Genomic DNA, 69799 nt, shown 5'->3' with positions numbered 1-69799 from the left:
CACCTGGGAGCAGAGTGAGGGCTGATGGGTCCAGCATGGGCGCAGCCGTGCACACAGTAGGCGCTCAGTACATGCGAGCCCGCCTCCCCTGCACGGGTGGGCAAACTGTGAGCTGCATCCAGCTCAGAGCTGCTGAGTGAGTCCTTTATCCTGCAGCCTCCCCCCATGCCTCCCTCTCCCACCCCCACCCCCTGCCGCCTCCCTCCCTCCCAGGCCCAGCCCAGCCTCCACCCCACCCCTGCCCTCCTGCTCCCAGTGTAATTTGTGTGGTTTCTATGAGGGTTGTTTCATTATTACACGGAATAAATCTTTCAGGAGGTTTAAATTCCAATCTTTTTTCCTAATTCACCTACACCCAAAGAGAAATGGCTGCTTTTGGCAAAGGTCACACATTAAACACACACTATGGGACAGGAGGAGGAGGCGAGGCCCCCATAACAGAGGTATGTTCCTTAGGGGAAAGCGCGGGGCTCTCCTCTCCAGGAGCACCTGCCCTTCCGGGGCTGGGAAGCCCAGTAGCAGCACATTTCTCCCCACTGCCTCCGAAATGTGTCATTTAGCCACTCCTGAGAGTGAGGACACCTGCCCAAGATGGCATTCAGCAGTAAGAGGCGGGGCGGGGACCTGAGCCCAGCCTGCTGTCTCCAAGGCCCTAATCCTGCCCCCACTCTCCTGCTCCCTGGGAATGCGGAGGGGGAGGCGGATGTCATGGCAAAGGTGAGCTCGGAGAAATCAGCCCAATCCAGGCACACACCCACTCGGCTTTGGTTCCACCCACTCCTCTGGTCATTTGCATATATATTCATGCCATGGCTCCAGAGGCCTCTAGTATAGACAATAATCAATTAATTAATTAGTGCAACCAGCCAGTGAGCATTTAGCTGCTGAATGCTCTCAAACCGCTCTGACACACAGAATGGATTTTGGACATGATCCATCCCATCACCTCCTGGGTCAGCAGAGCTGTCCCTGAATTGGGCCCAGTCCCCACCATCAGCCCCACTGGTCCAGAAGAGAGACACTCAAGGGAAAAGGACTCTTTCATTTTCTGGAATAAAGAGTCTGCTATTTTGGGTTCTTATGCCATAATTCACCTCACGAAAAAGGGGGCCGTGAGTAACAGGACAGATGGCAGGCCTCTGTTCTCTGCAGACTCACTGCAGGTACAGCTTTCTCCCACCAGAGCTCACTGGTGCTCAGACACCACTCACCACTGGTGACAAGACTTGCCCCAGCAGAGCGAGGGCCACTGATCTGGCGCAGGTCACACAACGACCACTGAGTGCAATAGGCTCCCTTCCTGATGGGGGGGAGGGGCGGCCTGACCAACCCTCCAGGACCCACCCAGTAATGGGTTACTCTGTTCCCCAGTGACTAGGTTGGAGGAGGAGACAGGGTGGGGATCTGGTGCTCCGTTACCCAAATAAAGTCATGTCCTAGGTCCTTACAATCCCCAGTACTGTTAAGTGACAGGGAATTGATACCCGGTTTTCGGCCAGCCCCAAGGCTGGAGTCACATCCAGGACCCCAACCGTCTGCCCGTAAGCTGGTGAAAGGCTGGAGGGCAGGGCTGAGCATGCCGGAATGCACGAATGAATTAATGCACAGAGGAGTGCAGACACACATGAACTGATGTGAATGAATGAATCGATAAGGAGATTGGGTGGGAGCAAGAATAAATGAACGCGCTGGGCAAATGGCCGTGTGGACTACTCAAGCAAGGAGGCGAGCCTACCTGAGTGAACAAAGCTAGACCTCACTCTCCTTTCCTCAGAAGAGAGACAACCGAGGCACAGAGAGGTTAGCAACCTGCCTGAGGTCACACAGCTAGAATGAGGCCGTCCTGAGACTCCCACTTGGTAGTCGGGGCCGTAGGGCCTGCACTTCCAGCTCTGCTCGGGCTAGCGTTGTGGCCGAGGTTCGTCAGGACAGCCTCCCCATCGCACCCCACCCCCAGCCAACATTCAAAACAGCCTAATGAAACCCAGCTCCCAGGCAAAATGGCACTTGGTTTCACCATCAAATCGTTCTTGTTGTTGTTGGCTGGGATTGGGCTGGAAGCGGATCTTGCCTTTTCCGTGATTATTTCCAGTGGTTTTCAGCATGCTCGACTTTCTGCCTCTGCAGCGCTGGAGACAGACGCCTAGCAGGCTGCAGATGGCCTGCCTTCACCTGGGCAGGGCACCAAAGGAAGGGGCGGGCATCATCGCCAAGAGGTGTCCTGGCCTAGGCCTCCTGCAGCCCCACTGCCGTCAAAAGTCATCATTTTTAGCCGGGAGATGGTTTAGTTTCTGTCTCGGTGTCTGCGTTACTTGTTCTCCCCATTCAGCATTTTGAGATGGATGTGGGAGGGCAGGGAGCGGGGCCAGGGAGAGAGGGGCGGGTGGGTCGCACGAGGACACATTTAGGCTCAGCCTCAGCAGCCAAATCTGCTCAACACTGAGACAAGTTTCCCTGGCAGATGATGAGCTCCCCGTCCCTGGAAGTGTTCAAGTTGTGAGAGGACTGCAGAGAGGGCTTCCTATGATACAGGAGGCTGTCAGACTAAGGTCATTCCTTGTGCTAATATCCTGATTCCAAGATTTCTATTCCAATTCCCAGCCTCTCTGACTGCTTCTATGTTGTTCCAAGTCTTTTGTAGAGATTCCTAAATCCTGAGATTCTGCGGGCCTGTGAGACCGTGAATGCATCTGTGATCCTATAATTCTAGGATTCAGTGTAACGACAAGATGCTCAGATCCTGCAATTCAAAGATTCTCTAAAACGTATCTTTGAATCTGTGAAAGATGTCCTAATGCCAAGATTCTGTGCATCCCAGATGCTATGAATGGTAGAGACATCCACGAATGCTCCGGCTGTACGAGGAAAGGGATGGGCCGCTCACATTTCAGTATCTGTAGGAGGCCATTCAGTGGTTTATCTCCAGGGACCTCTCGGCACTAAGAAACGGGGTCCCTGGGAGTTTGAATTCCATTCTTCCCCTCTCCCAGCCTCCCCTGGCTCACCCCAGCCTCTCCCTCCCTTCAAGCCCCCAGAGCCCCCACTGTTGAACAACACATCCAGAAGTCTCCATCCCTACGTCCCCCCTCCCCGCCCCACTGCAGCCTGGTTAACCTGCCAGCAGAGAGGGACCTCTCCCCTGGTCCCTGACACTAGTCTGAAACGGCTTATTTGGATTATCCCGTGGACACTTCCCCTGGGGGCTGCCCCCCAGCTTGGAGAAGAAAGTTGGGTTGCCCCCTGCCTGCTTCTCTCCCCCTGTCCCTCCCCAGCCCCCACCACCTGACCCAGGGAGGCAGGTGTGGGTTGCACCCCCTGCTGCCCTGCTATGGGAACCTTCTTGGTGAGGGTTGTCACCTGTCATAATCCAGATAAGGTCATCACAGGGAGGCCTGCACTCACCCCTACCTAGGTCTTGAAGCCCCACGTCACAAAAACCATTAGAAAACCTTTGGGTGGGTTTTTCCCACCTGGGTAGATGGATGTGGTCCAGCTAAACACCAGGGATTTTTTCTTTTAGAATTAATTATGACAAGGACACCTGGGTGGCTCAGTGGTTGAGCATCTGCCTTCAGAGCAGGGCGTGATCCAGGGGTCCCAAGATCAAGTCCTGCATCGGGCTCCCTGCTCAGTGGGGAGCCTGCTTCTCCCTCTGCCCATGTCTCTGCCTCTCTCTCTGTGTCTCTCGTGAGTAAATAAATAAAATCTTTAAAAAAAAAAAAGAATGAATTATGACAATTGTAGGGACAGAGCCTTTGGAGGCCAAGTAGAATTTTTCTGGTGGGGCTCACTCAAAACAAGCAGCTTAGGAAGCAAGAAGGTAGAAGCCCAATTGCATTTCAGCCCTGTCCATGGTCCCTGCCGCACTGCCCTGCTCCACCACGGAGGTCTCCCCACGTTCCCGGCTGATCTGGGGCGCTCTCAGGGGTGGGGCTCTGAGCCACGGCTGTCCTGCGGGTTCGACTGGGTTTCTCTGGAAAGAAACGGGATCCCACGAGGGGAGAAGTAGAGACCAGGCCGGTGGGGCTGGGATTCTGGAGGGAGCTGGATTCGCACTCGGTCCTCCAGGACCACCCAGGGGCCGCACCCCCCACCCACCAGACCTCAGCAGTAAGGCTGGGGTCCCCGCGCACCTGCGGCACAGGGAACCCAGAGCCCGGCAGACTCGGCAGGGGAGGAGAGGAACGGGGTGCTGGGGGCTAAGCCTCCCTCAGCCCGGGGGACAGAGTCCCACACATGGGAGGAGGGCCGTTCGCTGGCAGCCAGGCAGCCAGGGCACCCCCAACCTGCTTCCTGCGACCCGGGGTCCGGGGAGCGTCTCTGGCCGCCGCTGCCTGGCCTCCTCTGGCCAGATGTGGATGAGGCGACACCTGCACCCACCCAGGCTAAGGCAGGACCAGTCTTCGGCTCAGGGCCCAGACACCGGGCCCCCAGGACATGGGAAGATGCTTGTGAAGCCAGAGCCGTCGGGGGCCGGCCTGGAACCACGCAGCTGGGTTAGAGCTCCGGCCTGCTTGCCACTCTGTGCCCAGGAGCTCGGGCGGCTGCTATGGTAACCGTGCACACGGGGGGGGGGGGGGGGGCACAGGTGGCTCCAGGTGGGCCTGAGGGGAGAGACAGGGCCCAGGACCTAGGGGAGGGGCTGGCCTGGGAAAGCGGGGGTGGGGGTGGGGACGGCAGGTTGTGTTCAGAGCCCCCCACCCTGCTCCTCACCAGACCCCAGCTGCGCACGTCACATACTTTACCTTATGTAACCCTCACAACAGCCCTGGAAACCTCTGTTCATGTCCCATTCTTCACATGAGAAAACTAATGTCCAAGGTGATCCAGCACACCCAAGTCATCAGCTTTTCAGTGACAGGGCCAGGATCCCCACTCAGGGCTGCCTGGCTCCAGTGCACACAATTTTCTTTGTGCCTCAGCAACATACAAACGGAAGAGCCAACAGTTGCCACAGGATCCGTCAGGCACAGAGCACAGCGCTCAGGGCAATAGGTCTGAGCTTGAGGAAGGGTCTCGCACTGATAGTGGAGAAACTGATGCTCAAACCATGGCCCTCTCACCTCCTAGATGCATGCCGTGGGCATCTCTCAGCCTCAGTGTCCTTATCTGTAAAAAGGGAGCGATGACCCTCCCTGTGGGGAGTTAGAACGTGTGAGGATTAGAGTGAAGTCTATGTGCCTGGCACACAGTGGGCTGTCAATAAGTGTGAGGTGAGGCAGGACGTGAGCTCTCTGTAAGCTCCTTCCTTCTCTGAAGATCTGGTTTGACTCTGCATCCATCCATCTACCCATCCATCCACCCACCTCAATCACCCATCCCTCCACCCACCTCATCCATCCATTTATCCACCCATTCCCCCACCCATTACATCCACCCATCCATCCATCATCCACCCACCCACCCCCCACCTCATCCACCCATCCCTCCACCCACCTCATCCATCCCTCCATCCCTCCACCCACCCACCCATTCACCCACACACCTCATCTATCCATCCACCCATCCACTCACCCACCCACACCTCCATCCATCCACCCACCCATCCACTCACCCACCCACACCTCCATCTATCCACCCACCCATCCATCCATCCATCCAGTCATCCTCTTACTGATTCATAGCAGGAACCTAGAACTGCTTTGGACAGAGATTAGAGGGAAACCCTGTCACTGATGTCTGACAGACCTTCTAACCCAGTGAGAGTGGCCACAAGCAGAAGGATGACTGTCGGCTGGGGCCAGAACAGAGGCCTGGTGGAGCCCCAAGAAGCAGCAAGGACTTTCCCTGGGGGAGTCAGGGAGGACGGCAGGAGGCAGGAGAGAGAGCCTAAGTGATCACCAGCCTCAGCAGAGCAGAAAGGGCATTCTGGGCAGGGGCACAGCATATGCCAAAGAAAGGAGGGACAAAAGAGCCTGACTGGTTTGACAAAGAGCTCAGCATGGCTGACCTCAAGTACAGAATGTAGGAGGTATGTTAGGAAGAAGCAGAGAGAAGACAGAGCCTGAAAGAAGGCAGGGAAGCCTTGAATTCCAGCTAAGAGAGCTGAACTTGATCCCATAAGCAGTTAGGAGCCACTGAAGGTTCTTGAGCTAGAGCACGGCAGGATAAAGTTCTCACGCTAGAAAAGCACCCTCCAATAGCATCGAGCGGACAGGAGTCAGGGGACCAGCTGGGAGATGGGTGCATGTCCTGAGCCCAGTGCTTGAAAGCCCTCCTCACAGCAGGTTTCCTGGCTCACAGGGACACGACAGGTTGGACAGCTCAAATGTCAGGTGGGGGACAGCCTGGACAATGGCCCATGGTCAGTCCAGCCTAAAGCCCGGCCCATGAGCCAGCAGACTAATGCACACCTTACTCACCCCCACAAAGCCCAAAGGGATCCTAAACTCAGCCTCCAGCCATGCTCTCCTCCCACTCCCCTGTCCTCTCAGCAGGTGGCTTCACTTCCTCTATCCAGAGGAAATCCAAGTCTCAAACAGGAACTCCCCAGAAGCCCTGACACCAAATACTGAAACCTTCCCACACTCACAAGGCCCTCCTTCCTCTTCCTCCTGAAAATGGAGACGGCATCCCTGCTGTCTGGGGCCCAGACTTGTTCGGGCCAGCCCCTCCCACCCCCAATCTGTGCAAGGGGAGAGGGGGGAACAGTTTTAATCTCTTTATCCATTTATCTATTCAAGTCTTTCTCACATTCCAACAAACATGCAAACCTGAACGTGATGTTCCCCCTAGTAACACCCTCTTTTTTGCCTCACAGTCGTGGGAACTTCCTAAATTAGCTGTGGACGCTGGTTGCCTCCCCTGACACACTCTGGTGCCTGCCACAGTCCTCGTGCCTTCCCCCAAGGCACTGCCCTTGTCAAGGCCACTCTGACCTTCACATCTCAAGCCTGCATTGCAGCTACTACCTCCTGACTGGCCTCTTCCCCACTTTGGCCCTGTCCACACCCATGCAGGGACCAGAGGGACCTTCAAACCCAAATTTGCTCATGTCCCTCCCCTGTCCACACCCTGCACAGCAACTGTCACAATCAAGAGAGCATCCCAACTCCCCATCATGGCTCTGCTGCCCCTGCAACCATTTACTGGATGGATGGATGGATGGATGGATGGATGGATGGATGGATGGATAGATGGATATATGGACAGACAGATGGATGCATGGACAATTGGTGGATGGATGGATAGACAATGGGCAGATGGATGGATGGATGGATGGATGGATGGATGGATGGGGGGATGGATGGATAGGTGACAATGGATGATGCATGGATGGATAGACGATGGGTGGATGGATGGATGGATGGATAATGGGTGGGTGGAAGGAGGGATGGATAGACAATGGGTAGATGGATGAATGGATAGATAATGGGTAGGGATGGATAGACAATGGGCGAATGGATGGATGTATGGATGGGTGGATGGAGAGATGATGGATGGATGATGAATGGACAGATTGATGGATATTGGATGGGTGGACAGATAAGCAAATCCAAGATAACACATCTAGCACTCAGAACTGGTTCAGACCACCCCCAATCCCAGATTTCACCCAACTGTCCCTGCCCAACCAGCAGATCTTGGCCCCACTGGAGGAAAAACTAGAGGACAAACACATAGGATGATGCCCAACTGTTCTGGGGACTTCACCTGCCTTTTCTTGTTGCTTCTCACAGCCACACCTCTGTGAGGTAGGTCTCTTGGTCTCAGGCTACAGCCAAGCATATGGCAACTCCAGGAAGCTGTGTCACCCCTAGTGAGTGGCCCAGCTGGACACACACCGAGGTCTGTGTCCCGGCCGGGAGCTGCAAAGCATGAGGAGGATGCCCCTGGTGGGGCTGCCAATGTGGGGCTGGGCTGAGGATTGGCTGACAAGCTCTATTACCCCATAAAAGCCAAAGGTCCCCATACCCAGAATGAGCTCCTGGTGAATAAACACGAATGCTAACAATAATAAAAGCACCCGCTGCCATAGCAGGGCACTGACCCCATGCCAGGCTGGGGCCGGCACTCCTTTCTCACCCCATTTAACCCTCTCCCTAGCCCCACAAGCTGCTGCTGCTGGGCCCATATTATAGAGGAGGCGAGGGAGGCTCACGGAGGAGCAGTGGCCTGCCCAGGGTCCCATAGCCACGGGCAGAGCCAGGCCAGACCCCCAGGGATCTCACACCAGGGTCATGGGCCTTTTCAGCATCTCCCAACTCCAGTGGCTTCTCTGGGTCTTCCCTGTTTTTGCCATCACCGCCCAATCCACCTGCACCGTGTGGACACAACGTTCCCTTCAAATCAACTCGAAATAGGCTCCCTTTTCAATTTGCCTCGCCTTGAGCAATAAAATCCATGAAATCAAGGGTTTCGCGCATTAATTGCTTGTGGGTTTTTTTCTGATACTCATTAAAATAAACACATGACCAGTGGAATACAAAATATAGTTTATCTGTGCACCCCCGTAGTCACCTCTCTGACTCACAGGAGCAGGTCCCACTCCCTGGGAGGCGCCGGGCCTGCGGCTGGAGAGGCCAAGAGGAGCGGGGAGGAGGTGGCATCTGGGCAGAAGGACCTGGCGTGGCCTCTCCCAGCTCAGCCCAGCCCAGGACAGAGGCAGCTTCTCTTTCTCCAAGGGAGGCCCCACCCCTGCCTGCCGCCCCAGCCTGGGCCTTGGCAGAGGAAACACCACGGCAGCTGGAAGGGAAGGCCCCGTGGGGAAGGCTGCTGTGGCCCCAATGGCCCCCTGAGAATGGGATGCACCTAGGGGTGCTCACCACTTGCCCCTCCTCTCTTCCAAAGGGAGCCCCAGGCTCAGGACAGAATTCCTGGCTCTGTATCCCCCACCAGAGAGGGGCTGGGAGGTGCTTGCTGTCCGTGGGCCAAGGGCTCCTGCCAGGAATGAAGGCAGGAAACTGCAAGGGAAAATCTGATACCAAGAAGAGGAGCAGTTTTTTCCCAAGTTGTGGCCACACGCCGAACAGCAATGTGGGCCAGCCATGGCGGGAGGGAGACCCCAGGCAGAGAGGCCTCCAGGGTGGAGTGGAGGCTGCAAGGTCCAGGAAGGAGTCTGTTCGGGCCCTCACTATAGGGGACTGTGGCCAAGCTGGAGGGGGTCCAGAGGTGGAACCAGCAGGGCCAGACCCCAACCTATGACCCTCAGAGAGCACTTGGGACAACAAAGGGATGTCCCCACTGGAAGAAGGAAGACTCAGGGACCGTGTGGCACAGACAGGCCTGGGTTCAAGACCCGGAGCCTCTACGTGCCTCTGCAAGTCCCTTCTGCTCTCTGAGCCTCACTTTACTCAACCTGTAAAATGGGGATAGTCCTGCCACCTAAGTAGCTACAAGGAATCCATGAGCTAGTGCTAATAGGACAATGCTTAGCTCATGGTAAGCACCAAGAGATGTTAGCTATCTGTGGATTTATATTTCTAAGTTACTACTTACACTTTTATAATACACTATATTATTATATAATAATTTATATACTACATATTTATATTTGTTATTTACATGGTTATATTATTTACATATTTTATTTACGTATCACAATGTGTTACCTGCAAGTATATACAATAAACTATCTATACCATAATACACTATAAATCACTATTTATAGATTACTTATTATTATCACCTCCAAGAGGCTATGGGCCACAGAGGGAGCAGACACATTCTGGGTGGCCCGGACATCACACATTCATTCACCGTATCTACCTACCAAGACTGTGGGGAGCACAGGTGAACTCCTTCCGGGGCTTCCTTGCGCACCCCCACCTTGTCAGGCGGGTGCCTTGAAGGGCCGGGCTGGCCTAGCAGGTAGCTGCTGAGTTGCAAGTTCATGCACGTGGACCAAGTGCCTACTGCACGCGGCTCCCAGCTGAGCAGCCAGCGGCGCAGAGGCTCAGGGAGTGAAGGACGCGCCAAAGTCACACGGGCCTGAGCTGGAGCCACACCTCCCACCCAGGTCTGGCCACAGACGGTCCCCCTGCAGATGCCGCGCTGCCTGGCACCACCACTGAGTAGGACAGCAGCTCGCACTTTACAGGGGGAGACAGACAGGAAGGAGCCCCTTGGGGCCCTGCAAACCTGAGGGGACAATGGGAGGGGACAGATTCTGACCTGTTGGGAGGTTTCCCACAAGGGAGAAGGTGCTGTCTCCCCCTTGAAGCCCTGGTGGGAGACCTGTGGCCAAGGGGACACCTGGACCCAAACCCAGGCACAGATGGGGATCCCGTCCTGGCCTGACAACACCCCACCCCCGTGCTTGGTGCTTCATTTCGGTCTGCACGCCCGGGGTGGGAAGTGTTCTCGGTGTCCTCGGTGAACAAACGGAGACCAGAGGGGCAGTCAGGTGGCCCAAGTCACACAGCACGGCAGGGACTGCCCGGGGCTCACCCCCAGCTCTTTGGATGGTGGACTCCGTGTTCTGTCCACGGAGCCTTTTGGGGGCTGGTGAGGCTGACTTTTGGGGGCCTCTCCGTCATGTCCCTTTCAGGGCCTCTAATATTCCCATCCCCACTCAGGCTTGAAGACTCTCCTATCCTGACGTAGGGACACAAGACTTGGCCATTGCCCGTTGGAACGAGAGGGCAGGGGAGCAGGAAAATGCCCCTCACGGGGCTCCCACCTAGCCCCCTGCCCCATCCACAACCCTCAGGTCCGAGCTGCCACCCCTAGCCCAGCAGAGCCCTGGACAGGCCCTGGGAGGCCAGAGACACATCCAGCCCAGGCCCCTCATGGGGCATGTCACCGCCACAGGAGAGCACAGCCACCTCGGGGGAGCCCCCCACCCATGCTCTTCCCCTGGAGACAGGTTGCTGCCTCCCTGGGAGCCCTGGGATTAGACCATGGGCCACAAGTGACAGGAACTAGCCCAGCTCGAGGTGACTGTTGCGGAACCCCATCCCCCAGCCGGGCTGGCCACCTCATTCCTGGGCCGACGCTGCCATCGTGTGGCCACATTCCTCCATGGCAGGCCTGGCCCCCAAGATCCTTAACTCCAGGATCCAGCGCAGCGCTCAGATCATCTTAGGCAGCAGTGTCAGGGCTCCGTTCCACAGATGGGGAAATTGGGTCACAAGTAGCAGCAAAGGGTGAGTGAAATAGGGAATTTAGAGTTCAACAGGACTGGGCAACAGCCAGACCACATAGGTCCTAGGGTGTCCAACTAAGTTTGAATTTTATCTTGGAGACAATAGGGAGCGGGAGAAGGTTCTAGAGCAGGGATGTGACCTGAGCAGATGTGCACTGTAGGGCCATCGCTCTGATATCAGTACACAGAGAGGACTTAAGAACAAGGCAGGAAGGCCAGTTAGCCTGTGATGGTCCCCATCTGCAGAAAGGACTAGACTCCCCCTTTCATAACAGTGCGTCTGAACCTCAGAAACGCAATGTTCTAGTAAGCCTCCTGACTTTGGAGCCAGAGACCCCAGGGTTCAGACCCCAGCCCTGCCACTGTGGCAAGGCCAAGTGTGGCACTTTACACCTGGCAGCCTTGCTGTTTCCGCTTGCAAGACAAACGTATTCACAAAATCACTGGGAAGTTTGAATTCAAAATTGTGTGTCTAACAGCTCGTACCTAGTGGATGATCAATAAAAGGTGACTCAGTGGGGGGACCTAAATCTGATTCTGACCCCAGGAGAGACACGGTCCCTCCCCACATCAACAAAGCCTCATGTGCCCCGAGCTCCTATGACTGTCCCCAAACCTCCGAGTCACGCAGCGGCTCCAGGGGAGGCAGGCCCACACCCAGGCAGCGGGAAGCCTCTGAGCAGCTCCTATCTCCTCTCATATTAATTGCATTTGCATCTGGAACAGATGGGGTGTTGGGACTCCCCCCCCCCTCCACCATCACCGTTTTTCACAGAGCATTGATCCAGGAGAAAATCATGTAATTAAAAGAGGAGAAATGCAAAACAATCCCCTTAGCGGACCATGCTGTCTTCCCTCCCTTGTAAATTCATTAATGAACTGTAATTGCAAAGACAAACCCCTTATTGAAACCTGGTAACCAATTCACCATGGGGCCGAGGGACTCCCATTGTAATCCAAGACCTGGGGAAAGACAGGGGGGAAAAGATCCTAATTAGTTTAGTCCTGTTTATCTATACACAAATCAACACAACAAAAAAATATCGGGTACAAAGTAACTTGCCATCTGCCAATAGACTGTGGGTGCCCTGGGGAGATGCCGGTTTTCCTTCTTTGTGGGACTTGTTTATAACCTTCTGTTAATCAAACGGAGAACAGGGAAAGATACAGGAATTACATGGGGAGTGTGGGCTGCATGGGACCTGCAACCGACGTGGGGAGAATCGAGATGCGTTTGGCAGGAGCTGGGGTTTGGAAGACCCCGAGATGCCGGCCCCTGCCTTCCTCTGAGCCCCGAGACGTGGTCCTGTAGGAGCTAGCTCCCCCGTGCCCATGCAGGCAAGAATGGGAACCACAGGATGTACTGCAGCCGGAGGGCTTCCACCCGGGCTCTGACCCTGCGTGTTGGGGATATGGGGTGGTTCTGCTCAGCCAGCACCCCGACCCTGGCTCCGATCACACACCCCTCCTTCTCCTGGAGGAGCCACTCCATCTTCTCAGTCCTGGAGGCTCCTGTGGGGCTGATCCGCTCCTCATCCAGGAACGGGCGGAGCCTTGCATCACCCTGGCCACGGCGGTTGTTCAAGGGTGGGCACAGGACCCAGCCTGAGCCAAGGAGTCTGAAGGCTGTGAACTCAGAGCGGCAGGGCGACGGCTGTCTTGAGACGAGGGCCTGCCTGGGCGTGAAGCCACCAGGGTGGAGGCCAGAGGCAAGAGCGCAGAGAGCCAGAGGCCTGAAGACGTCACCGAGCCCAGCTCCTCCGCCAGCACCCTCCACCACGGGGTCCCTCACCTCCCTTCTTGTGCTGAAGTGGGTTGGTGTGACGTGTCTGTCCCTCGTGACCCAGAGCCCCAGCTCAGCCCGTTCTGAGCCACGGTGCCCGCGGCCCAGTCTCTGAGTGGTTGACCTGATGGGCTTCTCCTGCCAGCGCCCTGGTACCCCCACTCCTGCCGCGGGATGCCCCGGGCAGGACTGTTGCAAACAGGAAGCAACACTTTCCCCCTCCAAAATGGGGCAGTTCTGGGCACATGCCCCCCTCCATTCGTTCCTTTCCTGGAAAATCCTGAGGCTCAGCTCCAGAGGCCCCAGATCCCCAGCCCACCTCAGCTCAGCCTGGACTGGGGCCTGAGCCAGGCCTGACGTGGCAGGAGGCCAACCACAGCCACAGGCCCGCCTGTTCAAAGCCTCTGGGTGCAGATCCACCTCCCCATCCAGCACCTTCTCTAACCTCTAGCCTGCTTGGCAAGGCGCTCACTCCCTGCCTGGCTCCCACCAGGCCCTCTGCGAGGGACCAACCCTTCCCCCTCTGCCTTGGGTGCCTGGGTCCAGCTCCAGGCTCCTCTAGGACCAGGTCCACCCTCTGCCAAACTGTGAGCCTGCTGCCCGCCTAGGAGGATGACGGGGGAAGGGACTGACCACTGAGATCAGCTGAGCACGTACTGTGTGCCTGCTTAACATCCGCTGTCCCAGGCGGCCAAGCTATGTTTGTGTTGCTCTTAAGAAAGGCCTGAGTTAGGGGATCCCTGGGTGGCGCAGCGGTTTAGCGCCTGCCTTTGGCTCAGGGTGTGATCCCGGGGTCCTGGGATCGAGTCCCACATCGGGCTCCCTACAGGGAGCCTGCTTCTCTCTGCCTCTCTCTCTCTGTGTCTCTCATGAAAAAATAAATAAAATCTTAAAAAAAGATAGAAAGAAAAGAAAAGAAAGGCCTAAGTGCTGGGTCAACTGCCCTGACTCAGACAATCCCATCACCTGTAAAACGGGTCACACTAATGCAGCCACACCAGTTACCCGAAGGATTTGCCAGGGCCCCATGTGCCTCTGTCCTGAGCAGTTTCTCTGCTTTCTCTCCAAGGAAGGATGTCGCTGCCTCACTAGCAGGACCATCCTCCAGGTCACCGCACCTCCCTGGATGTGTGATAGGGACATTCCTGCCCATCCCAGCTGAGATCTCCACAGTCCCCCTCTCATCCCCTCATCCAGTGTTTATAGGGAAAATACGTGAGTCCCATCTCTAGTGGGAGTTCCATTCTAATTTCTAATCACATCACCCCCTTACGTGAAGCGCTTCCATGGCTTCACACCGCCCTGCAGGTGGAATCCCCTCCTCATCTGGTCCTGGGGCTGCAGACTGGTCCCCGCCACATGCAGCTGCATCCAGGCTCCTGGAGGGCCTCACACCTTCCTCCTCAGGGCGCTCGCACACCCTGCTTCCCCCTACTTGACATGCTGTCCGCCACCTCCCCCTTCACCTTCCTAACTCACCTTCCTCACTGCCTTCAGATTCCGGCTTAGGTCCATCTCTTCTGGGAAGCCTCCTCCACCTCCCCATGGCTTGGTAAGACCTTCTGTTATATGGCCCTGTGGCACACCCTAAGTCCCCAGCCTGCTACCACAGCGGGACTCTCTGTGTGGCTTTCCATCCGATGTCTGTCTGCCTCTTTAACCTGGGAGCACCACGAGGCCAGAGACCATCAAGTATTTTCTATTTTATCCCGAATGCCTCGTGCATGCTTTGGCCTTTGGCAACGCTCAGTGAATGGGGAAGGAAAGGAAGAATGGGGGAGGGTGGGTTGAGACTGGGACTGTCCCTAGAGCCCCACAGCCTGACTTCACTGTCCCCTGCCCTCCTCCCCAGCCGTATGCCCCTTGCCAGCGCCCCCTCCCTCCACACAGCCTTCACCATCCAGACTTTCCTGCAGGTGTGCAGCTCTCGGGCTCCCTGCCAACCCACCTGCCCCTCCAGGGAGCCCTCTGTCTGGGGGTCAGGGGGTCTCACACCAGGACTGTTGGCCCCCAAACAGGGCAGCTAACCCCTCCACTGTCACCTCCCCCATGGGATAGTCCCTGGGAGCTCAGAGCCTGAGGCTTGGTCTCTGCCAGGCCAGACAGGTGCCCTGTGCACTCCTCTACCTTGTCTGACTTCATCAAGGAAGCACTGACAGCTCCCGGGCTCTGAGTGACTCCATTTGCCCCTTTGGAGATCCTCCCTGTTTCCTGCTTGTTTCTAGATCATCTCTCTCTCCTTCTAACAGACGAGGAACTAAGGCCCACAGAGAGACTGGCCGCCTGGTCCGGGCTCACACAGCAAGAAATACAGTGAGGCTGGAATGTCAGCCCAGGAGCACAGGCTTGTGTCGGACTCTGGGCTCCTTCTACTCCTAGTACCTGGAGGAGGGCTTGGCCTGAGTGCCGGATGGTCATTTGCTGCAGTACCACGAGATGGAGCTGGCTGGCTGTCCCCAGGAGCTGGCAGGCTCATGCCACCCTCCATGCCTCGCCTCTCTGAGCCCTGGCACATTCGTGTTGTTGCTGCTCAAAGCAGAGGTAAGGCTGTCCTTGTCTTTGCCTCCTGGTGGGGCTGGGGGAGCAGTACTCGTTCACGTGATGCAGGGGCTAGAGCCGTGGTGCACACACTGGTCTCCCAGCAGGTAACAGGTGCCCCAGGTGGCACAGCCACTGGAGACCAGGTGGCCACAGTGTCTCAAGGGACACGGACGCCAGATGGGAACAAGGGAGGTGCTCAGGGACTCACAGGTTTGGATGTGTCCCTGAGGCCCAGGAAACCATCCTCTAGATGGTGGCAATGATGCCAACTCCTCTCTGGGTGCAAAGTGTGGGCGGGCCCTGTGCTGGGTGCTCCCCACGCATCCCCTCATTTACATCCTCCAGTGCCTGCAAGGCGGTGCCAGTATCCTCTGCCTTGCATGTAGATGGGGGAAGGGCCCCCACCAAGTTCCCTAGCAGCTGAGGGAAGCACCAAGGCCACCACGTGGGTAGGAGATGGAGGTGAAAGACCAGCTGAGTCAGGGCTCTCCCACTGCAGGGAACAGAAACAGGCTCAGGCACATCTCACTTTGATGCGAGGGTTTCCTGGGTGCCATGAGCTGCCAAGGCAGGGAGTATAGCCAGAGAGGGACACCAGAGGATGACCTCCTGCGGCAGATTAAAAGTAGCCACAAATTCCTCTTGCTCTTTCCCCATGGAAGAAGCCAAGTGTAACTCCCCACCCCTTGCATCTGGGCTGGCCTAAAATTGCTTTGACCAAGAAAATACAAGGACATCTGGGTGGCTCAGTGGGTTAAGCATCTGCCTTCGGCTCAGGTCCTGATCTCAGGGTCCTGGGATTGAGTACCAGGTTGGACTCTCAGCTCAGCGGGGAGTCTGTTTCTCCCTCTCTGTCTCCCTCTCACCCTCCCCGTTTGTGCTCAGTCTTTCTCTCTCAAATAAATAAATAAAATCTTTAAAAAAGAAAGAAAGAAAAGAAAATGCAGCCAAAGTCACATGGTGCGAATGTGGGGCGCCAGACCTAAAAGGCCTTCAGAAGCCCTGAGCTGCCCTGTAAGAAGTCCAGCTCCCCCGCTGGAGAGCCCATGGGGACATCCGTGGAGAGAGAACTAGAGAGAGGCCCAGCCTACCCGCCCCGTCTCCCCAGGCGGTGGTCGCAGGAGTGGGCCTGGCATAGGCGAGCAGGCTGTGCTGGAGGCTCCAGGCTTGTTGAGACCCAAACGAGTGTGACCCCAGCCGACCCCACAAGGAGCAGAAGAACCACCAGCAGAGCCCAGCCAACATACAGAGTCATGTCAATCACAGATGGCCATTTTGAGCCACTAAGTTCTGGGAGGCACGGGGGTGTAATTCCACCTGTTTGCACGGCCTCTATGGAAGGCCTTTCAGCATGGTGAGTCTCTCGTAAAAGCCTTTTACAGGCTCTCAAGTGTGAATCTAGTAGTAACACTAAAAATGCTCCATTACACAGGACTGGCTTCAGAAAATCACCCAGGCTCCACTCTAGGAGACAAGGGACTGAGATGGCAGGGGGCACGGATCCAGAGGGGACTGGGCGAGGCCAGCAGACCCCAGGGAGGGCTGGGGAGGGACATGAAGGTCGAGGGTCTTTCTCATGTGCCATCCCTGGGGTGGGGACTGCCAACTTCTGTGCTGGGGTTGGAGGGGGAAAAAAGAGTACTCCAACATGGGTTTGGGGTGGGGAGGAACCTGGGGCCAGCCCAGGCGCAGCTGGGACCCTCCCAGCATCTCTAACACACACACACTCAGGCCACAGGCTGCTGCTATAACCTAAACCCACCCTCTGTTTCCCAGCTGGGGTGAGGGTGACAGGGCACTCTATTCAACTCTAAGTTCCTTAAGGGCAGGGACTGTGTCTGTCTCGTAGGCCACCATCTCGGCACTGCCTGACATGGGCCTGTGCTCTGTTTGTCGTCTGCATGCCTGCATGAATGAATCGGCCTATCTGGTAGCCATGGCACCAGATAGGCCGATGGCTCTTCTTTTTCTTCAATGTCTTGCAGTTGTAGATTCAAGTCCCATCTCTCCAACTGACGCTCTCTGAGCAAATCATCCGAACACCCAGACACAGCATCCCGTGTGTATAATGGGGGGGGGAATCAAGTCTGCCGGGGCTGGGTTGCTAGAAGAGGAAGTGAGAGCCTGTAAAGGCAGGACGATCCCACGCTGGCTCTGGAGTAGCTGCCTTCACCTCGATTCCCACCACTGCTCCCCCCTGCAGGGGCCCCCCCTGTACCCGCTGCCCTCACCATCCTTCGTCCTGCTCCTCAAATGACCACTCTGCCTCTAGCCCCATTCAGGGCTTAAATTAAATCATCTTTAATTGTTTTTCAAAAGGGAATAGAAAAATCAGGAAAGAGATTCACAGCACTCGCAGTCAGGAAAGGGTTAACTAAAAAAATAGGAATATATTAAGCTTTCAATTGAAAAAAAAATGCAAACACAGTCCCTCTCACGCTCACCCCTGTGTTCTCACACACACACATCCCTGCTCCAGATACACGCCCGCCCTCAGGCAGGCACCTGCACATACACACACACACACACACACACACACGCTCCCAAGGCTGCCACTCCTCATACACGCATACATGTGCACGCTACCTCACACATACATGCTCCCAAAGGCTGCCAGGCTCCTAGCACACTCACCCATGCACCCAGCAGGGCTGGCAGGATGTGGAAGAGGGGGAGGCCTGGGGCCTGCCTCTCCCCAACTCCCGTCACCGAAATGGCAAAACTAGACTAAACTCAGGGCTCTAGGGGACACGCGCAGGACTCCGTGGGCTGCATTTGGGGTGGGGAGACGGAGAGGCCGCGGCGGGGACAGGCAGCCTCAGACGACCCTGTTCTCCAAGACGGCCAGCCGCTTACTCACAGCTTCCAGTGGACTCAGGGTTAAGGAGAGGCGCAGGCTGACCAGAGCAGGGCACTGATGGCTGTGGCGCCTAGACCCGGGATCCCACTTCCTGTGTCCCCCCACCACCTCCCCCAAAGTCCCTCTTCCAGAGAGTTCTCTCACTCCATCTACAGCATGTGTTCTCCCCAGTGTCAAAACTTACCCATTCATGGCCCTCAGAACCAGCTAGTTACAAGCTGCCTAGTCCTGCCCAGGGGCAGCTTCAGCCTGCTGGGTCCCCCACCTGGGCCCCCACCTCGTCCTGAGCCAGGGGAGCTGTTCCCGGCCCAGCCTCATCTGAGTGGAGACTGTTATTAGTTGTGCTGCCAAGAGCCTGAGAAATGGGGAGTCCACAGGCACCATGTTTTCCTGAGCACAGCTAGGACTCTGCATGTGTGTCCAGTCTCTAGATCTTGGCCTCTGCCTCAGTTTCTCTGTTTACCCTCTTGGAGCCTCTGCTTTTGACAGGATCAGCATCAAAGCTGACGCCAGCCCACCTGGCCGGAGTCCAGCCTGTCTCCAACAGGAGGCAGAGGCCCTACCTGGGACCCCCCACACAAGGGGCGTGGCTCCCTCTCCCCGTCCCTCCGCCCCACAGTGGCCTCTGGGAAAGGATATGTTTCCTGGTCAGGGCCTGCAGCAGCCCCTCCACTTTGGTCTGGAATTTCACAATGGACTCGCAGGCACACAGGTCTTCCTCTGGAGTGGACAGGAAGTAGGAAAGAGAAAGGGGAAGGTGAGTGGTGGCCTGGCAGGAGGGCGAGGAGCCATCACAGCCCAGGGCCAGGACTAGGGAGTCTTGGGGGTGTGTGGGGGGGACCTGGGAGATCTGAGAAGACGGAGACACACGTAGGGTTCTGAGGTAGAACCCCGAATGTCTTCCCACCCCCTCAGAGCCCTGATAAAACCTCCAATAATAGCCTCTCCGTGCTGGTCCCCTACTGCACGCAGGGCACGGCTGCTAGGGCCGTCTATGTCAGCTCAGCGACTTCATCCAACACTTCGGGTTTGAAGTCAATTAATGTCATTTTACAAATAAAGAACCAGAGAAGTGAGACAGACGTGATCGTGGCCAACAGCTAGTTAGTGTCAGAGCAAACATGCAAACCCAGGCATGCCTGGCTCTGCAATCCGTACTCTCTACCGCTGGGAGGACCCGGGGAGGTAGCAGGGCTCAAATCCTGGCTCCTCTGGTTATTAACGATTGTTCCACCCCTCCAGGCTGGGTTTCCTGTCTGCAAAATGGGAGTAATAATATTTCTACCAATTAGGATCGGATGATTAATATTTGGAGAGCACTAAAAAAATAAATAAATAAAATAAAAAAAAATATTTGGAGAGCACTAACACCAGTGCCATGCATGTGACAAGCATTCAATATATTCCACATATGTTTGCTGGTTGTAAACGTGAGACTGGCCAGCCCTCCTCCAGGTTCTAACCCAGGTGCCAACCCAGCTCCTGCTTCTCCCCACCCACATCCAGTGTCAGGATGGCTCCACACTGGTCCCCACCCCAGGGCCCCGCCTGCCCCTCCCATCAATGCCATCTCTGGCCTCACTGACCCACGCAGATCTTCTTCTGCAGTCTCTTGCCGATCTGGTTGATGGTCTTGAAGTCAGCGGTGTAGAAGTAGTGCTCTGCCACCGGCTCTGAGGCGATTTCCCTCAGCTCGTCCTCCACAGCGTTGCCCACACCCACAGCAAACATCTTAAAGCCTGCCAGGAGGAACACGATGAGTGACAGTGACCCTGGGGCCAGGCAGCTGTGGCTGAGCCTCCTGGGGAATGCCCAGGCAGTCAACACCAGATGCCTTCTGGTGGCAGCTTCTGGAATTACAGGCACAGTGCCTAGGACAAAGATACTGAGGACCTGTACTGATTCCCTGGCCCAGGAGCTTTGTGATCCCATATAGCCCCATAACCAGCCATCTGCCGACTATTATTATCCTCATTAAATAGGTGATAAAATGGAGACTCCAGCTTGTCCCAAAGTGGGGCTGCCTTCCAACAGTTGGTGCGCTGTTGGGAACAATCAACTGGAAAATTTCTAAGCCCCACCTACAAAAGGGCCATTGAAACCAGCTTCTTACTTTTCTGTGGCCTTCATTTTCTCATCACTGATAAAAAAGAGTTGGACAGGGATCCCTGGGTGGCGCGGCGGTTTAGCGTCTGCCTTTGGCCCAGGGCGCGATCCTGGACACCCAGGATCGAATCCCACGTCAGGCTCCTGGTGCATGGAGCCTGCTTCTCCCTCTGCCCCTCTCTCTCTCTCTCTCTCTCTCTCTCTCTCTCTCTCTCTGTGTGACTATCATAAATAAAAAAAAAAACAAATTTAAAAAAAAAAAAAAAGGAGTTGGACAAACCCATCCCTCCTCATTCATACTGAAGTGAGGTTTAGGGCACTACTAACAGAATAAACTCCAGTTGAGCTGTTCCATACGTGCTCCCGGCCATCAGTGGTGTTCAGGGTCCAGGCATCACCTACCAAGGTCCTTGGCTTTCTTGGCAGCATCATTAATGTAGTCCTGGCTCCGGCCATCCGTGAAGACGATGCCCACCTTCTGAGCCCCAGGCCTAGCCCCGCTGGACACAGTGAAGGAATTGTCGATGAGGTACTTGAGGGCAGCCCCGGTCATGGTGCCCTTCTCCATGTACGACATGTTCCGCACAGCCGCCTTAATGTCCTTCTTCGTGTGGAAGCGGCCCAGCGGGAACTCCTGGCGGACGGAGCTTGAGTACTGCACCAGCCCCACTTGTGCCAATTTGTCTGACACGTCCAGCGTGTCCACGATCTGGTTAATGAACTTCTTCACCAGCTCAAAGTTCTCTGGCCGCACACTTTTGGATCCATCAATGAGGAAGACCAAGTCAGTGGCCGAGCTGCCACCACCGCCACTGCAGACTGGGAAGGGTAGGAAGGCGAGGAGATGAAGCATAGGGGCCACTCATAGTCAGGAACCCATCACACACCAAGCTCAATAGGGAGGATTATCCCATCCCATTTTTATCCTCAAAACTCCCTCTACAAAGCCAAGGTTGTGGTGTTGGAAACAGAAGCTCCCGAAGCCATCAAATTGAACAGCTCAGGAGTGGGGCCAAGATTTGAACTCAAGCTATAAAACTCCTTCTGCCATATTAAACCCTCCACCCACCGTGACAAAAAGAGGGACAGAAGTCAGAAGATAATTTCCTGCAGACACCAAGTTCTAGAAAGCATCTATCATTTCTGCAGACTAGTCCAGAAGCAAAGTACAGAGAGGCTCGAATGGGCTTCCTGGAGAGTGGCCAAGCCCCATTCTCTCCCCTCCCCGCCTTCCCCCGGCTGGGCTGCGTCCAGGCCACTGACCGTTGCACGTCTTGCCGTCGCTGTTCAAGGTGAAGCCCTCCCGACAGGCGCAGGTGTAGGAGCCGGGGGAGCTGAGGCACACCTGCTCACAGTCGTGGTCTCCCGTGGCACACAGGTCGGACACCACTGCAGGCGCAAGAGGAGGCTCAGAATCTCACGGCCACACGGCCTTGGACATCCCAGCCAGGGTGGACCTTCACACACTCTGGGAAACCGAGGCCCCCAACCGGATGAGGTCCGAGCCCCAGGCCCCCAGCCCAGGGCCGGGACCACCGGCCAGCCCCGTGGGGACTCGCTCGCCTCGCCCGGTATCTGACTCCGCCGGGCCCTCCCGGTCCCCTGCCCCGCCCCGCCCCGAGGCCCGAGGCCCCGCCCCGCCCGCCGGCCACGCCCCCTCCCGGCCCCGGCCCCGCCCCCGCCCGCCGGCCCCGCCCCCGCCCCGCCCCGAGGCCCGAGGCCCCTCCCCGCCCGCCGGCCACGCCCCCTCCCCGGCCCCGCCCCCGCCCCGCCCCGAGGCCCGAGGCCCCGCCCCCTCCCCGTCCCCTGCCCCGCCCGGAGGCCCGAGGCCCCGCCCCCGCCCCGCCCCGAGGCCCGAGGCCCCGCCCCCTCCCCGCCGGCCCCGCCCCGAGGCCCCGCCCCCGCCCCGCCGGCCCCGCCCCCCGGCGCACCGCAGAGGGCCTCCTGGAACTTCTTGGACAGCTTCTGGATGACGCCGTAGCTCTCCACGTAGTCCACGTGCTCCTCCTGCGGCTCGCTGGCGATCTGCCGCAGCGTGGCCTTGTCCACGCGGCCCACGCCGATGGCGAACAGCTCGATGCCGCTGGCCCGGGCCCGTGCAGACACGTCCCGCACGCTGTCCTGGGGCCTCCCGTCCGTCACCACGACGGCCACCTGCGCCACGCGGGGCGCGTGAGGACCAGGCCGCCCCCCCCGCCCCGCCCCCCAGCGCGGGGCTGGACCGCTCAGCCCTCCAGGACCCCCCCCCCCGCCCGGCCGCTGGCAGAAGACGACACTGCGGCCCGAGAGGCGACGTGGCTTCCCGGTCACACAGCTAGTCCGCGGCAGGTGGATGCGATTCCCGGCCAGGGCTTTGCCCCCCGCGGGGGAGAACCCGGCTAGCAGAAGAGGAAACAGGTTTCCTCGAACCGAAAGACGGCTGAGGCGCTGTGCCGTCCGACCAGGGCCTGGGGGCGTCTCCGCCATCGGGCAGGCGGCTCTGTGATGAGGCGGGCGCAGGACCCCGCCTCCGCCCTCAGACTGGCGTCTCTGCGGACAGAGCCCGCCTGACACCCGTGCGGGACGCCATGCAGCTCCGCGCCGTGGCCGCCAGAGGGCGGGCGAGGCCCATGAACGGCGGCTCTGCCTCCAGGCCCGCCACCCCCAGGCCCCGGAGGGGGGCCGCACCTGCAGGGGGGGCTCGTCTCCCTCCATCCCCCAGGACGCTACTTGCCCTTTCCGTAGGGGAGAGCACTGTCCGCGCCCCTCCCCCAGGGCTCCCCCGCTTGTGCCCTGGGGAGGGAGACAGCAGGGACCCTGGGGCTGGGCCGGGCCCTCACCACCCGCACCTGGGCCTGCCCTGAAGCCAGGGACCTCTCATCTGGGGAGACTCAGCCTCCCGCCCCGCTGGCTGCTTCTCTGCCATGACCTGGGTCCCCACCCTGACCCGTAGGATAGTGGTTGAGACAGGCTTGCGCTGGAAATGCGGCTCACCTGCCTGAGTCCTCTAGGAGACCATTCCTGGTACGGTGCCAAGAAGGCGAAGGACTGCTTTCCCTGTGGCCGCCCTGGCCCCCCGGGGAGGGATCTTGCACCATCCCTTCCCTACCAGAGGCCCAAGGTCGCCTCTCTGTGACTGTCCACTGCCGCAGGCTGCCGCACTCCCCCGAGACGCACTGTCTCCTGGAACCCCGACCGCTCACCTTCAATCCAGCCTCGGTACTCTGAGCCCACCTGGAAGGGGCTTCCCGCAGGTGAATTCTAGGCTGGATGCCCCAGGTCTGGGGGAGTTGGTTCTCTCCGTCCTCATATGACCACCCAAGGCCACTACTCCGATCTGAGCTGACATAATTAACTGGTGACAGACATCACCACCATCCAGGTCACCATAGCCTCTCAATGGCAATGGCATCAACCTCACCTCAGCGCTTGTAAACAGCCTCCACAAGGGATGACCTGCCTAACAGGCCATTTCTCTGAGGGCTGTAATGCCAGGATTATGTGCTATTTTATGTAGACATTCCTACCACTAATTAACTGGACAAGACACTGAGATCCCCTGTGCCTCAGTTTCCTCATCTGTGAAATGGGGACACCACCTCGGAGCACGATTGTGTGCATTTGGCACTCGTGCATCAGGCGTGTCCTGCACAGTGGTAAGAAAGTACGTCCCTGAGGCTGAGGGCCTGGGCAGGTAAAAGGCCATTGAGGGTTATGAAGGGGAGATGCGACCACCATGGGAGAGAACACCTGACTGGCCCCGCAGGCCCTGGGCTGAGTCCCGGAAGTCACACTGTGGGCACCAGGTCTGTGAAGTCCCCATACTGACGTCTGCTTACGGTGCATCACCTCAATTTTCTGAACCCCCGTGCTCAGAGGCTTATTAAATAAAAAATGAGCTAACCCTTAGGTGGGGCCTGGTGGGGCCAGGCGTTGTTCTGAGCACTCCAAGCTGTCGAGAGTCCTCCCGACAGCCCCTGGAGAAGGAGCTGCATTACTGTCATCTGATGAGTGAAGGGACTGAGCCAAGGAGCCACACGCATGGCTCGGGGTGGCACAGCTAGTCCAGGGAGTGGGGGCCCCGATCCAGACAGGCGCCAACTTCCAAGCATCTGGACCGCCTCAGTCGGCCTCCGGGAGCCAAGGTTAACTAAATCGAAATAATCAAGCGCTCGCCAGGTTGAGGTCCTGTGGTCAGAGGGTGGGGAAAGATGGGCTCACACCCCAGGTCTGCCACTTGGCTTAGCGGGGTCTAATACACAACCGTAAGCCAGGTTCAAGAATCACGCAGGCGGTACACAGCAGGACGCAGGCGGGGAGGGCTGGGACCTGTACCTTGCTGATGTCGGGGGACCTGGCACGACCACCCTCGGCGTCGCCGAAGGCTTTGGTGATGGCGAACTGGATGGCCAGGCCAGTCATGGTCCCCGTGGACAGCGGCTGGATGCGGCGCACGGCCTGGAGCAGCGCGGCCTTGGAGCCGTGGGCCCGCAGCGGGAACTCCTGCTTCACGGCGCTGGCATAGTTGACCACGCCCACCCGGGTGGCATTGGGCCCCACATCCAGCGACTCGATGACCTGCGACAGGAACACCTTCACCTTCTCGAACTCCACAGGCCGCACGCTGCGCGAGCTGTCCACAACAAACACCAGGTCCGTGGGCCGGGTCCGACAGAGGTGCCCTGCGAGGGGACGGGGGAGGAGGGGAGGGGCGAGAGCAGGAGGCAAAGGTCAGGGGCTACTTAGATCTAGACTTGAGGCCCCTGGCAGTGTGGACTAAACCTGAGCCAGGCCGGTGGGGTCCTTCTGTCAGCATGTAGACCCCGGGACAAACTACTTGCCAAAGCCCCCCCCCAACTCAGCCCCGTGGGAAACACTGAGGCTCAGCTGTCAGCCTCAGGCAACTCCCTGCACCTCTCTGAGCTGGGTTTCCTCGTCGGTACAGTGACCTGACAACCTCCTCTTTATAGGATCCCTTGGGGCCCGAGCAGGAGCAGGTGTAAGGTGCCACCACGCAGCTGGTGCCCCAGAGGCAACAAAGGAGATGACAGGCTTTAAGACACACTTCTCGGACTTTGGCCCAGAGTGGCGGCCCCAGCAAGAGCAGCATTTCTCCTGGGGAGGGTGGGAGGGTGGGGGGCACAAGCCCAGGGACCAGTGCAGGGCCCATCGGCTTGGCCTCTTTCCTCTCAGCATCAGAACAAGTCACCAAAGTGAGCCCAGTTTCCCTCAGCCCCAAGGAGCCCGCTGGCTGGTGTCCGTGGGCAGGGGGCAGGGGCTGGGATTCCTCGTGGCCGCCATGGCAGCCTGGCCCCAGGGGCGGGGGCTCCTAAGACGCATCCCCACGGAGGCGGAGGCATGTCTTTCCGGACACCCCGGGAGGCAGCACCATGTGCTGGGAAGTGCACGGAGCTGGAATGAAGCAGAGCGGGGTTCGAATCCCGGCCCAGCCACCCTGTGGCCCTGGGCAGCTCACGGCACCTTTTAGGAGCCTCGGCTTTTCTCCCGTCCAGTGGGGAAAAGAAGGGTCACTGCTTGGTACTGTCACTGGCCTGGCCTCAGAACAGAGCAGAGCCACTCCCAAGTGAGGATGCAGGAAGGCTCAGGAGAGGGAAGGGGTGCTGGCCTGTCCCAGGCCCCCAGCCCCAGCGCCCCAGTATCAGAGTTCCCCAAGGGACCTTAGGTGCAACCACACCCTGGTCCCTACTAGTTTAAGCTCCCAATGGGTAAACTGAGACACAGAGAGGGTGAGGGAATTAGTCACACCAAGGAGCAGTGGATCAGGAGCCACTAAGTAGTCTTAGGCAGGGTGTCCCTTCTTTGGCCTCAGTTTACCCCTCTGTATAGGATGAGCCGGGATTCAGTGCCCAAGGCTGAAGCTCTGGGAGCAGTTCAGCAGGTAGGAGCCCACACCCAGATATGCCTGATGGGCTGGTGACAGGCAGATGGGGTCCTGGCCACCCCAGAGCTGCACTCAACGGGGCTTGGGCTTGGCCCTGGGCCTGCTGCAGCTCCAGCTTCTGCCTTCAGCCACCCACAAGACTGCGGCCCTTGCAGGATGCATGGTCCCTGAGGGTGGCCTGGGAGCTGAGGAGCCCCAGGGAAGGCTCCAAAGCTGCAGTGAGAGGCCCAATAGAACAGGCTGAGGGTCACCCCTCCCCTGGCCCTTATGAATGTCACCGTTGCTATCTGCTCCTGCGTCAGCCCACTGCCACCCCTGCCTCCCTGTCTTCTGCCCCAGCCCCTGGTGGACCCCATTTAACCTCTGCTCATCTCAGAACCCAGCACCCCCAGTCTTTTGGTCAGAGGCCACTCACCCAGTGTCCCCCACCTCACATGGACCCCCTCACCTCTGGACTGGGGGGCGAGGCCCAGTGTGCACGGGACCTGGAGCAGCAGGAGCAGGCCACACAGCACGAGGCTGGTGCCAGAGATGAGCCTCATGGTTCTGGCAGCGTGGGCAGCGGCCGGCACAGTGGTGGGGGCCGGTGGGGGCCCGGTCTTATCAACCTTGCTGCCCAGCCTCCCAGCCGGGCGGCCCCCACTGACGCGGGGGCGGCTGCCCGGGCCATAGCCCCCTTGGGGGGGCGTGGCCCAGGCTGAATGGAGGTGTGTGTGTGCCCAGAATGGGAGGGAGCCACCTGGCCGGGGCTCAAGAGGCCCCTCGGACCACAAGGGCTCCTTTGCCTGCAGAAGCAACCAGAGCTGCAGCTGAAACTCAGGAAATCTCAGGTGGGTGGAGGGTGGCTCCTCCAGGGGTTGGAGCCTGCCCCGGCCCAAAGCTGCCACTCCAAGCCCAGGGAAAGCCCAGCCCATGGCCTCAAGCCCTGGCCCACACCCTCACCCCCACACCCCTGCTTCTCTCACCTGCATCCGTTTCCTCATCCAGGGCACTTCCCCTGCTCCAGCTCAGCTGTCCCCTTTCTCTCCACACCTTCTCCCTGCTGGGCAACTATACCTGGGGTCTCAGAGCTGCCCTGCAGGCCTTTGCACATGCAGGGTCACCCGCCCCGAATGCCCTTCCTTCTCTTCACTCTCTGCCTAACACAATCTTTCCAGATCATCGTTGGAACGAACATGTATGCACAAGGCAGCAGAGAGGACGGTGGGGAGCACAGACTTGAAGCCATGTTACCTGGGTTTGCTATGTGCTACCTGTGTGACCGTGGGCCAGTTGCTTCACCTCTCTGAGCCTACCTCCTGGGGGGGATTAGAGGAGCAGGGTTCTATGAACTGTCTCATTTAATTCCCTTGACAACCCTGACACAGCTACTATTATTACCCCCTTTTTCCAGAAGAACTGAAAAACATAGAGTAACTTGTCTGAAGTCACACTGCTAGGAAGTATCACTGCCAGGAGCACCTGGGTGGCTCAGTCAGTTAAATGTCCAATACTCAGTTTCGGCTCAGGTCATGGGATCAAGCCCCGAGATGGGCTCTGTGCTCAGAGGGGAGTCTGCTTGAGATTTTCTCTCCCTTTCCTTCTGCCCCTCCCCGCTACCCCCTACCCCTGCCATGCCCCTGCACACATGCACGTGTGTGCAATCTCTCTCTCAAATAAACAAATAAATCTTTTTTAAAAAGAAGAAATTGTATCACTGGCCGGAATAAGGCCCCAGGCCAGTGCTCTCAGCCACCCCACTTGCATAGGTGTAGCTCGGTGGAGGTGCCTTCTCCGTGCCCACCTCTCCCCTGCTCCTCCTGGATTAGGACCCTCTTCTCCAAAGACACCTGCTATGTGTCTCACCCGTGAACTGGCAAGAGTCTGATTGATTCATCCCTGCATCTGAGCCCAGCCCAGGGTCTGCATTGAAAGGCAAAAACAAAGGATTGTAAATAAAGGAATGTCACCAGGGATGGCCCCTGCTGCTACCTGTGGGTCCAGTAATTGATGGCATAACATGGAAAGAGCACAGGCTTGGCTAACTGAGAGACCCAGGTTCAAGTCCCCACCTGTTGCTGAAAAGCTGTGTGACCCAGAGCTGGTAACTTAACCTCTCTGGGCCTCAGCTTATTATCATGTAGTGGGAATGGTAGTTCTTGCCTCCCCTGCCTCACTGGAACCACATGGGGAGGCAATGAGAAGACAGAAGGAGGGAGATGAGGGTCAAAGGATTATCTTTCCAGGGGACAGAATCGTTGACATCTAAGACCTGTGTGCCTCACTCCGTGTAAGCTATGCCTCTAAAAGAAATGCACAGACTTTTTTTTTAAGTGACCCAACCAATAGTCTCACAATCTGTAGCAATAATGGCAGCCACGCTCTATTACTGTGTCTCCTCGTTCTCCAAACCAACCTGTGAGGTCAGCAGCTCCAAGGGCATCAGCCCATTTGGCAGATGAGATAACCGAGGCCCAGAGAAGTTCATGACTTGCCTGAAGCCACCCAGCCAGTATAGGGGCAGAGCCCAGCCTGGAACCCAGGCCTCATCCCTCTTCGCCCCAGGTTTAGAGAAGGAGGAAGCAAATAGCATTTCCCTCTGACGTCTCCCATTTATATTTCATTTATTCGTATCATTCATAGCTGTCCCCAGCTCCAAACACTAGTCGAGGCTGCCAGTCTCTTTTCCCTTGACGACTTTGAAGTGTCACTCTTTTCTCCAAAGACACTGCAGGGCAGAAGGACGGGGGTGCCTCTCGCTTCCCAAAACTGGGTCATAAACGTGTTAACCGCCTCCCCCAGGTGTCGGCTCCTTCCAAGTGGGGGTCTGGCCTGACTCAGCCACCACTGACCCTCGGGACCCGGCGCGATGCTGGAACAGGGTATCGGGCACGACGCTGGAACAGGGTATATCTGGCAAGCAAATGAAGAGATGACTTAAAAGAAGAAGCAGGTGACACACGGGCTCCATTTCCTTGCGAACCGCCCAGGGTCAGGCCGGGGTCTGCAGCGGCCGTGGCCCTGCTGGAGCTGCACGGGGAGAACGTGAGCCGCAGCCTCCTGGCCACGTCCCCTCCCCGAGGATGCTCGGGGGCCGCGGCCGAGCTCGGGGTACGCGGCTGTCCTGGCCGGGCCAGCAGCTGGGCCCATGAAACAGCTCTTTCAGCTCCGCCTCTGAATGGCAGTTCTATGGGCTCCCCGGAGGAACACAGGCGCCTTCTCTGTGTCACCGTCCGCTCATTAGCAGGGCCACAGAAATGTGCCACAGGTACGTTTTCAGGACCAGAGCTAGGCTCCCCCCCGAGAAAGGGGCAGCTTTCACATTCCACACCGGGCTGAGAGGGAGGAAGTTCAGCCTATACATTGAGAAAAGAAAATAAATATTTGTGTTTTCAAAATGTGAAGCATCCCCCCCCCCACCCCCAGGAATGAAAATCAGGAACAGTGTGTCCGGTATGAACCAGAGGAAAAAAATGCTCCCGAGTCAGACGGGCAGCCGTGAAGGGCTCCCGCTGTTCCCTCTCCTTGTTTTCACACACCTCGGGTTTCCAGAAACTTAAAGCCTTTAGTGTTTTATCCGAGAGAGGCTCGGCGCTAAAGCTAGGGGCCCGGGGCAGGCGCGGTCGGGGGGCCGGGGCGCAGGACTCCCCCCAGCGGACCCCAAGGCTCCGCTCTTTTCCTGAAGAGCAAACCTGGTTATGTCGCGCGCCCCTGACCAGAGAGGCGACGTGGTCCAGGGCAGCATGCCACCTCCTCCCTGATCCCCCAGCCTCGCAGTTTGGCTGGATCCACACATACCTTTACTCTTATTTATTTACTCTGCTTCTTTAATTAACTCCAAACCAACCAACTCACTTGGCAAGAAACATTCTCCTCCTCCTCCTAAGAAATAACAGCCGTGAAATCTCTGGGTTGATGAACACCTTATAAACGTATTCCAGTAGGCCTTCAGATAAATCCGAAACTAATTAAATTTAACTTCTGCATCCGCACATCACCAAAAAATTACCTTGCGTTCTCCCAGTGGCACGCGTGCCCGACTTTGAGGAATCCCATAGAGCGCAGAGCTTCGGAACCAGACACAGCCGGGCGTGACTCCCTGCGCTGGCTTCAGGCGAAGCCCTTCACTGTTCTGCTCTTCTGCTTCACGTCTGTAAAGTGGGGACCTCAGCGCCCCTGTCACAGGATGGTTGAGAACGACACGGATTAAGGTCACATCCAAATCTGTTGTTTCCGCCTCGCCTTCTTGTATTAGTTAGAATAGGACCGGCTGAGCTGCCGTAACAACTAGGCCCTCAGATGGCCGTGGCTTAACTCAAGCGTGCGGTTCTCTCTCATGACACAGTCTGGTGCTGAACACGTGGCTCCCCTGCACAGGCTCTTTCCCAAAGCCACCTCCACCTGACTATCCCAGAATTTCTGCATCTTCTGTTTCCGGCCACGTGAACGAGACAGAGACAGCAAGTGTCTCTCTTAACGCCCTCTGATAAGGAGTGCACGTCGCCTGATTCTGCCTAGAAGCCCAGGGGTAGCAAGGAGGTATTTAGTGAGCCAGTGACACTCTGTCACCTTCCCAAGTGGAAAAAAAAAAAAAAAAAAAAAAAAGCTTTTATTGGCCCTATACCACTTCTAGGTGAAAATTCAGGGTCACTTAGGTGGCTCCATTGGTTAAGAGGCTGCCTTCAGCTCAAGTCATGATCTCGGGGTCCTGGGATGGAACTGAGCCACACATCAGGTTCTCTGCTTAGTGGAGAGTCTGCTTCTCCCTCTCCCCCTGCTGCTCCCCTGCTTGTGCTCACTTACTGGTGCTGTCTCTCCAATAAATAAATTTAATTAAAAAAAAAAAAAAAAAAAGGAAAGGAAAGGAAAAAGAAAATTCAGACAACCGGGCACTCAAGCCTTTTCACAGTCTTTCTTGTCACCTTTTCCAGGTCCCAGTCTCCCTCCTGTCCCCTCCCTTCTCTGTCACTGAGTGAGTCACCACTCCCGCCTCCGTGCTCTCAAAGCATAATTTTTTCCTTCCCCAAAGCAGACTCGACTTCAGGTTTTACTGACTGGTTTTAGTGGCTCTTGCCCTGTGAGCCCATGGGGGCCTCCAAGATAGAGGCTCTGCCTTTTGCACCAGCACATGATCCCAAGCTGTGCTCAATAAATGGTGACTTGTTTTGCTTTGGGGGAAAACATAAAATCTTGACTCTGGAGCTCTGAAGGAAACTCAAAGTTCATGTAGAGCAGTATGTCCAGCCTAGCCAACTTCAGACTCACCTGGAGAAGCTGTCAAAAATAGAGTCCATCCATGCTGGCTGCCTTCTTGGGGCCAGAGGGTCAGCCCCCACTCGAGGGGCAGGTGTGGAGCCTCCGTGGGGGTTGGCTCCCACAGTCAAGCACGCTGCGAGGAGGAAAGAGCATTTGGAGGGGAGGCTTAGGCTTAGCGCTGGGAACCATGGCACAGCCGGTTGGTCCCACTCCCAGGGACCTTCAGCCCACCATGTGTGGGCACTTCCCACGCACAAGGACAGTGAGAGGACAGCCTAGGGGATGCACATCCCTGGGGCAGCCCTCAGCCAGTGGGGGAGAGGGGCCAGGGACACATAGCTCCCCATTCTCTCCTGGACAGTTCTGGCACAGGCTCCTCAGGGTTCCTCAGAAGGTCCCCAGCAGGAGGGAACCCCAACTGCCTGCAGAAGCGACCCCGTATCTCAGTGCCCTTCTCGCTTATATGCCGTCCTCGCCTCGCTTCCCCTCTCATTGTATTTCCTGGGGCCACCGCCCTAATAAGCCACCTGCACCCAAGTCCGTGTCTCAGGAGCTGCTTTGGGGAGGGCTTTAAACAAAGCTAAGGCAAAGCTTTCCCAGGTGTGGGAGAGGAAGATGAGGATGCATGTGGGGCCCTCGTGGGGGTGGAGGAGAACAGGCCTCTGACAGATGGGGCAGGCAAGGGGAGGGGGGACATGCCTATTCCACACCAGCCGGCCAGCCGGGACCTGCAGAATCCTCACCTACCTGCATTTATGAGTTTTTCTCTGTTTTATACTTCCTTTAGTAAACCACAACTATCAATATCTAGAGATTGGTTAAGATTTTCCAAAAGATGGGGACCTGAGTAGCTCAGGTCGTGGTCCCAGGGTTCTGGGATCGAGCCCCACATCGAGCCCCGCATCAGGGGCTCTTTGCTCAGCGGGGAGCCTGCCCTTCCCTCTCCCTCTGCCTGTCACTCTGCCTACTTGTGTGTGCTCTCTTTTTCTCTCTCTCTATCTGCTCTATCAAATGAATAAATAAGATGCTTAAAAAAAAAAGAATTTCTCAAAAGAAAAATAGATTCCCAGAGTCCATTTCAGACTCAGTGAATCTGAATTTCTGAGTTCTTCAGGTAGTCCACAATCTCATCCGCCCTCTGGTATGAAACAGAAACTCTCACTGTCTCGGAAAGCTGTTGTCCAGCCTATGGTAGGACACCTGTTGGTTAGAGAGTTTGCTGTTCTCCAGCACGATCCATCCAGCTCGGAGGACAAGCAGGTCTCCTGTTTACCAAATTCAGTGACCGGAAAGATCATGGTCAGGGCCCCACTGAGTGGAATCTTCCCTGGTGGAAACAGCCTCATTTCCTCCCCCATCTTCCACAGCACGTGGATTTGGGTTCCTTACCAGCCTGGTGCCCTCTCCCAGGGCATTTCGATTTGTCTCTCTCCTCCTAAAGATTTCAGCTCAGAGTTTAATATAATCCTCCAGCTCACAGAATACAATGTATTTCTCCTCCATTTTCCAGAATACCTCACCTCTCTTCGTGCTGCCTGCAGGAAGTCCCTGTTATTTTCCCCTCAACTTCAGAACAGAGCCTCTGGAGACCTCAGAAGAGCACATGCAGATGTGCGAACAGTGGTGAGCTCACTGTATTCCTCCTATTGTAAGCGGTGAGTCATCAGAGGTGAGACTCCCAGGCTGCAGTCACCCCCCTGACACGTGGCCCCATCTCTAGGTCTTTGCCCGGGCTGTCCCTCTACCTGGGTTGTCCTCCCAGCATGTGGAGCAGAGGAAGCTGCAAGGCCAGTGTCCCGTCTGACCAGCTCGGCCACTCAGGTTGACCAGATGGACTCTGTTTATTTAGGGCCATGGCTGCTGGATGCCAAGCCCACCCCCTATCAGAATACTCTTGGTGGCTAATTATGCAAGCTTCCTCCTGGAGTGCCACGAAACTGGAATGTGAGAGCAGCTCCCAGAGAGCCCATCCAGGCAGGTAGGGCACAGAGACACACAGTAGCGGCTCCTTACACCCACAGCAGAGGCTCCAGCATCACCCAGAAAAACCCAAGGTGAGCCCAAGGGTGGCTCATCCCCTTCCTTTAACCTGGGGAGTACTTTTCTCGATACTTTTCATTGCAAACTGGGGACATCCCCGGGGTGCCTAAGGGAACATGAATCTGGTTTCTCCAGAAGTCTGAAGGGCCCCCACAAAGTGGAGAACTTGCCTATAAGCACAGGGCAAGGGTTCTTCATCTGCAGAGTAGGGATACTCATCCCCACGCCCCTGGCTGCTGAGGCGTAATGGGTGCCCATCTTGTCCACGGCCCCTCGGGGCCACTCCACCGCAGATGAGCCCTCTCATGTGTCCATCAGGCCTCACACATGCTGCTTGCTCATGGGCTCTACAAGCAGTCAGACAGGGTGGGAAGTCAGAGGCTGGATGGGACAAGGAGGCATGGGCTTTCATCTAAGGGCACAGGGTGGCCACAGGTCAGCATTATGTCCCACGATGGGTTAACACCTCCATGGACCTCGATGACACCCCACCCAAATGACATCCCAGCCACGTGTCCACAGATGACACTCACATCCCAACTTGCCTCCTTCTTCACTCTCCTGACCTCCAGACCTATAGCCATAGCTGCCTCCTGAGCATTCCCATCGTGTGTGCTGCAAGGTAGCACAAATGCAAGCAAAACTCAGCACATCCTCTTTTGCTCCCTGTCCTCAGCTCAAAGCTGGGCGCCACCATCTCAAATGCTCTCCAGACATGGGCACCAGCCTTGATGCTCTCTCTTCCTCACTTCTACATCCGGGCCTTGAAGGGTCCTGCTTCCCAAATGCCTCTTGAATCTACCCAGCCCCGTGGCCACTGCCTGAGTTCACACCCCCTACCTCCCCTGGGCCACTTCCCCCATCAGCCTTCTTTCTGTCTGGGCCCTGCACCCATAATGGACCCCTGTCTTCCACCACAGGTGGCACCGGGGCTCTTGAGTAGGCCTGTCCTCAGTGCCAGGTGCACAACGATGGTCATACATCAGTCTAGCTTCCAGGGGCTTCCTGAGCTTCTAAAATCATGCCCTTGATCTGCTCAGCTTGTGGGATGGCTGAGGTAGGCCAGAAAGGACCAGAGGGACAAGCCCAGATTCCGGTCAGGCCTGTCGGAGTCAAACCCCAGCTCTGCCCTCCAACTGATCATGACTTTGGGCAAGTGGTTTGTTGGCTCTGAGCCTCTGGATTAATCATCACCCAGCGCCGGCCACACGGGGCAGGTGGGAGAGTCACAGAGATGACACTGAAGTCTACTCAATACTGGGGGAACATTCCTGCTACCATGACAGTCCTGAGAAACTGACGCTCAGGGACCCAGATTTAATCTTTCAGACTCTCCTTCCCTCGGACAGACAGCGCTTGCACGGGCCGCCCTCACCTGCCCAGCCTGCGCGCAGCCCACGCTTTCCTGGGGCCAGCTCCTTTCCGGGCATCCAGCTCAAACAGGCCCTCTCAGTGGGTCCCAACTCAGCCCTGTCAAAGGACCCCTGTGTGAGCCTCAAACGAGGCATTGATAGGGACATAGTGAGGGCTGCCCAGCCGATGGCGGGCTGGCTTGGCTTGGCCAGGCCACGCAACTTCCCCAAACCCAGCTATTTCCTGTTTCTCGGGCCAGCGCGCCCCGGGCCGCCTGGCCACAGGGCACAATCCCCCTATACATCTCGGCCTGTTCCTTGGCTTGCGGCCAGGAGGGCTGGGGTGGGGGGAGGGTGTCACTGCACTGGGTCCCCAGGACACACAGCCAATGCCCCTGGCGTCCCCTTATAGAAGATTCAATGCTGGAGACAAGACCAACTCCCCCGCCCCCCACCTCTGCCCCCAGTGCCCATTTGATGGGGGCTTCTGGGGAGCTTCTTTACATGGATCACCCCAAGAAGCCAGAGTTCACACAGGCTGGGGCCTCAGACCTTCCTAACAGACGCCGCTGAAATAGGTAAGAAAGGCACTTGGGGGATGCCTGGGTGGCTCAGCGGTTGAGCATCTGCCTTTGGCTTGGGGTGTGATCCCACAGCCCTACCTCTCTCTGTGTGTCTCTCATGAATAAATAAATAAAATCTTAAAAAAAAAAAAGAAAGAAAGAAAGGCACTTGGTCTAATCTTTGAATGCTTTGTGGCCTCAGCAAAGTCACTTGAGGTCTCTGGGCCTCAATTCCCTCAGGTGTGAATGGGAGCTTGCCGTCCAGTTCTATTAGAGCCTCCCTTCATCAGTTCCTTGGGGAGCTGACAAAGAGCCATAAAAACAATAAAGAAATCTGCTCTCCCAAGAAAAGCTGACAACCCGAGAAGGTTGGCAACTTCTTCCTCCGCCTTCTTGTGACCTCCTGCATCTGCTCTCCTTTCAAGAGCCTGGCCCCGTGACTCCCCTGCCCAAACCCTTCAGGAGCTCCCCCAGTCCCGGGGTAAGTCCCTGCTCCTGGGTACAACATTCAAGGCTCCATTAGTGCTGGTGACCAAGCCCAACTCATGCTGCCCTGGGCTCTCTGCTGACTTCACTCCCAGGCAGGCGGCTCTGCAGCTCAGCCTTGGAGGACGAAGTCCAGAGGGAGAGAGAGGGAGAGAGAGATTACTGAAGAATTCAATTCCCAGGTCCAACCATGCCTGAAGCCAAAACTCTCCGGACTTTTCATTTATGTGAGCCAAGAAACATCACAACCACCTTTTTATTTTTTTCTAATTAAGTTGGCTCGTTAAGTTTCTGTTACTTGCAACCACCTCCTTCCTGCAAATGCCCTTCTTGGCTGAAGTGAGCCAGAGTGGGCTTGCGGCCAAAGGACCCTAATGAATGCAAAGGCTCTCCACGATCCAAGCACCATGACTCCCCCAGGCTCCCCATCCTCACCTGCAGCCACACTGGCCCACATACCCCGGCTCCTCTGCCCGCCTCCACGGGGGGCCCTCTGCATCCTTCCTCCCTTTGCTTACTGCTGCCCGCTCATCCTTCCAAACTCAGCTTGGCGAAAGGTCCTCCAAGAAGCCTTCGCTGACTCTAGGGGTCTCTGGGACTTCCCTTATGTGGCGTTGGCCACGGCCTATTAAAATCACTCATGAATCTGTCTTCCTCTCACCTCAGACTGTGGGTAACTGGAGGCAAGTCTGACCCCTAACAGTCACCGCCAGCACCCAGCACGGGATCTGGCTCCAGGTAGGCACTCTCCAGGTGATTAGACTTCACACCTTATCTGGGGGGACATCAGGGTAGTTACGTGGCCTGTGACTTGTGATTAGAAACAGAGACGGGTCATGACACTCTGCTACTGGACGTGGTCCCTGTTTCTGGATGGAATGAATTCTGGGGCGGGGGCGAGGGGGGGGCGGTGTATGTGTGTATGTATGTGTTGGGGGGAAAAGGAGGCCGAGCTCCCAGCCCTGCCTACACCACAATTTAAGAACCACAGCAACAGGGCGCCTGGGTGGCTCAGTGGTTGAGCTTCTGCCTTCAGCTCAGGTCATGATCCTGGGGTCCTGGGATCAAGTCCCACGTCGGGCTCCCTGCATGGAGCCTGCTTCTCCCTCTGCCTGTGTCTCTGCCTCTCTCTGTGTGTCTTTCATGAGTAAATAAATAAATTTTTTTAAAAAAGAAAAAAAAAGAACCACAGTAGCCAAAGAGAAGCGTGGCGCTGCTTTATTGAACCTTCTTCCCCAACACACACAAAGCAATTAAACAAAGGGGTGCCAGTGGGGAGCCTCTTACACAGCCCTCTCCTTCTGAACCCCCACTCCCAGATCCCAGAGGACCTATCTTCCCTTCTGCCACCACCGAAACAAGCCCCCCTGGCAGGGTCTGCGCCCACAAAGAGTTTGCCTGCTTTGACTGAACTGACATGTGGATTTAGTCCAGCAATCGGACCTGCCCGATGTCAGGGCTAAATTTCTGCATAAGCACAAGCATTGGGCAGATCAGAGGTGCCCCTGCCTGAATTGGCAACAGATGGGCCACCCTGTGGAATGGCCCACCAGCTTGCTGCCGGAGACAGCCTCGCCTGATGCCACCCTCGTCACGGATCCCACTGCTGCACCACTACACTGATTACATGCGGCTGGTTGTTGGTGACGATCGTCTGTCTTCAGCAAAACAATTGTGTGTTGGTCAGGACAGTTCGGTAATTGTAACAACTGGCATTTCCTGGAAGTAGCAATTGGATGGCGTTTGGCAACTGCCTGAATTTTCGTTCGAACTAACAATTACTCAGCCCCTCAGAAGTACCGAATTGACCTTAGTGGGCAGCCAGTTATTGGATTAGATTGAAGGGAACGGTTTGGGACTAATTTGATTTTTATTGTTGTTATTGAATTTTATCCCTGGTTTGAATCGACTGGTGGTTGGCTCTCCATAATTGTTGAAACAAGCAATCTGAAGAAATCGCACAGATGTGTCTGGTGGGGAGGACCAAGGCATGATGACTTGGCTGCGTTGCCGTGTGAACAGACAACGGTCTAAAACCCAATGCGACGGACCGTGGCTGTCTGACCGAGCTAGTTTCCCTGCACCGAGAAGGGTGCTTTTCATTTGTCAGCCACGCAGTTAAACTGGTCACGTTGAAGTGGTTTCAGCAAACTCACTGAATTCAGGACGATGAATGGTTTGAACAAGTGTTGGGGCCTATCAAAAATAAGCCGAGGCCTGTTGGACCAAATTTCCGAGAGATTCAAGGAGTCTTTCAGACTGAAGTTGACCCAGTTGTGAGCATCTCCCAGGCCCCATGGGAAAAGCAGGCCAGCGAGGGGGACACAAGCAGGTTGTCCTGAAGTCAGCTGGGTGGGTCACCCAAGCTGAGGCGGCCACCAAAGCAGAGAAGCGGATGATGAGACAGCTCCGCCCCTCCCAGCACCAGGGCTGGGGCCTGGTGGGCGTCACACCTCTGAGTAGGGGGGTGGGGCTGGGCCCCCATCCGGAGTCTTGTATGGCAGAGACAGGGCTTCCTCGTAGGACGGCAGGACCACCTAGGAGTGACAGAGACATGGGGGCTAAGGACCGGGCCGGAAGGAACAGGATCCCAACATGGAGTCAAGGGGCTCCATCCAACCCCCACCTCCGGCAAAATGGTTGATGGTGAGGACCAGCACACCTTGGGTACTTCCTATGCTAGACACGGCATGCACGAGACAGGGGCAGTGTCTATTCCTATAGGGGACAGACTCATATCTGCCAGTCCGGCTTCAAGCCCCCTTGTCGTGTTGACAATGCACCATTTTTCCTGGGAAAAACTTCTCAGTCCACGTGCTTTCAGAATTGGTCTCACCCCTCAGGTCGGGGGTGGGACAGGCGACTTGAGTATGGCCATTCAAAGTAGAATTTCATCCTCCCTGGCTAACGTCATTGGTTTGGGATTTGGTTAGTGACCCCAGCTGGTCCATCAGACATGCTCCTGGGGTTGTGGAGACGGTAGGATGTCAACCTGGGGGTTTTGGCAGCCATTTTGCCATCATGAGGAAAAGGCTGCTTGAAAATGGACCCAACAAAGCAGAATCAAGAGATGGAGAGGATGAGATCACATCCAGGTGTCACAACTCAGCCAGCCTCCACGAGCCAGACCTCCATTGGACTTTGAAGTTCTGGGAGCAAATAAATTTCCTTTTTCCATGTAAGTCAGATTGAGTTGGGCTTCTGCCACTTGCAAACAAAAGAGTCTCCACTAATACAATCTCCTTTTATAGATGAGGAAAGTGACAGGGGAAATGTAAACCAGCTACACTCTTCCCATCATGTCTCCAACGAGCTGCTTCTAAGTGCACCTCATCCCTCTGCCTAGAAGGCCCTTTCCCCTTTCCCAGCTAACTTGCATCAGCTGACATTTGGTCAAGTGTCACCCATTCCAGGAAGCCTTCCCTGATACCCCAGAGGAGGCCAGGTACCTCCTCTGTGTTCCCATTTCCCCCCATGCTTCACACTACATTGCAGTCCAATCTCTGTGTCTGGATTCACTCTGGGCTCTACCTTCCCCTAGGACAGGATGACATCTCAGTTTTCTCTGCGCTCCCAGGGTTGGAGACTAGGCCAACAAAGAGTAAGAGGCAAAAAATGTGGAATGCATGAATGAAAGAACAGAAGCCTAGACTATCAGAGCTGAAAGAGACCTTCACATTTCTTCTGGCCTAATCATCTCACAAGTGGAGAAACCGAAACCCAGGGAAGGAGAGACACCTGCCCCAGGTGACGGGGTGAGTGGCAGGGCTGGGGCTTGGCCCTCCCCATCCCCAGGCTCACCTTCGGTAGCATCTTGGAGCTGCTATTCTCCTCAGCTGAGTTCATGTACTTCATGAGTTTGTAGCATCTCCACACGCACTTGAACATGTAGACCTGCAAAAAGACCCAGGTCAGACTATGCTTCGTTGACCATCCCCACTACCCCAGCATGCCTGGGACAGATGCTGGGCACTTCCTGGTTGAGGGGTACCTCACCTGCCAGCCCCAGGTGTTCTGAATATTGCTTTTTCCACTGCCCTACAGACCTAGCACAGAAGGGGGCTTTGGGGGCAACGGCCCTGCAAACCATTCTTCTCTGCCCCCTGAGGCTGGAAGCTCACTACCTCCTGAGATGGCAAGTGATGAAAGCAACTGCTTTCTCTTAGTGATTGATGAAAGAGCACTGCCGGGACTTCCAAGGCCAGGAGTGAAGCCCCCAGGACTTGTTCAAGGAACAATAGCCAGTGGGTCTCTCTCTGCCCCCAAACTGCCTCCTAAGGAAGGAGGTGGGTCCTGCCTTCTGGAAGTCTTCTTGTTTCATGGAACCCCATGGTGGGGACTTAGAGGCGGCAGGAATAAATAAAATGAATGTTAAAAGAATGAAGTAGGAAGCAGGTGAGAACGGTGGCCAGTGAGGAGAGTGAGGAACACAGAGAGAAGTCCCCTCCAAGGGGGATAAAGAACTGGAGGCGGGAGAGACAGAGTGTGTGGTGGGCCTTGGGGAGTCACGGTCCAGGACCGTGTATGACGCCAACCCGCGCTGGTTTCCCCAAGCCTTCAGGAAAGTTCTCATTGCCCTTTGCTGAAGAGGATGGTGCTAGGTCCGTCCTCTGAGGGAAGGCTCAGAGGAGTGAAGTTCCGTTTCCAGGATGGCATTAGGTGATGGCAGAGGCTGCTCGGGGTCCCCAGTAAAAGGAGGCAGTGACAGCCGGTTACACCCACACACACAGAAAGACTGGGAGGAAATGCACTCAGATATCAGGGGTGCTGAGTGGTGGTGGATGGTGAGCTGATTGCCTTCTTTCTGGTCTTCTGTTGTTTCCAAATTTCTACAGTGACCCTACGTTACTTTCACAATTAGAAAAGAACATTCTTGAAAGCCCTTCCTTCTGTTGAGTTGACATCAGCCTCCCCTGGGCTTTGGGACACACTGGCTTTAGTTCTGGCCTCTAGAATCCCCATGGGGGTCTTTCCGGTACTTGGAGATAGCCATCGTGTCTCCTCTTTCCAAGCTGAATTGCCCTCGTTTCCTTGACTCCCTCAGATGGCAGAGTGTTCTAACCTTCTCACCCTCCTGGTTGTGCTGCTATTAACACACTCCAGTCTATCATATCTCTCTTAGAATGGGGACCTGAAGTGGGACTCTATCTTCTGGGCCTGACCACCTCAGAGAAGAATAAAACCATTCCCCTCCCTCTTCCACATGAGCAAACCTCTAATAATATGACCTCAGGAGCCATCTACATGTTGGTGCCTGAATCATATAAAACTGTGAGAAGGGCAAAGCAATATTCATTCTGTCCCTTTCACAGATGAGACCCAAGGCCCAGAGAGAAATGACTTGAAAGGAAACCTCATAGCTAACAAGGGGAGAACTGGGACTCACATCCAAAACTCTCTGAATCTCTCCTCCTTCCCTGGATCAGGGTCTCTCTGGGTTATATATTAAGTCCCTGACACCCAGATGCTGATGGTCTTCACAGATCCCCTCCTTCATCCCAAGGATCCCAAGTGGGGTCCAAGGAGCTGGTTTGGGGTGGGGTGGGGTGGTGGAGTAAGGAGTCAAGAGCAGGGAGGGCATCAGTGGGAGACAGCTGGTGACACCCCTGCCTCCTGACAGTCTGGTGTCAGGGGGGCCTGTGCAGTGCAGGCTCCCCACCCTTCCCAGAGCCGTGTTCAGGGGGCCCTCACCTTCAGGATGAGGACAGTGATGAAGGCGATGGAGAAGATGATCATCATCTTGATGAACTGGCTGTGAGCCACACCCTCCTGGCTGGGGATGTAATTCTGCAACAGATTCGGGAGCCAAGTTAGTGCCTCTCCTCCCAAGGAACTCCTCCAGCATCCACACATGGAGGAAGACGTGGTGTGGCACAACCGCTGTCCCCGTTGATCCCTGCCACCGCCCTAGAGGCAGGCGCTACCTGCCATCGGCCACCTGCAACGGGCGAGCACACCGAGGGAAGCAGGTGCAGCAGATGCCCACCCAGCTGGCTCTTGCTTGGCTAGAGCCCCCACCTCCAGCTGCAGTGGGGCCTTCTCCAGAGGCGAGGCTCATTGAAGGAACCGCCCAGGCCTGACATACCTGGGATGCACGCCCCCACTGTGCCAGCAAGCCATCGTGGGAGTGGACCCTCCAGACCTAGTCAAGCCCTTGGGCATCCGCAGCCCCATCCCCATTTCTGGGGAGACCTCATGAGAGGTGCTGAGTGTGAATGACCCAGCTGAGCCACTCCTAAATCCCTGGTCCTCAGAAACAGTGTGAGACAGTGACTGTTTACCATTTCAAGTCACTACATTTGACTGTAAGAAACGAATATTATTCTTTTTTTTCCTTAGAGAAAGTCTTTATTTATGTTTGTTTATTTGAGTGTGTGTGTGTGTGTGTGTGTGTGTGTGTGTGTGTGTGTTTATCGTGGACATCCTTAATTTCTTCAACTCTGATATTTCATTGATTCAGGAATTTCATCATGCCTTAACAATATGTATAGAACTGAGATATGAACTTCACAAAATCATTGACTATACTGCCACAATCATTTCTTTCTTTTCATTTTTGAGATTTTATTTATTTATTCATGGGAGACACAGAGAGAGAGGCAGAGACACAGGCAGAGGGAGAAGCAGGCTCCATGCAGGGAGCCTGACGTGGGACTCGATCCCGGGTCTCCAGGACCACACCCTGGGCCGAAGGCAGACACTCAGCCACTGAGCCACCCAGGCGTCCCTGCCATAATCATTTCTAATGTTGAGAATGAGATGGTGGGTTGTGTTTAGTTTCTGTTATGCTTATGCACACTTTGGAGTGACATGCTAAATGCAACATTAAACCAAACAAATGGGATTATATAAAAGACGATGCAAAAGGCTCTATCTGGCCCAGATGCCCAGACAGATGAATGGATAAAGACGTGGTGTATATACATACAACAGAATACTACTCAGCCGTCAAAAAAAATGAAACCTTGCCATTTGCAATGACGTGGATGGAACTAAAGGGTGTTATGCTAGGCAAGATAAGTCAATCAGAGGAAGACAATTATCAGATAATCTCACTCCTATGTGGAATTTAAGAAGCAAAACAGAGGATCATAGGAGAGGGAAAGGAAAAATGAAACAAGATGAAATCAGAGAGGGAGACAAACCATAAGAGACTCTTCATCATAGGAAACAAACTGAAGGTCCCTGGAGCAGAGGGGGTCGGAGGGATGGGGTATCTGGGTGATGGACATTAAAGAGGGCACGTGATGGAACGAGCACTGGGTGTTATATAAGCCTGATGAATCACGGACTTCTACCTCTGAAACCAATAATACACTACATGTTAATTAGTTGAATTTAAATTAAAAAGTAAAATATATTTTTTAAAAGGCTCTATCTGAAGTGTTACATTATTTTGCAACGCTGATGTGTGGGAACAAGTCGTGTAGGCAACAAATGAGCCTGGGAATTACGCAGCCTGTCATTTCTGAATGTTTTTGTAGCTTCTTATGTATTGTGTGTGTGGTTACTCTGGTAAAATTATGCCATATTCGGGAAGGGAAGGATAATGACATACTGTAGTGGTATTAATGTGGAGATCCGCAAAAATCTGAGGACATATCTTTATAAAGACCAGGCTGCTTTGTCATCAATCAAGGGATATAGAGGACCTGAAGAAGTCGTCTGGTCCTCTTTACTTATATTGAGTAGTGCCCTAAAACTGTGCAGAGAAGCCGTGGGGCCATACTGAGATGTGTTGAGTGCCCCTCTCTCCAAGCATAAAAAACGAGTATTATTTCTGTGATGGAATTCACACAGCAGGGCTCCCTGTAGGATGGGGCAGGGCCACCCCTAAGGTCACACGTCTGCCCGGCTCCTTCCCTTTGTCCCGCCCCATGCTGTCCCCAGTCCTCCTCAAGTGTCTATCTGGGAGCTCTCCGGCAATCAATCATTAGCACAAGCATCCTCCTCCCGGGCTCCATCTCTAGGGAACCTAAGCATGGAGGCACAGACAAGGGACACAGCTCGCTCACGGCCACACAGCCAGTGATGGGGGCGGGCCCCTGGCCCAGACTTACCATGTGGTTCATGGCCTTGAAGTTGAGATAGGTGGGCACTTCCATGTAGGAGCTGCAGAGGGTCAGGATGCTCAGACAGAAATCCAGCAGCTGCAAGGTCATCAGTGGGACCTTGGAGGGACCCTTGGGGCGCAAAGGCAGGAGGAAGGAGACAAACCAGCAATGAAGCCCTAAGCTGGAGGTCCCGGTGCTGTTCGAGAGGCCATCAGCCAGAGACACCGGGGACTCTCCAGCCCACAGGACCCAGAAAGGAATGGATGCCCGCTTCTTGGACATTCCCGCCCTGGCTGGCAGGACCCGGCCTCTGCCCAGGGTCTCCCGATGCCCAGCCCGGGGCCAGCCACTCCCTAACTTCCAGGGCAACAGTTAGGGAGAGTCAGGGATTGGCAGCCCCGTCACTGGCATCCGCCCCGTGGATGCTCATTGTTGGCTTTAACCGACTGTATCTTCCTTCCTTCAATGTGGTGACAAAACAGGGACAAAGCAGAGGCTGGGGACTGAGGCGCACATGTCCCCTTCCCTGCGATGTAGTGCCCACAAGGCCCTGACCCACAGGGCCATCACTGGGCCCTCGGAGGGCAACCTTTCCTCACTTAATGCCCGTGGCCCACACGGGTGGCAGCCCTCGCAGGTGCATCTTACAGACAAAGGAACTTGAGGTGATTGGATGGGCTCGGGCTCATCAGCCCAGGAGGGCCCCGGGCGCTGCCACCGCACTAGCCTGAGCCCCTGCCCCCTGCCCAGGCTGGGCCGACTATGGGACGTGGGACGGGGCTGCGTACTCACCACCCGGCTGCTCCGGGAGGCAAACTTGAGGTAGGCGGGCAGCTCGATGTAGGAGCCCAGCAGGGTGAGCAGACACAGCAGGAAGTCCATGATTTGCAGAGACAGGAAGGGCAGCAGGTACTTCTCCCGGTTCTGGAAGACAGGCCCAGCACTGTCAGGCAGTCTGCCGGAGACTGATGCCCCGTGCGCCCCCCGCACTGGCAGCTCCTGTCCCTCCCGGGGTAACACGGCTCTCTCCCGTCACCCCCTCCTGCCTTAGCTTCAGGTGGACCCATGCACCTTCCTCTGACTGAGGTTCTGGGATGGGGAGGAGGTAAAACCCAGGCCTTGAGGGCCAGGCGTCTTGGTGTCCCAGGACACACGAGCAAGGGTCCCCATCTACAGAGATCCAGGGCCACCGGGAGCCGGCTCTGACCCTGCTTGCTCTGAAGAACCCCACCAGGAGGGGCTTTGTGTCCATTTTACATCAGAGAGGACTTCCTAGAGGTGGGGACCCTGAGGCTAGATCTGGTAAGAACCATGGGGGAAACGGGGAGCGCATTGGAGGCAGAAGGGCCAACATGAGCAAAGGTCCGATGGTGACAGGGGAAGCCCACACTGCTGCGATGGTGGGACCCTCCTCTGTGGGGGCCACTCTTGGGGTGTGTGGTCATGGTCAGAGGCCCTGGGTGGCTGAGGCTGAAGTCCCTCTCCTTCAACTTAAAGCAAGTGACTACTGTGACCAATATGAGGGCACATGAACTCGCCACTGGGGACAAAATCACAGAAGGGGTGGTTTTGTGGTTTCTCATGTGGCTGTCTAAAATCACTCAGGAGGCAGCCAGAAGAGCCCAGACTCAATCTCAGGGCCTTCTGGACCACCCAGTCCACTTTTCTAGCTGGACCATGTGTGTCTCTGCACAATAATTCAGGACCCACCTGGCACAAGGTAAAGTCACTCCCTGGGGTACAGAGTTTCGAAAGGGTGCTGTTAGCTAAGGGAGTGATGAGGGGGGTGCAGGCAAGGTGAAGGTGTTCCAAAGCAGCCCCTGATCCTTCCTTGCACCAGTCTCCTGGCCAGTGATTGCCAGGCCACAGGCTCCCTGGAAGAGGCCACTCTTGCTGGGTCCTGCTTTGGTGGCTGTGCAGTGAGGCCCTGGCTTCCTGCCCCCTGGGGGATGAGGGACAGACCGGTTCCTCTTCGCAGAAGACTGAGCTACAGCCTCTCTCTCTCTCTCTCTCTCTCTCCCTCCCTCCTTTCCTCCCTCCCCAGCTAGCTGGGTGGAACTGAGCCACAAGAGTCTACCCGCCCCCCTGCTCTCTCTGCTCTGGTTCCTCTCACTGATTACAAAACCCACTGTTTTTTCACCTCCCCACACCTCAAAATGACCCTTCCTCTTTTCTCTACCAAAATTCCCTGCTTCTTGCATTTGCAGCTTCCAACCATGAAGGTTAGCAGCTAGTATGACCAAAGTATCTGTGTGCGTGCCCCCACCCTGGAGGGTGCGTGTCAGTGGGAGCCAGGGCCTCCAGCCCCAGAAGGCTGGTGTGGAAACGAGGCTTCCCATACTGTCCTCAAGCATGAAGATCCCTGGGGCACAAGTGGGGTCTCCCAAAGCACCCACCTCCCACCCTCTTGTCAGTGCTGTTCACCCAGTGGGTGTGAATAGGAAGGGGGCAGGAGGATAGCTGAGGGTCCCGGCCAGCCCCCAGAACCTCCCCGACCCCGACCAAGCCCTCACCTTGACCACTCCGATGAGCAGGCTCAAGCTGATGACAAAGAGCATGATGATGAGCAGGAAGCTGGAGATCAGGTTGGCTGCAAGGCAAGGGACAGTAGTGAGGGGCCCGGAGGTGCCCCCAGGACACCCATGCGGGTTCCAAGGACCACATTTTGGGAATCACTGGTGTGGAGGCCGTGACAGTGAGCAAGCCAGCCCAGACCCTGCCCTCCTGCAGTTCTCAGCCCTGGAGGACCACAGAGACAGCAAACACAACATTTCGGTAACCCGGCTGCAGGGTGAGAGGGTGGCCCCGGGCTGCTCTAGCCAGGGGGAGGCCAGCCTGTGAGCTGAGTGACCAGGAGCCCAGGCAGCTGAGCTTGCTGCGGTCAGCCCATCGGGAGCAGGGAGCTCGAGGGGGTGCTGGGACCCGCAGCCAGAGGTCGGCAGGGGCTGGATGCCACGGTGGGAGTTTCTGTTTTATTCCAGGGTGGTGGGCAGCCACAGACAGATGTGAGCAGGAGAGTCCTGCTGTCATCTTCCTGGCCGGCCAGATTGACAAAGCACCTTCCTGTCTGCTCTCACACCTAGATACTAGGGTGGGGACAGGTCTCTATTTGCAGATGAAATGTCTGAGGCTCAGAAGGAAGAGGTGGGGCGTCAGACCTCAGCCAGTCTGCCCACAGCCAGGGCCCCTCCTCTCACCCGCCCCTCCCCACCCTGCCCTTCCCCACACCTTCCTTGCACCTGCCCCTCCCCACACCTGCCCCTCCTCGCACCTGCCCCTCCTTGCACCTGCCCCTCCCGCTCCGAGTTCCCTGGACCTACCGAGCCTGAGGTAACCCGTCCGCCAGACCTTGCAGGAGGCCTTGCCATGAACCACCTCCACTAAGTGCTCGGTGAACAGCAACACACTCATGATCTGGAGGCAGACAGACCCTGGGTCAGTTCACAGCTCCACCCTGCCGCCTCCCACCCCTGGTGGCGGGCAGTCCAGAGTGGGGGCCTGTGGGGAGGCTCCTGGAGGAGATGGAAGGCCCGCAGGCTGGGTCCATGGGGCTCCTGGGGATAAAGTATGGCCTGTACAGATAGACAAGCTCAAGGTCCTTCTTCCTTTTCCACCTGTGTGAGCTTCGGCAAGTTGCTCGGCCTCTCTGTGCCTCAGTTTTCCCATCTGTATGATGAGGATAGTGCCTGGAGCTATTTAAGAGGGTTATTATGAGGAGAAAGTGCGAACATCCCGAACATCCCGGGAGAGCACTTAGAACCACGCCTGATTCTCACTAAAACGATAACTGTGACTACTGAAGGTCAAAGTTGGGGGTGGGGCGGCCCTGAGGGCTCCTCCACCAGTGACTGGGCCCCTCTTCAGCACCCCCTTTTACAACAACAGGCTCTGGGCATCATGGGATCTTAATCACAGCATCTGAGTATCACAGAGCTCCAGGTTCTTAGAATTATCAACATAGCCCGGCAGCAACTGATCCGTGACTGCCCAGGGAGCCCTGCCAATCCCATCCCCCACGGCCCCTCGATTTCTCCATCTGCAAAATGCAGATCATAATACCTGCTTCGCAGAGCAGTACTGTGGCCAGATGGAAGAACTCACTTAAAACACCAAGGCTCGCTATTATGATTGCTGTTACCCCCATTGGATTGTAGGTTCCAGGCAGGGAAGGCTTAAGCCTCTCGTTCACCGCTCCAGCTACTGTAGTAGAGGATGGATGGGAGGATGGAGGGACGGGGTGAACGGACAAATGAATGGGCCCCATCCAAATCTGATGGGTCCGAGTGTTGTGGCCCTGGTGATGGCTGAAGTCCAGCCACAAAACTGCAGCCCCCTTGGAGGGATGCTTCGGTGGCTCAGTAGGTTCAGCGTCTGCCTTCAGCTCAGGTCATGATTCCAGGGTCCGGGATTCAGGCCCATGTCGGGCTCCCTGCTCAAGGAGGAGTCTGCTTATCCATCTCCCTCTGCCCTCCCACTCTCTCTGTCTCTCTCTCTCTCCCTCTCTCTCTCTCTTTCTCTCAAATAAATAAATAAAATCTTTAAAAAAAAAAAAAAGGACCTTGGAGGTCACCTTGCCTGTGCCCTCTGCCATCCAACACAGGACTCTTGTGCCAAGCAGCCTCTATTTAAATACTTCCAGCCACAGGAACTCGCGGTCTTCTGTGTGTCCATGTCCCTGCAACAAGCCTCCTTCCCTTCCCCCACCGCTACACACAGTTCTCCAGGCACCATCTGCCTATACTGAGAATCACAAGACTATTTTCTTCCTTGTAGTGGATGCCCTACCTCTATTAATAAGGCCGAAGTTTACATTGGCTTCCTGGGTGGCCCTGCACTAGAACTCACGCTTAACTGGCAGGCACCCAAACACCAACACCGTTTTCCGCTTGCTGATTGGGTTTTTTTTCAGCTTAGACGCAGGTCTCTTTTTTTTTTTTTTTAAGATTTTATTTATTTATTCATGAGAGACACACAGAGAGAGAGGCAGAGACACAGGCAGAGGGAGAAGCAGGCTCCATGCAGGGAGCCTGATGAGAGACTCGATCCCAGATCCCAGGGTCATGCCCTGAACCGAAGGCAGAGATGCTCAACTGCTGAGCCACCCAGGCGTTCCTAGACGTAGGTCTCAATGTGTCCTCCTGCCATGTTTCATTATGTTCAGGGGGGCAGAAGGCGACCACACAGAAGAGTGACAAAGAGCTGAGCTCCAGAGTCAGACAGAGATAGATTTGAATCCAAGTCAGTATGTGACCTTGGGCAACTCATTTCACCTCTCCGAGTTTTCTCATCTGGAAACTGGCAATCACTGCATAGAGTAAGGAATAAATTGCACCATATTTGCAAAGCACTGAGCCTGGGGTGCTCAGCAAACCAATCTGCGTTTGACTGATGTGAGCTTGCATGCAGTGGCAGAGCCAGACTGGAGCAGGGCTCTGGGGGTGGGGTGGGGGGTTGGACAGCGAGCTCACTCTAGCTGCCCCCTATACCTGGTGCAGGGTGAAACAAAAACAGCTTTGTTTCACCAAAATGCTGAGAGCAGCCCAGAGCGGAAGGCTGATGCTGTGGGGGCTGTGGCTGGAACCCACAGGAAACAACCCAAGAGAGAAAAGCCGCTTCCTCAGCCCCTGAAGCCTGGGGCCCCAGCCCCTCCACTTCCCAATTTCACCTTTAATGAGGGAAGGAGAAAGGGAAGCAGAGGACAGATGCATCCAGAACAGGACAGGGCACCCTGTGGGAGGGTGAGTTCCCCACCCCTGGGGGTGTGCGAGCAGAGCACAGGTAAGACACGTGCTGGTGGGTGGGCTTAGACAGGCCAGGTGTGGCAAGAGAAGACTGGAAGTCCCAAGAATCCAGAGTTGTCTGAGACCTGGAACGAAGCTCAGAATCAGACAACTCCAACCTCCAGTTGCTTGAAAGAGCCTCTGCCCATGTATTTTATAAGCGCCCTCTGCTTGGTTGATAAGCTCAGAGAGGTTAGGTGGCTTGCCCAAAGACATACAGCAAGTTGGGGACAGAGTGGAGACTAGAGTCCCAACCTCAGAGCACTCTCCTGGCACCTTGGCACCCACCCCACTCCCCCAAAACATCTCAGAGCCCCTGCTAACCTGCACCCCAGAGGGTGCAGGTATTTTGATCATGTCCCTATGTCAGTAAAACCTTTCGAACACACTCCTCTACAGTTCTTTACTTCATAATTATATGCATGTGCTACCATTCAGCTTATCATGAACATCGTAAAACACACACACATACACACAAAGTCCAGAAGTTAATAAGAAATATAGTTGAAGAATTTGGAAATTCTTTTTTTTTTTTTAAGATTTTATTTATTTATTCATGAGAGACACACACACAGAGAAAGAGAGAGGCAGAGACACAGGCAGAGGGAGAAGCAGGCTCCATGCAGGGAGCCCGACGTGGGACTCGATCCCGGGTCTCCAGGATCAGGCCCTGGGCTGAAGGCAGCGCTAAACCGCTGAGCCACCCAGGCTGCCCCAGAATTTGGAAATTCTAACACTGTCATTCCGAGGCCCCAGTGGTCCCCTCGGGCATCACCCCACTTTACAGACTAATGCTAACCCACAGCTGTCTCCAATCCCTCAATTCTGGCCCCTAACATCTCTCACAGCTTTGCCATTGTGCCATTAGTATCCCAGCTACGGCCTCCCAGCTCCCCCACCATATCCTATGACCCGAGAAGGGGAGGGAAGCTGAGGGACATTTGCACACCCTGACTCCACACCATTCCAATGATCTTCCCAAACCTGGCAGAGGGACTATTCTGAATACCCCCACCCCCACTTCACAGATGAGTGAAGTGAGACTCAGAAAGGTCCGGTAACTTGTCCTTGGTCTCCAGCTGGTAAGGTGTAGGGCCAGGATTCAAGCCCAGGCCAATGGGCCCTAGATTTCATTCCAGCCAGTCCTTTCAGCACCTCCCAACCTCCTACCTCCTACCTCTGCCTGAAGCTTTCCCCACTCCCAAGCTGGCGCCCCAGCAGAGTCAGAGGAGCACCATCCCCTTCCCCCACACACATAGTTTGTGCCAGGGCAGCAGGTGCTAGAAGTCGTCCTCCTTTTGTAAAAACCCCCTGGGTTTCCTCCATTTCTACCTTCTCAACAGTTGTGTAAGGGGAGGGAGATAATTCTTTCCCCGTTTGCCAGGTGAGAACCCTGCAGGTCCATAGAAGGCAGGCAATAGCCCTGAGGCTCAGAGCCAGGCAAGTACTCAGCTCCCGGAAAGTACTCAGAATCAGCCCTCTGCTGGCCCCTAATCTGCAGGAGGAAGATGGGAGTCTCAGTTCCCTAGGAGATGGGATGGAGAGGAACTAACACTTGGTGAGTGCCTACTGTGTGCTCAGACCTTGCACACACAAGCTTACATCACAGCCTCCCAAAACCTTGCAAGAGAAGCAACATTTTCCCCCATTTTACCGATGAGAAAACAGAGGCTCAGAGAGGAGAACTCACATGGCCCGGCAGGGATCTGAACCCTGGTGCTCTCGGCCCAAGGGTCCGGGGCTCTACCCAGGGCTGAGTGGGTCTTGCCAACCATCTGTCCCCTGTCCCCGGCAGCTCTGGATACCCCCAGCTCAGGAGCCAGCAGCTGGGGCATGAGGCCTCCTTGCCACCTGCCTCACTGCTGTAACACTGGCCAGTTCCTGGTTCTGCCCTGCCCTCGGTTTACCTTCTCTGGTCAATGAGGAGAGGCACCCCTTTTGCATCCAGGGTCACTGGGATGATTGAACTCCTGCAAACTATGGCATCTCACACCCAGGTCACCCAGGATGGCCCACCTGGAGCTGCACCCTGCTCATCAGAAGGCCCTCACTGCTCCACCCAAGTCCCTAACCAAGAACCTTTATAGTTCCCGGAAGGTACCTGGCTTACCTATAGGGTATGCTGGGGGAGGCCCGGAGCCCCCCAGCATCCAGTTGTCCCAGGCCCCTGGCCTTCACCTGCCCCTCACCCCACCCCCACCCCTGCCGGTACCCACCTGGACAGAGAGCTGACTTCTCCTGGAGCTTTGAGGGTCTGACTGGACTGTGACCCACGAGCTCCTGGGACAGGACAGGGCTCCCACGGGCCCGGGGGACAGCAGCCACTCATCCTCCTCTCCCCCAGTACAGCATTTCCCAGGGCCTTCCCTCTTCAGCAGTGAGGTCGGGCAGAGTAGAGCTAGGGTGTTTGGGTCGGGGGATCCCAGGCCCAACCCAAGCTCCATGCCCCTGAGCGAGCCACTGAGCTCTCTGAGCCTGTCTCCTCATTGGGGAAATGGGGACAATTACCAGACCTGCCTCAAAGGGCCACTGTCAGGTCAAATGACACGCTAGCACAAAGCCAGGCATACAGCAAGTGCTGCTTAGATGAACATCGTTGGGGAGGGTTCACTAATCTGTGTAGGTATTCATTCACTCCTTCTGTTCGTTCATCCAATAAATACTCTCGGAGCACATATTGGCTCCAGGCCCCGTGCAGACAAGCCACTGACCCTGGCCTGGTCTGCAGGTGTCATGGTCCCCGGGGGGAAACCATGGGTTACCAGTGTGTTCAGAGTCACAACAAGGGACATGCAGAGGACAATAGGTCCCTGATGAGGGGGTGATCACCACTATCTGGAAGACTTGGGGAGGGTTTCACAAAAGGAGATGGTTGAGCAGGGTTTAAGGGCTCTTCTCAACAGAGAAGAGCAAAAAGCATTCCAGGAAGAAGGAACACTCTATGCAGAGGCCCCAAGGCTGGCAGGTCAGACCCAAGGAAACTCATGGGCCAGAGTGCCTCTCCGTGAGAGGGGGGACGTCACCAGCGCCCAAGGGAGACCCAGGGAGACGCAGTGGCCAGCCCAAGCTCACACAGGAGGTCTGCTGCTGAGCCTGCATTAACCTCAGTCCTGAGAGCGAGCCAGGGCTCAGGCTATAAGACCACATCAGTGCTGACCATACTCAGCCCACCTCCCTGTCACTCCTGCTCCCCATTCCCCTTTTGCACCTCTTCCCTCTGCTTCTTCCTGGTTTCAGTTCCCATTCCCATCCCCCCCTCCCTTCTTTCTCAATAACAAACACAACCTTCCTAAGCTCAGCAAGGGGGGAAGTGGCCAGGAAGCCAGGAGAATTTCTATTTGCCTGGTGGCTCTGAGGAGCCACCAGCAGCTTGAGCTGAACTAGAAGTAGCAAAGTCAGGGAGGGTGGGAGGAAGGGGGCCGCCACTGAATGTGGCCCGGGCCGTAGAGGCAGCGATCCTCCAGGCAAATGTAGTGGACAAAATGCTGGTCAGGTGGGAGTGACCGTGACGGCCGTGCTGCAAGGTGGGCACTGGCTGTCGTGTCGCCGGTTCCGGCATGCTGGTGACTGCTACGATGACATGGGCAGCCGTCAATAGAGGTGACCACGGCTGTGGCAGGGGTGGCAGTGATAGACGGAACCCTGGTGGGCACCCTGGGAAGTGGCGATTGACTGCAGTCATAATTCGGCCTTGACATTCATTGTTGCTAATGTTGATGAGGGTGGTGACCTCTTGATATGAGAGTGGTGACTACGATCATGATGATGGTGGTTGGTGACACGAGATCCCCAATTCTGGGGCTCAAAACCACTTCCCAGCCCAGGAAGGTGGGCCCACTGTCTCGGATCTCCCGGGCTCAGGATGCAACTTCCCAGAAGCAGGCAGGAGGAACTCCACCCTCTGAGATGCCAGGGGGCACCATTCACTGAGAACCCCCCTCCCGCGGTGGGCACCTGCTAGGCGCCAGCCGGTGCGGGGCACCTTCCTAGCCTTCCACTTTATTTGCTCCTGGCAAATCTATGAGGTCAGATTGCCCGCCCCCCCCCCCCCCCCGCCTCACTTATGTCAGGGGAGAGCGAGGGGTTGTGGGGGAGCCTGGGTGTGACTTGACCGAGGTTGCACGGGGAGCCAGGCCCAGGCATGCCCTTAACCCTTCCTCAGCAGATCATGCAGTTTGCAAAATGGGAAGTGGGTACCTCTTCCTGCCCCTCTCCCTTTTCAGGACTGCTCCACCCTGACCGTGTGTCCTCCGACTCCAGGGACCCAGGGTCCCAAGGAAGGGCTGCTGTGCACTTAAACGATTATCACCACCAGAGGCGGTGACATTGGTGTCATCACAGCCTCACTGAAGCCCACCCGCCCAACCCGCCCACTCTGTTTTCCCTGGGGGCCCCTGGCTTGTCTGGCAGGAGGGTGGGAGAAGACAACCAGATGCATCAGCGTCAAGAGGAAGCTCTCCTCCCCCACCCTCTCCCCCGCCACCCCATACTTCCTGTGGAGGCTTATCTAGACAACTGGGTGGGGGCCGTTCCCCCCCAGCACTATCTCCCCAGTCACTGCCCCAACCAGCCTCAGATAGTGTCTGCCAGGCCCTCCCGGAGCCCGAGCCCAGCTGCGGCCCCTGCCCGGCCCCAGCGCCAGCTCCCCGCTAAGGCTGCTGCCCTGCTGCCCTTCCCTCCACCCCTGCCCCCTGCACTATTCACTGACCCCTCTGCCTGGCCACTTGACCTCTCTGTGCCTCAGTTCCCTCATCTGTAGAACAGAGAGAAGCATCGAGGCTGCCGTGAGGAGCTGATGAGGTGACATGTGTCTGCTACCAAAGACAGACCCACTCGGAAAGACCCACTGAGCAGCAGAAGTGCTTGTGTGTGGACACCAAACCACAAGCCCCCACGGCCCTGGCCACTCTATTTGTGACAGCCTCAAGCCAGAAGCCACCCTCCCACAGAGGGACAGTCAAATACATGGTGGTATATTCTTGCAATGAAATAGGATGATGGGGGAACCCCGGGTGGCTCAGTGGTTTAGCGTCACCTTCAGCCCAGGGCATGATCCTGGAGACCTGGGATCGAGTCCCACGTCGGGCTCCCTGCATGGAGCCTGCTTCTCCCTCTGCCTGTGTCTCTGCCTCTCTCTCTCTCTGTGTGTCTCTCATGAATAAATAAATAAAATCTTAAAAAAAAAAGAAATAGGATGATGGGGGGTCGGGGGGCGGGGGTGGCTGCACACAGCAACACGGAGGAAGCTCACAGTGTTGAGAGAAGGAAACCAGACACAGAGGAGCACCTGCTGTGTAATCTCATTCCTGCCTAGTTCTAGAACATACGTTGGAGGAGGCCAGTGGGGTGAGAGTGGCGATGAGGGAGGGGCCTCTGGGTCTGGTTTTGTCCTATTTCTCAAGCCGGGGAGAGGTTACACGGGTGCGTTCACTTTGTAAAAGTTCATCAAGATGCACACTCGTGATATGTGAATTACGCATCCAGGAAAGGTTTGCAAAAGTAAAATAAGACACAGATTAGCTGGCACCTACTATGCGTCAGGCCCTGGAGATCACAAAGATAAATCAGACTTCTGGGCCTCCGGGCCAGAAAACAGGATCCATGGGGGCCCCAGGACTTGGGAGTGGGGAGCTGCCCTGGGACGGGGGCAAAGATGGGGAGTTCAGGGGCCCAGGACATGGGGCTCCGGGAAGGCTTCTGAGAAGCAGTGAGTCTTAGAGTTCTTGTCCTACGGGCAGTGGGGAGAGTGTGTCAGAGGGAAAGGCAGGAGCAAAAGCAAAAGTGAGGGTAAGCCCCATGCAGGAAACTGCGAGCAGTTTCTCTTGGGGATTGTGTCCCGGGGGTCATGCATGTGCCGGGCACCCAGGAGGCCCCCAGGAAAAGGCAGCTGCCGTGTGGCTGGAATGGTGGAGGGATATAGGAGACATGGGGGAACAGGGGGTCCACAGAGCAGGAGGCTTCAGGACTGGCAGGGCCAGGAGAAAGAGCACCCCAGGCAGAAGGACGGCTGTCCAAAGGTGGGGAGCTCCAGAGAACACGATTCAGATGGTGCGTGCCTCAGTTTATCACCTTGTCGCGTAAGAACTGCCATGACAGTAGCACTGCATGGGGAGTGGCCTGGGCTGTCTGGGCAAGCCGGGGTACCATCGTCAGAGCCCCCCACCCACGCATGTGCCCTCTGCCCTTCCAGACCTGTTCCTGTGAAAGAAGACAGCATGGCAAGCCTTTCGGTGAAATCCCCGGCCCAGTGAATCCCAGGGGCCTCCGCCATTCAGTGGTTGGGTTTAGCGGAGGGGGTCGGGTCATCAAATTTTCCCTTAGGAGGAGCCCCTTTTGGGAGGCTCGGAGTCATTCTCCACGCTTGGCCCAAACCCCCATCAGCCTCTACTTCCTGAGTATCTGGGGATAAACTCTGTGTCCATACTATTCCCCCAAACCATCAGTTCCCTATTTACCTTCAGAGTGAAGCCCTCCCACCCTCCCCCATGGCTATTACTACAACCACTGGGCTCGCAGGAGAGGCCCGGGCCTCCTTGGGATGCCCACATCCCTTCATCCTCACCTCAGGCCAGTTCTGTTATTCCCACCTTCTCCCCATTTTGTGGGTGAAATCGAAACTGCGTCTTTCCTTGTGGGCTCCACATTTCCACCAGCCAGGCCCCCGGGATCTTACCATCGATCCCTCACCCATCACTGCCAAGAAGCGTGCCCTCCCCGCCACGGTCTGGGCCGTGAGCAGAACCCCGGGGCTCCTGTTCCTTATCCACCACGGGCTGCAAAGCAGACTGGCCTCCCCAAGCCCCTTTCTTCTCCTGCCGAACGGGGGCTCCAGTGTTAGTTGCCATTTGTGGGGCGCTCATCAGGTGCTGGGTGTGTCTCCACCTGGTTTCCTGTGAATCTCAGAATAACCGTGCACTTCAGGGTCACTAGCTCCCATTTGACACGGGAAGAAATTGAGGCTGGGGTGGGGAGGGATGCCCTGGGCTCACAGCAGGGCTGCGGCCTGGAAGGGCAGGGAGTCAGCAGGCTCCCCTGTGCAGCCTCTTGCTCAGCTTCCTGCCTCGTTAGGGCTTCTGTGGCCCCCTTCTCCATGACGGTCCTGGCTCTGGGTCTGCTGGCCTGGGCTTATATTATAAGCCCCACTTCCCAGGGAGGTTCAGGGTCAGGATGCTGACAGAGAAGCCTCAGCCCATCCAGACTCTGCCATCCAGTCCCGGGGCCAGTCTCAAGGGGCCCCCAGACCCTGCTCTAGGGGGGACCCCCTCTTCTCAGCTGGTGCCTCCCCTCACCATGGCCCTCTGACTCAGTGGGTCCCTTCAACCCCAATGATTCCTGAAGGCTGGGACCACCACCCACATCCCATTTCCAGAAGCCCCTTCCTTCCCTTCCCTTGGGCCTGAAAAGCAGGAAGTGGGGAGAAGAGAAGGCCCAGCCTGGCGTCTGGTCTCTCCTTGCCCACTCCAGGGTGAAGATCTCCATCACTCAGCCCTCCAGGCCTGGTGCCACAAGAAATGTTTCACTTTGCCCCCGGAGGACCCTGCGTGCAGCCCCCATTTGGTCTGGTGGCACCCATGGTCTCCTCAAGGAGCTGTGTGGGCCTCCACCATTTTATAAGTTAGAAGATGGGGTGCACATCCCAGAGATTAAGACCATAACTCAGTTCCAACGAGGGCCCCGGGGCCATGGCACTGGAGTGAGGCCACAACTGCCACCCTACCCCCACCAGCCTCTTCACACCTTCAGGAAGGGCACAGACCAGAGCCTTTCTGCCCCACATGGGGGCATCAGGCGTGAAGGCAGAGGTTCTAACAGACTTTCATCCGGGACTTTCCCCACCTGGCAGTTGGGGTCTATTTTTAGGCCCCAAACACATGAGCTTTCAAAGGTATGGTTCTGCTCCCCCAGCCCTCTCTGGGCACCAGCCTGCAGCTCCTTACTCCGATAGGGCCATATCAGCTCAATACCTCAAAGCAATCACCCTTGAGGCAGAGACTACCAGCCTCAGTTAACAGAAAAGGAAACTGAGGTGCAGACAGCAAAGGTGCCTTCCTGCTCCAGGTCACATCATAGGTCAGTGATGGAGACGGCGCTGTGACTTTCAATCCCAAAATGGAGGAGAAAGAAGAACCCCCCACCCCTGGTAGTCTGACAAGGACAAATCAGGAGGGTTTTCTGGAAGAGAAAGCTTCCTGTGAGCTGGACCATAAAGAAGAAATGAAGACTGGGTGAGGAAAGGGCCTCCCAGACAGACGGACCACCCCAGCGCATGGGCCAGGTAAGAAATTCATTTGTTCACTCACTGGCTCATTCCCTGTATCTGTGCTGGTAGCAACGACCCAGAAGGAGCCCCCTGCCCTACCTCCCTGTGACCTGGAGCAAGGCAGGAACATTCCTGGCCCTCTGCTTTCTCATCCATAAAATGAGAGGACTGGACCAAGCAGAGATCCATCCTTTCAGCTCTGAGGCCTAAAAGAAACGAGGACCTCGGTCCAGCTTCCCTCTGCTACACCTCACAGCCATCCCTCCCTAAACCCCAGCAACGTGAACTTTCTCAGTGTTCCAAACATCACACGGTCTCTCCCATCCCCAAGGCTTTGCTCAAGCTGCTCCCTCCCCAGCAGCCCCAGGCACACGTCTGCTCATCCTTGGCACACCGGCCCACCTCCAAGAGCTGCTTCTGCATCCCCACCCTCCACCCCAGACTGGGCTGAGACCCCTCATCTGTGCCCCTGTGACAGCCAGCACTGTTATCCACCAAAACCACTGTCACTCAAAGCCTGAGCCGATGAAGGCACAGGCTCTGACGTGTCAGGCCCACACCCTGGCCCTGGGCTTGGCACAGAAAATGAAGGTATGTTGGAGAATTGATCTGCATTAAGGACAGACTCCTTTAAATAATGGAGGTTGCTTTACTTTTTTGTTGTGGTTTTGCCAATTTAAAAAGTAGCATACTGGGCAGCCCGGGTGGCTCAGCGGTTTAGCGCTACCTTCAGCCCAGGGCATGATCCTGGAGACCCGGGATCGAGTCCCATGTCAGGCTCCCTGCATGGAGCCTGCTTCTCCCTCTGCCTGTGTCTCTGCCTCTGTGTGTGTGTGTGTGTGTGTGTGTGTGTCTCTCATGAATAAATAAATAAAATCTTAAAAAAAAAAAAAATGTAGCATACTAGAACAACCAAATAAAGAAAGTAGCATTGAATTAGAACCCAAAGTATAGGGGATCCCTGGGTGGCGCAGCGGTTTGGCGCCTGCCTTTGGCCCAGGGCATGATCCTGGAGACCCGGGATCGAATCCCACGTCAGGCTCCCGGTGCATGGAGCCTGCTTCTCCCTCTGCCTGTGTCTCTGCCTCTCTCTCTCTCTGTGTGTGACTATCATAAATAAAAAAAATAAAAAAAAAAAATTAAAAAAAAAAAAAAAAAAAAAAAGAACCCAAAGTATGAAATAAATATCCATGAGTTTCTACTGGTATAAATAAATCATTTAGTTTTATAACAAATGAGAACAGACAAATCTCCCACGAGAAATTCCAAATATCCCAAATATGCTATAGCTTGTCTGCCCTCAAGAAATAGCTCTCTACTCCTTAAATGACCTTCTTCCAGAAAGGACAGTATGGGGGTGGGGGGGCATTGGGGAGAAACCTGACAAACATGACCTTCACCAGGTGATCAAGGTTACCATCAACAGTGACAAGACATGTCGGGGAGTCCACACCTTTGATATGATGTGCTGAGGATGGCCCTTTACCTCTGCAGTCTCCTCCCAATAACACTTTACCCAAGCCCATCCAAGAGAAAGTCACCAGACAAGCCCCATTTGATGAATATTTGACAAAATGTATGACCAGTACTCCTCAAAACTGCCAAGGTCACCCCAAACAGGGGAAATCTGAGAAACTGTCCCAGCCAAGAGGAACCTAAGGAAGCATGAGGATTAAATGCAACGTGGTATCCTGGATAGGGTCTCGAGACAGAGGAAGGAAGATGTTTAGGGAAAAGCTGAGAAAGTCTGAGTAAAGCATGGGCTTGAGTCAGGCTATTGATGTGGACTCATCGATTGTGACTCATCGACTCCCAATCCGGGGGGAAACCAGATGAGGAGCATACAGGAACTCTGTACTATGTTTTCACAATAATTCTGTAAATCCAAAACCATTCTAAAATTAAGTTTACTTTAAAAAGTAGTACATGCTCGGAGCGCCTGGGTGGCTCAGTCGGTTGAGTGATCAACTCTTGGTTTCAGCTCAGGTCGTGATCTCAGGGCAGAGTCAGTTTGAGATTCTCTCTCCCTCTCCCTCTGACCCTCCCCCTGCAGGGGCTCTAAAAAATTAAAGAAACAAACAAACAAAACAAATAAATAAAATTATCTTTTAAAAAAAGTAGTATATGCTCATGGTACCAAATACAGAGAATATAGGAGTGCAGAAAAAAATTAGAGCTTTCACAACCCTAGAACCCAGAAAGAGCTAACATTAGCCTCCTTCCCTCCTTGCCCTAAAGTGGGTATAAGCTTTTCATCATTAATGCATTTCTTTTTTTTTTTTAACATTTTGTTTATTCAATTGAGACAGAGAGATACATGAGCAGGGGGAGAGGCAGAGGGAGAAGCAGGCTCCCCGCTGAGTGAGCAGCTGGACGTGGGGCTCCATTTCAGGACCCTGAGATCATGACCTGAGCTGAAGGCAGACGCCCAACCATCTGAGCCACCCAGGTGCCACTGGACGATGCATTTCTAATGCAATTCTAGGCACCCTGGAGAGGAGATGGCAGAGAAAGAGATTTCTGGGCAAAAGAAATCCCCACCTCCTGCCATTGATTTAGGACGTTCTTTGGGTTCCCAGACAAGCCAGAGCCAAAGAGGCCAAATTAAGAAAGCTATTTGACCCTCCTACACATGCAAGTTTCAGTCAGAAATCACCCATGACTGAGCAAACCCTCTACACAAGCCCAGCAGAACCCTGAGGAAGGCCCTCTGGCCCTTGGACATGGGAGGGTCCTCCCATAAGAATGTCCCCGATGACCAATAAAGTGTAGCACTGTCTTTGGTGTCCAAATTTAACCCTCCCCAGAGACACCAAGTCCACGAATAGCTCTCAGTATGCAGCTGTCATCCATGGCTGGCTCCAGATGATGACAATCTGGCCATCAACACATCTGGACAACAGCTTCTCTTTTTCCATCCAGATGTTAGAGCCCCTGACAGCACACCTGCCTCCTGACTGCTGGGTCGTGGGAAACCCCCTGGCACCTGCCCTTTCTGGGAAGGAGCAAAGGCTTCTCCAGAGGCTGATTCCCCCTTGGAACCAACCAAGGACCTCAGAGAAGACTGCCTGGGCTGGTCTTAACGGTTTCCAGGCTCCTCTGTTCCCATGCCTTCCGCTCTAGAACGTCCCATGGCTCCCCATGGTTCACATTACTGACAGTGGATCTCAACCGGGAATGATTTTGTCTCCAGGGGACCCTTGGCAACGTCTGGAGGTAGTTTTAGTTATCACAACCCGGGGAAGCTATGAACACCTTGTTAGAGGCCAATGATGCTGCTAAACATCCTACAATGTGCAGTTCAGTCCACATGACAAAGAATTTTCCAGTCCCAGATATCAAGAGCGCACTACAGTGATGGTCCAGACTCTTCAGCTTGTTACTCTGAGCTCTTTCCACCTCCTGCATCCCAAGCTGAAGCATCCCGGTTGGCCTGTGTAGTGTCCCCTACACAAACCACCGTCCCTCAGCCTCTACACTTTGTGCACCTATTCCTCCCCATCCATACAACCAAACTCTACTCCTCCACCAATGGTACAAACTCCAAAAGGCTGCCCTGATCACTTGCCCGCACTTTTCCTCCAGCTCTGTGGGCAGGCACTGATGTTGCTTTACCATGTACAGGTGAGGACCTCAGACAGTGAGGTCAAGAAGAAGCCTCAAGAGTCACAAAGTTTGGGGTTTGCAGGACAGCCACCAGGCCCCCGCAGCCTGCCTGTGGACTTGGCCTGGCCAGCACAGGGATTTCTTTTTCACCTTGAATCATTCACCGACATGGAAACATCAGAAAACATGACATAAAAGCCTGTGCTTCCTGCCTCTCTAAATGTCAGAAGAACAGCTCAGACCCACATTCCTTTGTGGCAATAATCAGCGGAAGCAGAGACCAGCTGCCAGAACAGAGCCAGGACAGGGCCCCCCAGGTCAGCGCAGGTCCCTCTGCCCCTCTCCACTCACTTGCGTGACCCATCTGGCCTGGAAACAAGTTGGCATTTGAAACCTCTGAGCCAGGGCGCCTGGGTGGCTCAGTGGTTGCACGTCTGCCTTTGGCTCAAGTCATGATTCCTGGGTCCTGGGATCGAGTCCAACATCGAGCTCCCTGCAAAGAGCCTGCGTGTACCTCTGCCTGTGTCTCTGCTTCTCTCTCTCTCTCTCTCTCTCTCTCTCTCTGCGTGTGTGTGTGTGTGTCTCATGAATAAATAAATAAAATCTTAAAAAAAAAAAAAAAGGAAAAAAGAAACCTCTGAGCCAGTCCACATCCCCACCTGTCATTTTTGTAAAGGGTAAACTGAAACCCAAAAGAGAAAGTCATCCTGGGGCACAGGGCCAGGTAGTGGCAGAGCTGGGGTAAGGGCCCAGGGGCCCGCTTCCCACAGGGACCCCTCTGTGTACCTCACTGTCCTTCAGAGACTATTCTACAATCTCAGAGCTTGAAGGGGCCCTACGGGTTCGGTGTGGGGACAGCCAAGGTGCCATTCACATCTCTCAGGATCCCTCTCGTGCTGGCAGGAGGTAGATGAGGCAACCTCTGAGCAACTCCCCAAACCGGCACTCTGGGGTCTGACAGCTTGACTACGGGAGTGGGGGGCACAGCAGCCGGCGCTGGGTCTGACGCACACTGGTGACAAACATTTCCTCTGCGTCAGGGGCTGCCTCTGTGCCTTGTAGATAGGAGCTCAACAACCCTATCAGAGAGGTACTCTTCTGCTCCGCGAGGAAACCGGGTTTCAGAGAGGTGAAGTCAGTGGCCCAAGGCTGCACAGCTAGGAAGCGGTGAGGCCAGGATTTGCATGCAGGAGTGCATCCCAAGGCTGTGCACTGACCACTGAGCGGCACCGCCCCTCTGAAGGCCTCAGCCCAGCCTGCCCGGCCCCCAGAGACAGGAAGCAGATGCAGCCAGGCTGAAGCAGTTTACAGCAGCCCACCACAGAATGCCAGATTTAGGCTAATTTTGAGGAAGCCCTTCTAGGCTCATGAGAGAACTGTTAACCACAGGCCCTGAGTCACCGTAGGAGGAAGGCGTCTGGGTCTAGGGCAGCCCGTGTGGCTGGGAGTTGTGCGGTGGTGGTGGAGGGTCTGGGCAGGACTGAACAGAGACCCTGACTCTTACCCACCGAAACAGAGCAGGGAGCCTCTGGCCCCAGGGGGCTGTGGCTCAGCCAGAGTCACTGTTCACTAAAAGAAGACAGGGGCTCCTCACCGGGGCTGTGCACACCAGCTTCCCAAGGGGAGCCACCACCAGGCCGCTTCTCCTCGGGTGGGCGCCCCAGAGTGGGACCAGGCAAGCCACCCTCCCCCTGGGCACAGGACCTCAAGTCCTCTCTGGTGGAGGGAAGGCAGTGGTCTGCCGAGCTGTCAACCCAGAGGATTTGGCCCGTCCCTCCCTGCTAGGAGCACAAGGGAGAGATTCCCACCTGCCTCCTGGCCCAGGCCCCCCACGGAAAGAAGCAGCCTGCGCCGGGCAGGGCCTGACTCCACGCCCGGGCAACAACCCCAGCCCACACCTCTCCAGAGCTTCCTGGCTTCCACAGCACGTTCCCGGCTGCTGATCCATTCGAACCTTGTAGCTGCTCATTTTGCCCCATTTTACAGAGGCCGAAACTGAGCCTCGGGAAGACGGTGAGTTCCGTTGGCTGGAAAGGATGACCCTTCTCCCAGCCCTGCTCCCACTGTAGCAGCGGCCGCAGGGCCCCCTTCCCAGCCTGACCGAGGGGGAGACTGAGGCCCCGGGCACGGAGGGGACCTGTCCAGGGTCCCACGGAGAGGCGGAGGGTGGCAGGCTCCCTCTGCGGGGGTGGAGGCAGGGGCAGCGGATCGGGGCCCTGCTCTTACACACGCACGCACGCACCCAGCCTCCCGCACCTGCCCGCACACTCACCACATGGTAGATGGCCAGGGCGGTGGTGGCGATGCGGACGTTAAAGCAGCAGCAGGTCTGGCGGACGGCAGCCGTGCGGGGGGCCATGGTGCCACCGTCCCTGCTCCTAGGCACTGAGGGGGAGAGCCCAGCGCCTGGAGCAGGGCAGAAAAGGGGAAGCTGCCGGCTGCCCTCCTCACTTCCTTCCTGCCCCTCAGACAGGCAGGGGCCCGGTCGTCACCACTGGGGCGGGGCAGCAGGGAAGGGCCACAGCCTGCCTCGAGCCCGAGCCCCACGGCTGGCCCTCTGCCACCGCCCTCCGGGAGGGGCTGTCCTGGGAAGGCAGGTCCTTGCACCTCAGGACCTACCGTCTAGTAGGTGAGCACACTCACACGCCCTGCTTACTGGACGCTCCCATCACTCCTGGAAGCAGCGCCACCAAACCCATTTCCAGAGAGAGAGATAGAGGTCCAGAGAAGTCAAGGCAATCGCCCCAAATCATACAGTCGTTAGTGCTGGCGGCAGGATGCAAACTCAGGTGCGCCTGGCTGCACGCGTAGCTCTGGTGTAGCATCTCCTACATGTTCTAAGCCTGATCCTGGGCAAATTATTGTAATCCTCACCTCAATCCTATCATTAGCCCTGTTTTCCAGATGAAAAAGCCAGGGCCCAGAGAGGGGAAGTGATTTGTCCGAGGTCACACAGCTGGTGTGTGGAGTAACTGGGATTTGAATGGAGGCTGTCTGGTTCGGGAGGAGGTCCCGAAGAGCTGGTGTCCTCTCCACTCTACTCCCAGCCGCAGAGAGAAGCGTGCTGTCCCTGAGCTAAATCCAAAGCAGGGCAGAAGAATAATTACTGAGCAAATCCATCAGTCATGTGTCAGGCCCTGGGCTAGGCTTTCCTCACAGCTGGCTCCTTACTGCCTCACAGCAATCTGGGAAAGCCTCTTTTTGTGGGCCTCCAGGCCCCCTGAGGCTCACATGCAATCAGGGATGTGTCCCCCTCACTCTTGGGAAAAGTTGGAATTAATAACGCATGACTATTATCAAGCTGCACTGGGATCTCTACTCCCTTCCCAGGTGATAAATCATCCATATTGCAGTAAAGGGAGGGAATATGAGGCACTTGGGAAATCCCTGCAAAAAGTCTGCTCTGTCCAGATGCGAGTTCACTTGCAACCTACAGCTTCGGCCAGAGAACACCGCAGACCTGCCATGAAGTCCCATCTTTGCAGCAAGTCAGAGAGTTGGGATTGGCCACTACGGCTGCTCATCATTTCTGCCCCAGGAGAGGTTATAAAAGGTCTCTATGCTCCTCCCTCTGGGCAGGAATTGTGCTGTCGCATAGCTGGTAGACCTGATCAAACCTTTCTCTGTGTGTTGCCTCTGAGACCAAGGGATCTACAAGCTTGGGGTTCCTGGGTGGTGCCGCCGCCGATCCCTTCCCTACATCACTTTCAAGCCTGTTTATTTTCCATCACAGGCCTTGCTGAGGGCAGACACCACAGAAAGGTGGTACAGTGTCCTGGTTCCGCGTGCGGGCTCTAAGGCCCACCGCCTGGGTTCAAATCCTGGCACCTGCAGGCTGGGTAGCCAGCACAGCAAGACTCTGCTCAAGAGCAGGGGGACCAGAGTGGCAGGAGATGAGGAAAGCAGGAGCCAGAAGGACCCTGAGGCCATGCTGGGGAGGCTGGATGTAATTGTGCTGGGAAACCACTTGAAAATTTAATACCATAATAAAGGAGAGCCATGAATAACATTAGGATCTGGTGAAACCGGAGCAGGTGTAGAGCCAATTCCCAGAGAGAGTGCCAGAACCCACTGCTGGTATGTGAGGCCATTTTACATGGTATATGGATGAACACTTTTCATTTTTATGGTGATAAATTCATTTTAATGTGCGTTATAAAAATACACATAACTAGCCCATGAATTTTGTGATTTTCCATTTATGAGAGTAATATAAAGCCTCTTTTTAAAACAGATACATTTAAATAAAAAAGCAGCAAGTTGGTTTAAAGAAAAATATCAAGCCGGACGCAGGCCAGGAGGCAGGCAGATGGGGCAAACAGCTAGGGAGCAGCGTGGGTGTCACTGGTTTGGGAATTCTGGTCCGTGGGAAAGCTCCCAGGAGCTGTGTGGTCTCAGACAAAGTGCTTGATCTCTCTGAGCTGTTGTCTCTACATCTGCAAAATTAAGGCAGAAGCTCCACCTTGGTGAGGATGAAATGAGGTCTGTTTGTTTCCTCCTTTTCCAGACCAGTCTGCTCCCCACGCCTACCCCCACCCCCACCCTCAGGCCCCTGGGAGGAGGCACAGTCTGGACTTGAGTCCTGATCTATCTGATCCTGGGTCCTGACCACCGTCTCCCTCCCAGAAGCACCAGAATTCTAATTGATCATTAGTTCCAGGCTGAGTAGCCTGCCTCCAGCACATGCAGGGGGGCCCTGGATGGGAGGGGGAAGCTCAGTCACTCCCTATGGGGTGGAAGCCCATTCCTCTTTATCTGGATCCCCTCCAAGCCTCCTGAGGAAGGGATGCTTTTTATCCCAAGTGTCAGACCCCTTGGCCAAGGTCACAGAGGTCAGCAGAAGAAAGAGACCCACATCCTTGTTCCTGGAACTTGCGAATCTATGTTACCTTACATGGTAAAGGGACTTTGCAGGTGTGATTAAGACTCTTGAGACGGGAAGATTATCTTGGAACGTGCGGGAATATCCAGGGCCGAATATAATCCAAAGGGAATCATCGAAACCTAATCATAATAATCATCAGAAAATGTAATCATAAGTGAAAGAGGGAGGCAGGAATACTAGAGTCAGATAGAGCTTGGAAGATGCTAACCTGCTGGCTCTGAAGATGGAGACAGCCAAAGAACAGCTTCTAGAAGGTGGAAAAGGGAACAGATTTCCAACCCCCCCCCCCCATCCAAAAGGCACCCCACTGACACCTGATGCCTGCCTCTCACTGGTGTTAGCCCAGTGAGAGCCAACTCTGACTTCTATCCTCCGGAACAGTCAGTCAGGTCATCAAGTTGTGTTGTTCAGGCCACCGAGCTTCCGGCCATTTGTTACAGCAGCGACAGGAAAGGCATACTGCCCCGCCCTGGACGCTGGCTCTCCCTGACACCCCGCAGAAGCCACAGTCCCCATCCTCACGCGTGCAGCCTCCGGCCCCCTCCTGCAGACCTTGGGCGAGTCGTGGACTTCTCAGCCTCCGCTTCCCTCCTGCCACGTATCAGACCGTGATGACACCCCTCTCATTGTGAGGATGACCTAAGGAACTGCCATGTGACAGCCCCTGTGTCCCTTACTCCTCTTCTGCCCTTTTCCGTGACAAAGGACACGTTTGGGGCTTCTCCAGACTTCCTTCTAGAAGCCTCTTTGTAAACTGGTGGAAAGCCTGCCAACTTGAGACCTCCCAGGGTCCAGAGCAGGAGAAGGAGCCGCTCCACATCCCTGCAGTGGCGGCCCGGCGGGGCGTACCTGCTGGCGAAGCCGTCCTCCTGAGTGTCACCTCTGACTGACAAGGGGACCTGCCAGGATTCCCATGTCCTGCAAAGTCACCTTTCGTCTGGAAAACCTCTGTACTTTCAGCTTCTTGTCCTGCTTCATAATCCCCTGCCACGGCCTATTCACGTTCCAGCGGACTTCCCGGGCTTCGCGCTTTCCTCAAAGGCAGGGTTACTGGTGAGCTTCTTTGCTAAGCCAGAACATCACTGGGACTTCCCTCTTCACATACATGCCTGGAGGTAAAAATAAAACCCACCACGACTCCACCAGCCGTTTCATATTCAAACAAGGAGTAGGGGAGCCTCATCCTTTCCATTAACTTGAAGTGCTTGGGAGGGCTGGCTCGGCTTGTACTAAGGACTCAGCAGTGGACTATTTTGTTGGGATTGTTGCACAGGGTTATTCCCATCATTAGCTAAGCCCCTTCTCAGCTTATAACACAGCTGAGCCGCCCCCAGCCCCAGTCTGGAGAGGAAGGTGGCAAAGAGGTGTCCATCGGCCCCTGGCAGGCCCAAGGGGGCAGTGGCCTGTCACGGCACACACAGCAGGCCAGCAACAGAACCAGGACGGGGGCCTACCTGGGGACGGCTGCTTGGGAGGCACGTGCTCTCCTCCCCAGGGGGCTCTTGGGGATCCTCTGCAACTCACCCAGGCCAAGAGTCAAGCTTCCTGCCAGGCCACCAGCCTGTAATTCCCTCCTGGCTGCCCTCACCATCTCGCCCACTGTTGACATTTGGAGCTGGGACCTGCAGGGCCAAGGTTAATGGTCTGGAAAACACGAGAAAACACCCAGTACTCGCTCCCTTCTCCTTTCTCTGCCACCCTGCCTGCTCACCAGGGGCTGTGGCGCCTACACATGCAGCCTCGGGGTGCCTCCCCTGCACCCCTGCGCTGGGGAGGGGAGCCAGGCCTTGGCCTCAGAGGATCAGCCTGGCAAGGACAGCCTGCAGGCCTGGGCTCAGGGAGAGCGGGCCCCGTCAAGGAGGCTGCTGCAGCCAAGCAATCAGAGGTCACAGGTTGTACCCAGGGGCCTAGTCATGCCCTGTCCTGCTCCATCGAGCTGCCACGGGCTCCGCAGGCAGAAGGCCCCCAGGTGAGCCCCCAGGCACGAGGCTCCCGGTGATGGCGCCACAGTCAGAGATGGCACTGGCTGTAAAAGGATGCAGACCCATGCCAGTGCCCTCCAGCTGAATACCAGCACCTCCCTCCTCCCAACTGTTAACCGTGCCCTTGGAAAGCACCTCGTAGATCCAGGTCCCTACAAAGTTGGTGCTAGAGCAGCACACCTGCCATTAATACCACAGTAAAAATGACCTCACCGGGGCATTTCCCCCAGATCGGGGATTTTTACTTGATCAAATGAAAACAATAACAACCAAACAACAAAAGTGACAGGTCCTGCTAAGGGCCGAGGCCCTGGAAGAGGCTTAAAGGAAAAGGAAGGCAGAGAGAGAACTACTATTTATGATTCTGGCCAATGCACTATGAAGGGACTTCTGGGAAATCTACAGTTATCCTGATTAAGAAGGGACAGATTCCACAAGTATCTGCCCTTCTGCCCTTTGTCCTAACTCCCCTATTCCTGCCATGGATGTCGGCACAATGCCTGGAGGGGCAGCAGCTATTCTGGAAGCATGAGGACAAAAGCCATACTCGAAGGATGCTGGAGGAGAGAGACGGAGCCCTGATCCCTGATAGCTTCACGAAGCCTCTGTACCGGCCCTGAACCCTCTTCCTCTGGACTCCCTGTAATATGAGAAAAGGAAACCCTACTCATTCTTTTTCATCCAATATCCATGAATATCCATCAACAAGAGGCTTGTGTTTGGTGCTTGGGACACAGCAGTGAGCCAGACAGAGAGGGTCCCCTCTCTCATGGGGTGAATATTCTGGTGGGGGGATAATAAAACAGGGACCCACAGAAACAAGGCCAGGTCAGCAAAGGGTAATTCTCACCTTGCTCTGCTGCCCAAGCTAGCCTGGCTTCTGGTCTTACCTGGAAAACAGATTTGCTATGGGGCCTGGGGTGGTCCCCTCTTGCTCTAACCTGTCTCCCTGTCTGAGACATTGAGGAGGGGTCCACAGCCACATTCTCTGAGCCTCAGCACCCCTCGGCCAGGCCCCAGGGCCAGGCCAGGTCACCTTCACCCTAGTAGTGACACCCTGGGCCTGGACGCCCTTGCCCCTGACCACATTGTGTGTGGCTGGCCTTAGACTCCTGGGCACTGAGTAAAGAGCTGGGGCCCCCAGGGGGCTGGCCCAGGCCTCCTGATCGCCACCTTTCAAAGGCCATCAATAAATCTCAACCAACTGCTGAAGGCTCCGTCCCTGCTGGCTATGGGCTGAAGAGGCCAGTTGTGGCAAGATCTCTGCCTGCCAGTACTGGGCCCGGCCCCGGGTGGGTT

At 55.8% G+C, this 69799-nt stretch overlaps 2 protein-coding genes across 2 annotated transcripts; both read right to left on the bottom strand.

Annotated features, from left to right (window-relative positions):
* Window positions 1–17677: 17677 nt before the first annotated feature.
* MATN1 (matrilin 1) lies at window positions 17678–26855 on the bottom strand. The gene is made up of 8 exons (XM_072827442.1): window positions 26706–26855; window positions 24691–25037; window positions 22308–22530; window positions 21640–21765; window positions 20779–21195; window positions 19857–20009; window positions 18912–18990; window positions 17678–18280 (listed from the first exon to the last, which is right to left on the bottom strand). The coding sequence occupies exons 1-8, from the start codon at window positions 26797–26799 to the stop codon at window positions 18229–18231; spliced, it is 1491 nt and encodes a 496-aa protein (XP_072683543.1). The 5' UTR covers window positions 26800–26855; the 3' UTR covers window positions 17678–18228.
* A 10280-nt stretch (window positions 26856–37135) lies between these two features.
* LAPTM5 (lysosomal protein transmembrane 5) lies at window positions 37136–64094 on the bottom strand. Its single transcript, XM_072827441.1, has 8 exons — window positions 63906–64094; window positions 47308–47401; window positions 46501–46577; window positions 44780–44911; window positions 43994–44116; window positions 41625–41720; window positions 39735–39827; window positions 37136–38470 (listed from the first exon to the last, which is right to left on the bottom strand). The coding sequence occupies exons 1-8, from the start codon at window positions 63990–63992 to the stop codon at window positions 38381–38383; spliced, it is 792 nt and encodes a 263-aa protein (XP_072683542.1). The 5' UTR covers window positions 63993–64094; the 3' UTR covers window positions 37136–38380.
* Window positions 64095–69799: the final 5705 nt, after the last annotated feature.

Source organism: Canis lupus, chromosome 5, assembly GCF_048164855.1.
Source record: "Canis lupus baileyi chromosome 5, mCanLup2.hap1, whole genome shotgun sequence".
NCBI lineage: Eukaryota > Metazoa > Chordata > Mammalia > Carnivora > Canidae > Canis > Canis lupus.
This window is presented reverse-complemented; position numbering and strand designations above follow the sequence as displayed.

Coding starts and splice junctions, on each gene's coding strand:
- MATN1 (XM_072827442.1), bottom strand. CDS start 26,799: ATGAGGCTCATCTCTGGCACCAGCCTCGTGCTGTGTGGCCTGCTCCTG. Junction 21,196..21,639: donor CGACGGCAAGACGTGCAACG/GTCAGTGGCCTG, acceptor TACCCTTCCCAG/TCTGCAGTGGCGGTGGTGGC. Junction 18,281..18,911: donor CTGCAGGCCCTGACCAGGAA/ACATATCCTTTC, acceptor AACCCTGAGTCC/ACTGGAAGCTGTGAGTAAGC.
- LAPTM5 (XM_072827441.1), bottom strand. CDS start 63,992: ATGGCCCCCCGCACGGCTGCCGTCCGCCAGACCTGCTGCTGCTTTAAC. Junction 41,721..43,993: donor TCAAGGCCATGAACCACATG/GTAAGTCTGGGC, acceptor AATCTGTTGCAG/AATTACATCCCCAGCCAGGA. Junction 39,828..41,624: donor TCACTGTCCTCATCCTGAAG/GTGAGGGCCCCC, acceptor GTCTTTTTGCAG/GTCTACATGTTCAAGTGCGT.